A 72,089-nucleotide genomic window follows, 5' to 3' on the forward strand; every position below is an offset into this window, starting at 1 on the left:
GAATTGAGGAAGCAAAGGGGTGGAGCATGGGCAAGACCCACTTATCTTGAAGTTACCAAGCTAGCATAGCTAACAAGCCGGGGAATGTGGGGTGGTTGAATGTCTCATGCATATTTTTGCAGACTGGGCTGTGGTTCTAATAGTAGGTGTAAACGGACTGCATTTATATAGCGCTGTTATGGTCAAAGCGCTTTACAGTGATGCCTCACATTCACCCATCCATGTCAGGGTTCCACCATGCAAGGCACTAACTACACACTGGGAGCAACTTGTGGATTAAGGACCTTGCCCAAGGTCCCTGAGTGATTTTCCAGTCTGACAAGGATTTGAACTGAGGATCATCTGATCTCAAGCCCACCACTCTAACCATTCGTCCATCACCTCCCCAGGTGTGGGTATTAAAATGATGACTGGAATATATCCTCAATAATTGCTGTGATGTTGCGTCACTATAGATGCATGCTACTTTGAGCTAATTGTGCTAACATACAAATTAAATTTTATAATATAACTCTTCAAAAATGCTGGAGCACAGGCTTCTTAGATGGTCCATTAGCATAAATAACCACCTGGGAGGTCATATTATCTCAGATATTTGTAATAAAATGCTCAGAATAGACAAACATGATCAAGCCCAGAGCTGGCAGCCTGTTAGCAGCTAGCTACCTGGTCCGGGCACAGACTCACACCAAACTGCCTCTAATTATTCTTAACTATAGCTTAAAATGGTATCAACTAAGAGGTATATAAAATTACCCCTCATACCGCAACCACAAAGAGGAAACCAGCTATAGAGACCAAAACCATTTTTGTACCAGGCTGTGCATTTTAACATGGGGTTCCATGGGGATTTATTCACTTTTAGATCAATCCTCAAGGGCCATTCAAGGAACCACTGGTATTGGCTTCTTTGCAGCATCACAGATTGCTGCTTCATTTATAGGCATGAGAAGAAAAGCCAGAGTGAGACTGAAAGGTTGATCCAGTGAAAGAGAAGGTTTAATGTCTTGTGTCACCACCACCTGCCTACACTTGCAAAATCCGTTCATGTTCCACCCACTGAGACTTCAAGATTTCTATCCTCCATTCTGCCACTGAACAGAAACTAATTCAGCCACTGAATCTAATTCCTACTGTAAAGACTGATAAATGCCTTTCATTGCCACCATGTAAATGCTTTTCATTAAATGGTGAGTATTCTCAGAATGATCACTGAAGGGCGTAATGTCTTTTTATGAGGTCTGATTAAGGTTTGTGGGTAGATTTACCAACAAAGAGTGCCTAGGTGCTCTGCGTGTGCATTATCGTCCCTGTTTGTCTTTGATCACTGTGGCATTTTGCTGCAGACACTTTAGATATACAGCTGATGCAACCAAAATGTCATCCCTCTTTTTCTGTACAACCGCTGGAGATAGGGCCTTTTCATTTTGAGGGAGAATTTGAAACAGCTCTAACCTTTCATCAACAATGCTGCCACTTTGCGCTGTGGAATTCCTAATTCAATGAGAGGCGTACCGAGGCACCTGCTTTCATCAGCGCCAAGGTCCTCTGAGAAAGTCTGAGGAGAAAGAGAGAGAAAAAAGGGATGGAACGACGCACAAGCAACATGTTGACAAGAGCTCGGTGTCAAAAACAAAATGAAACAAGCACCTCAGGACTCATGTGTCACAAACAGGTTTTCATTGTTGAGGCGATAACACAAACAGACGACTAATGCTTACGCCTGCGGCATGTCGTGTTTCAGACATACGCAGACGTAGTACACATGCAGGGTTGTTTTTGCAACCCGACAACCTTCAAAAAGGCCTAGTACCATAGTTTTTGGAGTATAAGTCGTGGTTTTATTATTACTTTGAGAGGCCCATGAATACTCTGCAAAAACTGTCCCTCTCAAAATAAGACAAATAATCTGAAATCTGGCCAAATTGTCTTGTATGAAGCAAAAAAAGCTGCCAGTGGGGTACGAAATATTTACTTGGTTAGAATTCTCAAAACTAGCAAAATGTCGAGATCAACTAATCAAAATGTGCCTTAAAACTGGCAGAAGATGTGGACATCAAGACTTTTTCGGCACATTCCACTGTTACAGGAGTTTTTTTCATGGAAAGAGGAGCGGAGGAATGTGCCACCGTGCCGCTCATGGCGCGGCAGAAAACCACCTCCATGTTGGTCTCACAGGACGGCTTTCAGATGGCTTTCAGACGGCTTTCGGTGGCTTTTCAGTCGTGTGACTATCCGAGAAATTGTGCAGGAGCTGGACATGCCGGAACATGTCCTGTGAGGCTTCATCACGGCGTTGCTTTGTGCCATGCGGCTCCATCCCGACGCACGGAATTCCTCCGCACGTCTGTCTCAATGTGCCGAAAAAGTGCTGATGTCCACGTCTTCCGCAATTCCTGTGCTAGTCAGACGACGTCCCGGATCAAAACAGCGTCCAGTTTGGAAATGAACAGCACATTCCACTGTTACAGGAGTTTTTGTCATGGAAAGAGGAGCGAAGGAATTCCGCGCGTCGCGGCAGAGCCACATGGCGCAAAGCAACGCCGTGATGAAGCCTCACAGGACATGTTCCGGCATGTCCAGCTCATGCACAATTTCTCGGATAGTCACACGACTGAAAAGCCACCGAAAGCCGTCTGAAAGCCATCTGAAAGCCGTCCTGTGAGACCAACACGGAGGTGGTTTTCTGCCGCGCCATGAGAGGCATGGTGGCGCATTCATCCACTCCTCTTTCCATGAAAAAAAACTCCTGTAACAGTGGAATGTGCCGAAAAAGTCTTGATGTCCACGTCTTCTGCCATTTTTGTGTAAGTTAGATGACGTCCCGGATCAACAAAGCCTTCACGTCGGAAATGATCTGGTTGTTTCAGCAGGGTTTGAGCCTGTCGATCGGCGCTCGGAGCGCGGCGCACTCTCAGCAGCTGTGGGCGGTCTTTAAACCGGCTGGAGCACTCCTTAATCTGTGTAATCCCCATAAAATCGTCCCTGAAAGCCATCTGAATTTTCCGAATGATGTCCACCTGGAGGTCTCTCACAGTTTCTGGAAAAATTTGATGCAGCAAAGCTCCAAATCGTTGACATTTTATTCGCAATAAAAATCTGACGAGAGGGGTGGACCACAGCTCACACAAAGCCTGCTCACAGGCGAATGACGCAACCGACAGGCGTGAAAAAACTCACACATGCGCACGAAGGTTCAGGCTTGGCTGATGCAATCACACGTGATTCAAATCCATATGGTTTTTGCAAAAAATAAAAAGGTTGGATACTTTTCTAACAGGCCTCGTATATATATATAATGATACCTTTCAGGCAAGATTACAAATGCATTCTCCACCGCACAACATGCACAAGACAAGCTGTAGCTGTAGATAATTTCTCTGTGATTCTGGGAGCGATGAGAGAATGGTTTCATCAGCCAAGTTCTGAGAGCAAATGCTTCATCACATACAAAATGATTATTTTATATAGTGTGGCCTCAAGGGGGACAAAGTGGGATGCATTGGCATAATGAATTGTGCAGCAGAGCTGGGATCAATTTGTGTACGTTTCACAGTGCCTTTATTTTTTATTTTTAATAAATGTGCAAAAACCTCAACCAAAAAAACTTTTTTTCACATTGTCATTACAGGGTACTGTGTGTAGAATTTTGAGTTGAAAAAAAAAAAGAATTTTATCCATTTAGGAATAAGGCTGTAAAATAACAAAATGTGGAATAAGTGAAGTGCTGTGAATACTTTCCGGTTGCACTGTAAACCAAAATTCACCTATAGTACACACCTGCTTTCATTAATATTGGTTTATTACTCTGAGAAATTTTTAATGTGGAAAAAACCTGTTTCTTCCAATCTTATGAAAATATTAAAATTAATTCTTGGGGCTATGTTGTGATTTGAACTGGTATTTTTTGGACCAAATCTCACTTTTCCCACAAGATTTCTCTGAAATCAGCAATTTTATTTTACAACCCCAATTCCAGTGAAGTTGAGTTGTTGTGTAAACTGTAAATAAAAACAGACTACAATGATTTGCAAATCCTCTTCAACCTATATTCAGTTGAATACACCACAAAGACAAGATATTTAATGTTCAAACTGATAAACTTTTTTGTTTTTGTGCAAATATTTGCTCATTTTGAAATGGATGCCTGCAACACGTTTCAAAAAAGCTGGGACAGTGGTATGTTTATCACTGTGTTACATCACCTTTCCTTCTAACAACACTCAATAAGCGTTTGGGAACTGAGGACACTAATTGTTAAAGCTTTGTAGGTGGAATTCTTTCCCATTCTTGCTTGATGTATGACATCAGTTGTTCAACAGTTCGGTGTGTTCATTGTCGTATTTTGCGCTTCATAATGTGCCACACATTTTCATTGGGTGACAGGTCTGGACTGCAGGCAGGCCAGTCTAGTACCCGCACTCTTTTACTACGAAGCCACGCTGTTGTAACACGTGCAGAATGTGGCTTGGCATTGTTTTGCTGAAATAAGCAGGGATGTCCCTGAAAAAGACATTGCTTGGATGGCAGCATGTGTTGCTCCAAAACCTGGATGTACCTTTCAGCACTGATGGTGCCATCACAGATGTGCAAGTGGCCCATGCCATGGGCACTAACACACCCCCATACCATCACAGATGCTGGCTTTTGAACTTTGCACTGGTAACAATTTGGATGGTCTTTTCCTCTTTTGTCCGGAGGACACGACGTCCATGATTTCCAAAAACAATTTGACGTGGACTCATCAGACCACCGCACACTTTTCCACTTTGTGTCTGTCCATTTCAAATGAGCTCTGTGCCCAGAGAGGGCAGCAGCGTTTCTGGATGTTGTTGATGTATGGCTTTCGCTTTGCGTGGTAGAGTTTTAACTTATGTAGCGACAAACTATGTTAACTGACAATGGTTTTCTGAAGTATTCCTGAGCCCACGCAGTAAGATCCTTTACACAATGATGTCAGATTTTATTGCAGTGCCGCCTGAGGGATCGAAGGTCACTGGCATTCAGTGTTGGTTTTCAGCCTTGCTGCTTACGTGTAGAAAGTTCTCCAGATTCTCTGAATTTTCTGATTATATTGTAGACTGTAGATGATGGAATCCCAACTTCTTGCAACTGAACGTTGAGAAACATTGTTCTTAAACTGTTGGACTATTTTTTTCACACAGCTGTTTACAAAGTGGTGATCCTCACCCCATCTTTGCTTGTGAAAGGCTGAGCCTTTTGGGGATGCTCCTTTTATACCCATTCATGACACTCACCTGTTTCCAGTTATTTGTTCTTTGAGCATTCATCAACTTTCCCAGTCTTTTGTTGCCCCGTCCCAACTTTTTTGAAAGGTGCTGCAGGCATCCATTTCAAAATGAGCAAATATCTGCACGAAAACAATAAAGTTTATGTGTGATCATTAAATATCTTGTCTTTGTGGTGTATTCAATTGAATATAAGTTGAAGAGGATTTGCAAATCATTGTATTTTGTTTTATTTACATTTTACACAACATCCCAACTTTATTGAAAATGGGCTTGTTATTTTTGTTTTTATCTTTTTACAGCAGACAAAATATGTACATTTTGTGTGTGTGTGGGGGGGGGGGGGGGGGGGGCATTCTTGTGGACATCCCATTGTGTTGTTCCCATGCCCTTGTCCATGTCAATTCACACCATTTAAAAAAAAAACAACAAACAAAACAAAACAAAACCCACAGTGGAAAAAGCCCTCAGCCGTGCCGACCCCTTTGATGGCCTCCTCCTCTGCTGGGACCCACACAACGTGTCATCATCTCTGCCCTCCAATACTGCACCACCACTGTGTAATATCACGAGGGTCATTTCGGTACTTTTTGCACAGATTTTCCTCATCTTTTATCGACATCATTTGCCCCCATCTCATGTTTAAATACCCCCTCCCTCTGCCTCTTACAGCCCTCCCCCTTTCACTCCCTCTCTTCACATTCCACGGTGAGTGGGTGGAAAGTTCAGTGAGGATGTAGAATCCCAGAAGGGCAGGAGGTTGGGGGGGGTGGGGGGACTGAGTGTATGTTAACCAGCTTCATATCAGCCAATCGCATCTTCCTCTGTGCACGGCTGCAGCCCAGCAGTACCCTGGACTGGGCAGTGGGGAGCATCTGGTTGGTGCAAAAACCCTTCAAACGGAATGAAAGACCCAAAATGTGACGAATCGCGCGGCACAGAAACGAAAAAGATGCTGATTCTCACCATGCACACAAATAAACACAGGCCCATGTGGCATTTAAAGTGCTGAAACGCTTTAAGGTCACTGTTGTGACCTTTGAGGTCCACTGCTGTTCTCTGCTTGCAGGAAAAGGCACAGGGACAAACCTTAGGGAGAGACCGACCTCTGCTGGAAACATGGTGACACTGCAGTCCTGCTGTTATTGCTGTGGAATGTTTTGTTGACTTTGCTTTAAAGCTGGTTTGAGTGAAGTACACGAAGTACTATCAGATGTTTGAGGCAGAACTTCATCATGATTACTGATAAAGAGACAAACCTGTTAAACACTGTATTTGTCTAAAACGGTAAACTGTGCTGAAACCTTATGAACCGTGTTGTACTGTGTGAATTTCACACAAAGCAGTTTCAGTCTATTTTTCCACACAAAGGTAGTTGGTGATGTTTTCTTCTTCATCAGTACATAAACTGAAAATAAAATTTGAAATGTCCAAATATTGCTATTGTTAAAAATATATATTTTGTTTTTTCTTTCTGTACTGTATTTGATTAATATTCACACGTTGACAACTTGCAAACCCAATTTTCTAAAAAATTAAAATAAAAAACTAAGAAATAAAATTACTTTGGAGATGTATTCGTAGTTGATGACTCAGTAATAAAATGATTGTATACTCAACAAAAATATAAACGCAACACTTTTGGTTTTGCTCCCATTTTATATGAGATGAACTCAAACATCTAAAACTTTTTCCACATACACAATATCACCATTTCCCTCAAATATTGTTCACAAACCAGTCTAAATCTGTGATAGTGAGCACTTCTCCTTTGCTGAGATAATCCATCCCACCTCACAGGTGTGCCATATCAAGATGCTGATTAGACACCATGATTAGTGCACAGGTGTGCCTTAGACTGCCCACAATAAAGGCCACTCTGAAAGGTGCAGTTTTGTTTTATTGGGGGGGGATACCAGTCAGTATCTGGTGTGACCACCATTTGCCTCATGTAGTGCAACACATCTCCTTCGCATAAAGTTGATCAGGTTGTCAATTGTGGCCTGTGGAATGTTGGTCCACTCCTCTTCAATGGCTGTGCGAAGTTGCGACGACGAACTGGAGTCAGGTCGAGACCCCGATGAGGACGACGAGCATGCAGATGAGCTTCCCTGAGACGGTTTCTGACAGTTTGTGCAGAAATTCTTTGGTTATGCAAACCGATTGTTTCAGCAGCTGTCCGAGTGGCTGGTCTCAGATGATCTTGGAGGTGAACATGCTGGATGTGGAGGTCCTGGGCTGGTGTGGTTACACGTGGTCTGCGGTTGTGAGGCTGGTTGGATGTACTGCCAAATTCTCTGAAACGCCTTTGGAGACGGCTTATGGTAGACAAATGAACATTCAATACACGAGCAACAGCTCTGGTTGACATTCCTGCTGTCAGCATGCCAATTGCACGCTCCCTCAAATCTTGCGACATCTGTGGCATTGTGCCGTGTGATAAAACTGCACCTTTCAGAGTGGCCTTTTATTGTGGGCAGTCTAAGGCACACCTGTGCACTAATCATGGTGTCTAATCAGCATCTTGATATGGCACACCTGTGAGGTGGGATGGATTATCTCAGCAAAGGAGAAGTGCTCACTATCACAGATTTAGACTGGTTTGTGAACAATATTTGAGGGAAATGGTGATACTGTGTATGTGGAAAAAGTTTTAGATCTTTGAGTTCATCTCATACAAAATGGGAGCAAAACCAAAAGTGTTGCGTTTATATTTTTTGTTGAGTGTAGATTTGAATTACATTTTGGAAGAGATCCCGAGGTTAGTGACAGGTTAATAATTCCCATTATTATATGACTAGGAAGCTACACACACTCTGACTGGCTGATTTCTGGTCTAATATTCTCCCATATTAGTCCAGTTACCATGACAATCTGTCCGGAAGGCATATCACATTCCTTACAAACCAGAAAGCTAAAAACATGATTAGAAAAACCAAGTCAGACATGAACATACTCCATAAATATCTAAACAGCATCAGAAAAAAACAGACTGAAAGCTTACCAGCTAATGACCAGACCATCTGTTAGCAAGTTCTTCATGGAGGTGAAGCAAACAGGTCTGACTACGACCTATTGTCATCTATTTTCTTTTTGAAATGAACTAAGAAATCTTGAGCTGTAAATGGAGAGCCTAAGCAGTGGGTCACCCCTTTGAGTCTGGTCTGCTTAAGGTTTCTTCCTCAATATCATCAGAGAGAGTTTTTCCTTACCGTCGCCTTTGTGCCTGCTCTAGGGGTCGGTAAGGTTGGACCTTTCTTGTGTAAAGCGCCTCGAGGCAGCTTTGTTGTGGTTTGGTGATATATAAATGAAATTAAATTGTAATTGAAATCATTTAACTGTGTTTAACAGGAACTTTGAATTATGCTTGTTTTTGTTCATCAAATCAGAGTAGTAAGTCGATTTTGTAGCCATTAGTGTTTATGGTCCAGAATAGCATCATGTCACAGAAGGTGGAATACTTCTAGTTTTGAACTGCTCCATTTTTACTGCAAATGAGATGTGTCAAAATATCTGAGAATGTGAGCACCGGTAGTTCCTCAAAAGCATGTGAACATTCGTTGTGTTTGTTGGGATTAGCTCCTTCAGTTGTTTTCTCCAAATATTTTTTCTCCATTGACTCATTGTTTGCCCTTTACTCTATATGACACCTTTCTCATTTGTCTTGCAGTTCATTTGTGGGTTTTGTATTTCTTTGTTTTTGTCTTTGTTCAGCATTTGTTTGCTTGTCATCTTCCTTGTTGTCTGTCTTTGTCATGGTTTTGTGTAGATGAAAAGTGCCACACCACTTCCAAAGACATGCAGGATGGGTGATTTGGAAACTTTAATGACCATGGATGTGTGTGCGAGTGTGAATGTTTGTCTATATGTGGCCCTGGAACAGACTGGCATCCTGTCCAGGGTGTACCTCAACTCACGCCCTATGACTGTTGGGCTCCGGCCCCCTCATGACGCTTAACTGGAGTGGTCACTAGGGGTGCACTGTATTGTGAACACTGAGAACTGTAGGAGACCATGTAAAGGTCATTCAGTATTTTTAAAGCTAAAAAGCGGCCACACATTTTACTTATTTATATTTATGGTGATACTAACTAGATGATCCATTGTGCTACACACCATTGACTGGATTGGTTAGTCCAGATGACAGGATCCCTTCAGTGAAATAATGATTCCATCCAACATAGGGTGACCAAACATCCTGTTTTCACCAGGAGATGTCCTGTTTTCAGGTCCTGTCCTGGCCGTTTTTTAGACATTGATGACAATGTCCTCCTTTTCTTTCTTTTTAATTGGGCCATTAAATTGACCTGCAATCGGGGAGCTACTAATCGCCGTAACTATAGGTGGAATGGAACTAGAACGGCAATTGGCGGAATGGGTCATTTGTGCTTATATTACACCCAAAACAAGTGTTGATGAGATGATCAGGTCTCACCATTAAAATAATCAAGTTATTTAGCCACTATATAAAACTATAGGTCGGCATTAGAAACCCCAAACTCTTGACAGAAGAGCGATGGAATAGCAGAACGGGAACTTGTGTGGTGCCATCTGGTGTTTCTGAGGGTAAATTTTCAATATTGCAATTTGCTATTCCGGCGATTAGTGCTAATTGGGACAGAAAAGAGATAAGTTTATGCTTTAAACATGGTTGGGGGGAAGGGGACTTTCTGCTTTGTATGATAACATTTTATTACATTATCTTGAGATTGGTTATCAATATCTTGAGAGTAGGGGGCATAGTAAGGTGCTGTTCTTTCAACCATTTCTTCAATTGTATTATAATTCCAGTTCTGCCAACTGTTCTGGTTCCGCCTATTACTAAACACTGACAACCGAGTATCATATGAATATCTCATTGCCGGGACGATTGTCCTGGTTTTCGGTAATCAAAATTTGGTCACAATACAATACACTGCAACAGGTGCAACATCTTAGCTAGATGTTAGCACTTAGCTCTTCCAGAGAGGTGGATCACCCCCATCCACATATTCAATGCATCAATCAGCAGTTTTGCAACAGAATTTCAGCATAGTATGCACCCAGAGGGGTCGTAGACTCCACCCTATGCACCCAGAGTGGTCACAGACTGCACCCCATACACCCAGAGTGGTCACAGACTGCACCCCATACACCCAGAGTGGTCCCAGACTCCATCCTATGCAGACATAGTGGTCCTATACTGCACCCTATGCACTCAGAGTAGTTGCAGACTGCACCCTATGCAGCCAGAGTGGTCGCAGACTGCACCCTATGCACCCAGATTGGTTGAAGACTGCACCCTATGCACCAAGAGGTTATTTTCACAGCAGAGTTACACTGCATTTACGGCACTACACTTTGGACCTGTCTTACTTGTATGCACAGTATGTTCGCTTTCATTCACACCCCAGCCCTGCCAAAATAACCTAAGGATCTAGAACAGGTCTGGCTACATGGAGAAAATGGTGACTGTCATTGCAAAACTGAGGGAGGAGGTATGGAACAAAACAAGAGCCGTTGCCATCAAAAGTTTTGGCACACTTTCCGATCCAATGTGTGCCCAACCTTTTGATGGGTAATGAATACTAGAGATTCAAAATAGGTGATTTGAATCGTGGTTTGTCACACAGTTGCTTCTTTGGCAGGATGTCTAACTCTGTGTTGTTTTAGTCATTGTAAAGCCTTGTTGCCTCACCGTGGCACCCAGCGAGGACAAGATGAAAGGGTAGGCCAGCGTTAACAAGTCATTTCCAGTATCTCTTGCATAACACTGTGATAGTGACAAGCCCATCACTATTTTCTTCAAGACAGTCATCACCCTTTGTGTTTACTTTTGGATCTACGTATCTCATCTCGGCTGCACTGCCAGCAAACAAAGTGGTTTTAGAAGCAGCTCTGGCCTGTGGGCTGCACGCGTAGGAGACACACAGGAAGTGGTGGGCGACCAGCAAACTGTATTTCCCCTTCCTGTCTACGTCCTGCCTCTCTGCCTGCCCTTCGGCTATTAATGTAACTCTGAGCTACCCACTGCACACCCACATGACCAGTGGGAGCCAGCGTGCACTATAAATCACAGAAACACATATATGCATGGACACACATGTTAAAAAAACAAAAGCCCAAACATTCTTGCAGAATAAACAGATGCAAAGTGATACCAGCACAAATAATTAGCTGATAAAAGTAGGCAGTGTATTAGGTTGCACATACTGCAGACAGCGTGCACGCTCAACGCTGGCTCTGCAATGAATCAATTCATTCTTCCCTCTCCTCCTACTTTCCTGGTACAGAGACAGACAGCAATTAAACAACGTGTCCGTCACTCAATCACGATGTCTGTCAGAACCAACGAGGAGGTGGATGCATTCGTGCGCACGTGGAAAAAATGCCACGTGTGGTGAGCACAAGGTTTCCCGTTCTGTGAGGAGCGGCACGCTCACACAGGCAGGTGTGCACACAGTCACACTCGCACACATGCACCATTGTACTTTGCAGTATGAAGGAAATAATTGTTCTTTTATGTTTCTCCCCTCCCTCTCCCCCCAACCCCAATCTCTCCTTCAAGTTGTACTAATTTTACAGTAAGTGGGTTTAAAAGTGGGTTGACAAATCTGGCACTTCAACTGGGCACATTCACTCTCTGCATCTCTCTCTTTGTTCAATTTACCACTTAGACACATGGCAAAACCGACAGATATATATACACACACACACACACACACACACACACACTATTGCCCCCCCCCCCCCCCCTTCCACAGTCATCCAGCTCATCTGTGAGAACAGAGAGAACACAGACTGGCGTGAATCACGGTGAATCATGTAACCCAAATAGCACCTGGAGAGAGGTGTTGCATTTAAACAGGACAAAGACTATTTATAATGGCCTGGGCGTGCACATTCTCATTATAGGCCACGAGGACGCTGACAGTGGACAGCCAGATGAGGGGGTAGCGACTCCTTTGAAATGTCACCAGCAATGTATCTTCTTATCTACAGGCTGTTGTGGTGGCAGTTCTTCTGAATACAATATTTAGAGGAGGAAGAGAGAAGGAGAAAAAAAAAACCCCCACTTATAAACACACCGGCTTTGACAGAACCGCTTGCAGACAAGGCAGCAGATAGTCTGTCATCGTTTAAAGGGGTTATTTTATAAACATTTTTGGGAAGGTAATACAGGTCACCAGGGGCCACATGTGAAATAACTCAGAAATGTGCATATGCATTATTTTTAATAGGGTTGGGAAGACTTGTAGGGGCAGGGGGAATTGGGTCATTGGTTGGTAGGTGGTGGATGCTTTTTCAGAGTAGTGTGGGTCATCCTCTGAGAGGCTGGTAGGGTATGTCCAGCCCGGCAAGTCCTCCCTTTGTCTCTGGTGCTGTGGCTTCAGCCTCAAGGGTGCAGTTCAGGTGGCTACTTAGGGCCCCTTCACACATAGTGAAAATTTGGTCGAAGTGCGTACAAAGTGCACATGAAGCAGGAATCATATGCAAAACGTGTAAATTCGTAGCTGCCTCAAACACCTCGTACATCTGTTGCTCCAACTATTTGAGCACACCAGCGGCTGAAAGACAGAGTGTGCGCTGTGCGAGTCCATTGAACCCTCTCAGCGGCAGGTGTTGGATCTCTGGTTCTGGACCTCACGGCTGGGAAACATGTACCGTGTTTGGATGGACATGAACTTTCAACTGTCTACTGTGACACGCATGTGTTTGCTTGCTGCCTTCATGTGGACATACAGTACATCGCTGTTGCAACGGGCTGCAGCGAGTGCACACAGGCTGCCCCAGGTGACAATGGACCATCAGATCATAACACACAGCAGGTGATCTGACTGTCACGTCACCCATGTGAGCTCTGTTCCACATGGACACACGCGCAGGGTCGGCTGGACACATCGGACCAGTAGATGTGGACATAACAGCGCACTGCTGTCATTTAAGCAGCACTGCTGTCAGACTCAGTGCACTGTTAATGTCATTTCATGACTGTATGTCTGTGACCATGGGTCATCCACAGAGGAACAGATGGTTCATACTTAACAAGAGGGTGTTTTTTTAAGGTGCATGTTTTTTTTTAAATACGTCCATCTCATTGTTGATTTCAGGCATTTTCCCACATTGTTTACAGGCCAGTGATGGTAGTGTAGTGGTAAAGTGTCAGGCTGGCAATTAGTAAAGTGCAGGTTCAAATCCTGTGGGTGGCATGTATTATTTTTTTTTTTTTCACAGCAGCGGCGCGACATGGTTCCACAGGTACCAGCTGGTTTTTATTTTTTAATTTATTCCACAACAACATTCACTATCTTTCTCATATATATCATTATATTTTTAACACGTTGTACATAGGCTGATACCTCTTGTGCATTGTAGAGCTGGTTAAGGAGTAAGACTACCAATATGTAGATCTGGGTTTAAGGCCCCATCCACATGGAAATGGGTTCAGGAGTATCTGCAAAAGTTTTGTATTGTATTGATATTTCGTCCACATGGGACAGGTGTTTTTTGGTGGCTGAAAACACTACTTTTTGAAAACAGAGCCCAGAGAAAATGCCAGATTTGTGTGTTTGTGTAGACATGCAATACAGAACTTTACTGAAACTGTGATGTCATAGATCCACCTCTCTAACCTCAGGTGCTCATAATAACTGACATGTTTTTGTTAACAGTGTAATTTGACATTGTTTGTTTGTTTTTGTCTTGGTAGATCTTTGCATTTATTTTTGCCACTAGCAGAATGCTGAGGAGACAAGACTGTGTTGTTCTCATCCACCTACCAGTAAATGGAAATTGGCCTTGGTAAGTAATTTGAGTCGGACTGGTGTCCCATCCAGGGCATCTGTAGACTGTCATCTGCTTAATACTATGGATTCCAGAGACAAGGGAGACACACACAGCAATGCACACTTAGATTCATGCAGTGCACATTCACTCAACACTAATTCGTGGCATACAGTGATGTTATTGATAATTTTATTGTTAACATTAAAAAAAAACAGTAGAAGCAACAACGGTTTGTTGCAACATTAAATATTACATATATTCTTAATGCAAGAGCCAACTGTGACTCATACACAGACTTGAGATGGAAAAGTCCCCACTGAGAACAATATAAAACAATAATCTCAATCATTGTGCTCAAGCCTGATTTAAATTCCCATCGTTAGATATGATTTGATACACCCTCAAGGAATCTGTGAAGAAGTTTGATTTCTGCATATACTGTGTAGGTGTATGTGTGTGTATTCAGATGTTTTAGATCATGTATTTGTGTTTGTATTTTTATGGATGCCTTGGGATACTTGAATTTCCTACAGGACAATTAAAGTACTATCTTATCTTATCTTATGTTGCTGTGACAACTAATTACCTCCGCCAACGAAGTTGTAGGAGGTTATGTTTTTTTTCCCTTATTGTTTGTTTGTTTGTCCATTTGTGAACAGCCTTGAGCTCACAATTTTTCATGTATCATTCTGAGAATGCTCAGGATTATTATGTGTTCCAAAGGTAAAGAAAATGTCAGCGGGCCAAAGAGCATTCTCATATTGTGCACCTGTTTCATGGGTCAGACGTTATCAGTAATATGTGCTCCAGGTGGAGGCGGGCACTTTCTGAGTGCCTTTTAGTTTTAGTTTTGTTTTTATCTTATTTTGATCTCAGCATGGTGTTATTTGTGCTGCTGCTTGGGACGCTTTACTGCTGCAGCCTTCAACTCCTCAAGCTGGGCAGCGCGGGCCCCTCCTGCTGCAGCCTTCACCCACTTGCCTCAATTCGGATGACAGACTACTTCAAGTTTAGTGCACATAAACAATGTCAAATGCATGTGTTGTCTTTAATTCTGATGTGTGCCATTATTATGGTAAACAAGTAGTAATTGTGGATTAATTGCTGTATCTTGTCTAAGGTAATTGGAGTGCAAACGTAATTTTGTTGTTATTGCACTCGTGTAATGACAATGACAATAAATCTAAAATCTCTCATCTAATCTAATTTGTGGTTGTGTTATTTTTAATTGCAAAAGAATTTGAAATGTGCAGTCTACATGGAAAGTGCTATGCAATAATAATAAGGATAATTATTATTATATTGCTTTGTGATTGGCACTGTTGTCTCACAGTGAGAGGTTTGTGTCTATCCTGCTCCTTTGTGCGTGGGATTGGCATGATCTCCCCATGTTTGCGTGGGTTCTTTCCGGGTGTTCCAGGTTCCTCCCTCCTTCAAAAACATGCAGGTTTGGTGAACTGGAAACTTTAAATTAACTGTATATCTTTGTGTGAATATGTGTGTCTGTCTATGTGTGTCCTGTAATAGACTGGTGTCCTGTCCAGGGTGTACCCCGCCTCTCACCCAATGACTGCTGGGATAGGCTGCAGCTCCCTGACCCTTAACTGGAATTAATGGGCATAGAAAGTGAATAAACTGCAAAAAAAAAAAAATAAAAATCTTCAAAAGTGCACCTTTTACCCTCAGGAGTCGAATGACTCGCCCTCGCATAAAAAGTCACATGACCTAATTAAGTGGACATAACGCTCAATCTGCTGCACTCTGAGGCTCCCTTTAAATGCCTTCAACCTTTATAGCACTTTTTAAATTTTGTTAATAGGCCTAGTATAAGTTCACTTATGAGTATTTTTTACACCATGCATTTTCATGAATATTATTGTCATTTTTTGCTGTATGTTTATGTACATGCACGAAGCCAAAAGGATCATTTCCTTCTCTACTGCAGCGGCAACAGCGGTGGGAAGAAATATGACTCCTTCTTCCTCATTGGTTGGCTCCTGAAATTTTCCACCAATCAAAAGTCACTAACCCCACGTGTGTTCACTAACCCTACGTGTGTTTGATCACCCACGCCACATGGGTCTGATTGTGCGTGTGTGTTTTCTCTTTGTTACTGGTGGGAAGCATATGTGATTAGTGTTTTGTTGTTGTTTGGGGTTTTTTTTGTAAAAATGAGGCATTTTATGAATGTGGAGCAAGCAGGTCAGTTATTTTTTTGAACTGGAAGAAGATGGAGCATGCAGCATGTTGTGAAGTCTGAAAAAGACAGTGAGGATTCTGGTCATGAAAGAGATGACCCCTCTTCTGTTCTGGAGGTGCTACCAAAGCAGGTGGATCCACCAACGTGTGCACGGAGATCTGAAGAAAGTGTCGGAGCTTGCGCTTCTGCTTCCAGATCCAGATCTGTGCTCGGACGCGCAGCAGAGACACGCCCCAGCGCTGACTGCTGGAACACGGAGGAGGACACAGACATCGCTCCAGCAGTAAGTAGATTTCAGCCTCAGAGAACACCAGGAATCCAGGTTGATACACTTTCCACCCAAAGTCCAAAAGACCTTTTTTTTCTGTTTTTTGCAACTGACACAATTAGAACAATTTGCACCAACACCAGTAAAATTGCTGCAAAAAGCAAGGCATTAGGGAAAAAATACAACTGGACAGATATTGAAATGGAAGATCTTCTGATATACATGTCATTGGTGTCACTGCCAAGTCTCCAAGACTACTGCAACAAAGTCATATTTTGTCTGTGCCCTTTCCAGTGAAATTAATGTCCAGAGACAGATTTGGATAGATATTCTGGAACATCCACCTAAGTGATCCAGATGAGGATGTAGAAAATGATAGAAAAAAAGGGAACACCAGGTCATAACAAACTGTTCTGAGTCAGGCCTATTTATGATGACATCTTCAGTGCCTGCCAGGCTTATTACCACCCGAGGAGGGAGCTGGCAGTGGATGAAAGGATGGTGGCAATGAAGGCAAAAACTGGAATGACTCAATATCTGAAGGACAAGCCAACAAAATGGGGCATAAAACGTTTTGTGTTGGCTGTTTCAAGTAATGGCTACACACTCAAGTTCACCATTTTCACTGGCAAGACTGTGTCCACAAGTGAGCACAGGCTGTCGTACGATGTGGTCATGAACCTGATCCAGCCATCCTAGCTTGGTACTGGGTACCACATTTACATGGACAATTTTTACACGAGTCCCAGACTGTTCATGGACCTGGCTAACATGAAGTTTGGGGCATGTGGCACATACAGGGAGAACAGACGGGGATGCCCCAGAGGGAGGGCAAATGCACTCACAAAAAAATCTGAAAGAGGATCTATTAGATGGATAAGAGAGGGGCCTCTGGTGTTTGTAAAGTGTAAAGCAGACACACGGGAGGTGTCTGTGTGCTCCACCATCCATCGTGCGGTTTCGGGTGAGACAGTGTGGAGAAGGGTGAAGGATGCAAAGGATGGACGTTGGATGGTGAAAGACATTCCCTGTCCAACCCCAGTGTTGGCTTATAATAAAAACATGGGTGGAGTCGACCTATCTGACCAGCTCATCCAGTACTACTCCACCCATCGGAAAACCGCACGCTGGTACAGGACAATGTTGCTGCACTTCCTTGACATTGCAACCACAAATGCATTCATCTTGTATCGTGAGATCATCAGTGTCAAGCAAGTGCAGCCCCTGACAAACAAGGACTTTATGGTGTTGCTGGTGTGTCAACTGTGTGGTACAGACAAAAGAGGTGTCCCACAGAACAGGAGCTGGAACCACGTTCCTGTGCCAATTGTGACAGGCACAGATCCTCGCTAAAAGGCAGATTGAGGTGCCAATGGTGCCTTCAGGTGGAAGGCACCATTGGCACAAGAGGAGTGACACATTGTGGAAGTGTCAGGCCTGCGATGTGTTGTGTTGGAAAGGAACTGTTTTTTTTGTTTGTTTGTTTTTTTTGAGGGGCACAAATAGTTTAGCATGTCTTGCACTACACTATACATATGTTTTTGAAATTGACTATATTTACATTCTGAATCTTATTTTAACATCTGTTGTTTTCTAAATACTTTAGCATTAGCATTTCCTTCACTATATTTGTGTATATGTTTTGACATTCTAAATCTTATTGTGAAATCTGACTGTTTTGTAAATAATTGTACAAAAAAAAACACCTCAAGCATTTCCTGCATTTATGTAAATAGTTGTATTAAATTTGTTTTTTGTTGCTACATTTGTACATATGTTTTTGATATTTACAATTTATATTTACATTTGAAGTTGTGAAAATGCTTCGTTAAACAAGTTTGTGGTTTTCACAGTAAATTTGGATTTTATGTTTTTTGTGTGATTTTAGGTTCACTGTGTTAATACAGTAGGTCAGAATCAATGAGAAACTGTAAAGTCACACAGGTGAGGTTGTGCTAAAAAAAAATGACACCAAACAAGGACAGGTAAACACTTTTTAAAGGTAAATTATAAAGGTAAAACCAAAAGTAGTCAAAAACGGCCAATTATACCTTGGACCCCAGAGGGCTATGAGTGCACTTTTTAAGGGTGCACCCCTCGCTCCACTGGTTACATGCTTGCACTGTCTGTGTGAGCAGCAGGACAACAGACATGACAAGAAAACAGGTGCACTGGCTGCTATCACAGTGCTATATGAAAGTGCAAGACTGACCCATGCTGTTGATGAGCTGTGTGAATAGATTTATTGCATATTTAAAGTGATGGTGTAAAATTATACTGATATACTTAAAAAAAGCATTGCGCTCATGCTGATTTCAGCAGCAGCGCAGACTGGCACCTATGAAACAAAGCCAGAGGAAATACACACTGAATTAGTGAATCAGGTTTAACTTATCCCATACTGACCAATCAACCAGCAGCTTTATCAGGCTGATTATGAAGGCATTCAATCAGAATGGAATATCCCCAGTTTAATTAGACTGTATGACTAATTCTGACTTGTGTCCTAATGGGGCACAGCCCCAGGAACATCAATGGTGCACAGCATTGATAAAGACTGTGGAGCCTTTTATGACCAAGTCAAACAGCCATCCAATGAGCTTTCTGTCTGTCAACAAGTTGTCTTTTACAGTAATCAGGTACCAAAAAAAGAAGAAAAAAAAAAAAGACAAATTCAATATATAAAAGTGTCTCTTCCAATCAGACCTCTTTTATTGGCATGTTACAGTCTAATTAGTGTCACGTTACTGAAAACTAAATAAACATAATTATAATATCAAATACATTATCTGTTGGGGGTATGATCGACTAAGTTGACAAACACTTTGTTCTTCTATTTTCTTTTTGCATGTTTTCTCTCTCTACATGCCAATCATGCTCAATGCATCATATCAGCACAAAGATGGAAGTGCAGGCTGATCACTCCCTGGAAGAATAACATTCAAATTATATTGTATCTGATCCTGATAGCAGCATCACACTGAATGCTCTCACCACCAAAAAAATAAACTGCCAAGCATGGGGTTCGAAACCACATTCCAGATGAAACAGCTTTGAGAAGCAATCAATGTCTGTGTGATTGGATCCAGTGAATTGATGAGACGTTGACTGAGATTAGTCTGACCAGACTACAAATCAGCTTTGGCCCAAAAGCATCATGGAACACAATCATGTTGACATATTGATGAGAGCTTCAAAACTCTTTGGAAACCATCTGGTTTCCAAAATAACCTGTTTGTTTTTTTTTTATCTGGGAAGAAGGAAAGCTGAAGAAAGGACGGAGGCTTCATCATCATGAAGGCTTATTGTGATGCACGGCTTTGCCATCCACCAGTTGTCATGGTAGCAAGTTGTCATGTCACTGGCGCCTCACCTTCAGTGAATGGAGACCTATGGTACAGTACACGTGTATGTACAGGGGTGGAAGTGCCTCGGTCCTACGGGACACAGCAACCTATGTGCGTACGTGTGCTTCTTAATATTGTTAAAAACTGATAAGTGAAGGAGTTTTTTTATTATTATTATTTCCACACAACACCAACAGCAGTGTAACACTCAGTGCTTAATTTGTAAAGTGGGAGGTCCCGGAGTGCTGAGGATGGGTGGCTCCGGTGCAGAAAGAAAAAAAAAAGAAGGGCGGGAGGGGGGCTTGCGAACAATGCTGTGCGCCACATCGAAAATAAACTGGGCATGTATTGTAGGCCTAATAACACTAGTCACACCAAATCCGGATAGAGTACAAATTCCTGTTTAATGATGTACAGTGGTCCCTTGTTTATCGCGGGAGTTACATTCTCCGTGTTCACTCCGAGCGACTACAGCCACAGGTTGCCATGTAATTCCTATGTAAGGACGCGTTTTGGCGCCAAACCGCACAGCGCGACGCGAGTGAAGCGATTTTGAGCGTTTTGCGCGTTTGTGGCGCGATATTGCGTCGTGTCACGTCGTGTTGCCCTCCTCCCCAAGTTGAAAAATCTGAACTTTTTCATCTTGTCGCGCTGCGATGACCAATCAGGGACTGAATATGTAGTGATGTGGAAATGTCTGGAGTTTGACTGAGGATGTGATCATGTCCTGTCTCTGGTAGCAGCCTGTGAGCAGGACGTATGTCTCTGTATTTCACAATCATGACAGAGTTTTTGGAGCGAGCAGCAGCACCACAGCAGAGGGAGATGAGTTTCTTTTTCTTTTCTTTTTTTTTACGTGCGCACGCGATGGAATCATCCATGATTATTTTACTTATTAACTACACAGATGTATAATAAAGCAAATGGTGACTGGTTTCTAAAGACAATTATGACAGAGTTTTTTTGGGAAAGAGCGAGGAGCAGCCTCACAGCAAGCAGCGAATCGTCTGTGTGGATGTTTCTGTGTAGGCTCTCAGTTGTCCAGGTGGTTTCCATAGTAGAGAAGCTTGAATCTTCAACTGGACTGGGTTGCTTGATGCGAGGACGTTTTGCTTCAAATCGCAGAAGCTTCCTCAGCTAAAATTCTTGCTCTGGTGGTCTGGCTTCTGTCTTGACTCTTGTAGAGAAAAAGGTCTGTGTGGAGAATATTTTATTAATTAACTACACAGATGTATAATAAAACAAATGGTGACTGGTTCCTAAACACAATTATGACAGAGTTTTTTGGGGGAGGATCGAGCTGCAGCAAGCAGCGGAGTTTCTTTTTTTTTTAATTGTTTACATGTGCGCGTGAACGGGACAGTTGGTCCTCAAACTGGGTCCCGCAGAGGCGGAAGGACCGCTGAAAGTGGCCGTCATCCAGACGCAGCTCCTGCAGCAAATAATGATACTCTCTGTATTGGGAGCTTTTCACAACAACTCGCTCCGTGTGATCAAGGTCCGTCGTGATGACTTGACGCTGAGCGGAATGGAAGCTCCTCCCATTTGATGACGCACCGGGGCGAATTTTTGCAGCGAAAGTCCACCCAAGCAGACCGACACACCGGGCGAAGGAGGCGCGTCCATCGCCACGTGACCCCCGCGAATTTGTAGCGTCTGATCGCGCCCGGTGTGAACGCGGCATAACCCACGATAAACGAAATCCGCGAAGTAGCCTTATTTTTTATACTTATTATAGATGTTTTAAGGGTGTAAAACCCCTCACTACATACTTTTCTCAAACAGGCATTAACATTTTCTCACTTTTCTCTCTTGTGTAAACACTCTCTTTTTTCTTCTGTGTGAGAAGATTATAAACAGACACACGCAGAACACAATGCACAGCTCTACCTTCACTCACTGCCTCCGGGGGTACGGATGCGGGACCCGCAAAGAATCCAAGTCCTCTCTCGGTGGCCACGGAGCTCTGCGGCTACGGTCAACATCCGGATCAAAACAGCGAGTGTAGCCTCTGGACCTGTTGCCAGATTTGGCGCAATTCCGCACAGCAGACAGGAGGGCGGCGGTGTGATTGGCAGTGAGAGCAATCACGGTGATTTTTTTTAAATATATTTTGTTAGTTAAGAGAGGTGGCGGATCACGGATCCAGTATAAATAGCTGGCGGAGCCAACGTCAGAGGTTCCGGAGCCGGACGCGCGCTCCGGCTTGCTCCCCCTCAAATTAAGCCCTGGTAACACTAGATGCCGCCCCAAAGGGAAACCTACAACAGTCTAAACAGAATTCACGGAAAGTGGCTTTACAAAAGGTTAACTGGCATTTTTGAGTAGAAGCATATGTAAGGATTAAACAACTCAAAGCCGTGCATTATACGGTTTGAATGCACGACGCGGAGTCTAAAACACCACGACGCGAAGTGCATTCAAACCATATAATGCACGGCTTTGAGTTGTTTAATCTGTTTATACCATGGTCCCACACAGTGAGCTAACGCACAAATATTTATTTAAGTTAACAGAACTTGATAAAAATGTGTGAGTATTTGGGACTATTTTATGCCAGTCTCAAGATATTTTGTCTCCGATGTGCTTACCGTGTCTGCGGGCTCGTGCTGCAGTGGGCCACTCACACCGCCCCCTCTCTGCTGTGTGGAGCTGTGGTAAACTCTGGCAACAGGTCCAGAAACTATACTTGCTGTTTTGATGCAGAATGCTCAGGCAGCCCGCAAGGACAGAACCGTTCTCTTCTTCTTTCCCGTCTTCAATCTTGTCCAGTTCGTCCGATGTTAAATCTTTACGTCGTTGCTTTTGCTGTTCTTCTCATTTACTCTCCTCCTCTTTGCATTCCTCAAACGTTTTATTTTGGCCAAAAATATTAAAATTCACTTGGAAATCCATGTTTTATCTAATTTCTGTCATTCACCTGTCAAAACACAGATGATCTGCGCCAATTGATTTGCGCGTTGCTATGGTGATGACCAGAGCGGAGTGATTATAAAAGTGACTTAACTCGCCGAACTACGTGTGCGTATACACGAAAATAATGCACGCCAGATAGACATGGAATTCTCACTGACCATGGTATAAATTGTTTTTAACTTGTTTAAATGGTCCACCCATAATCCTTAACTGACATTTGTCTTTAAGTGTACATTGTTGTGTGGGCCGCCAGAAGAGGATGTACTGCTGGCCCACCACCAAAGGGCACCCTGCCTGAAGTGCGGGCTTCAGGCACGAGAGGGCGCTGCCGCCACGGACACAGCCGGGAGTGACAGCTGTCACTCATTAATTCCTGACAGCTGTCACACATTCTTCATCATCGCACTCCATAAAGACCAGACGTCATCTCCACCTCATTGCCGAGATATCATACTTCATTGGAGGTAATATCCTCAGCCGTTTGTGTCTTTTGCAATATATCTGTATATTGTGAGTGTTTGCAGGAGTACCGGTTCCTTTTTCTGTGGAGGCTGAGTGAGTGCAGGACGGCACTCTTTTCCCCTGAGGAATCACTGCGGTACTCTGCAACATATTGAGTGAGAGGTGGAGGTGGCATTCCCACCGCTGTTGTTACTGGGTGTACACACACCCACACTTGACTGTCTTTGTTCTTCGCCAGCAGTACCAGATCCAACAGTCGGGGACGGTGATCACCTGGGAATTCCGGACTTGGCGGCTCCAGTATTCACCAGGTTCTGTGGGGGCGGAAATCGTGTGGTTCCGGCTCTTCTCAGGACAGACGTCTTCTATCCTCGAGCCTGCCCACACGTCACCTTTGTAATTTCACTGTAATTATATTCTGAGATTGTCTGTATCTTCGTTGTGCACGTTTCACAACATTAAATTGTTACCTTTTGGCTCATCTATTGACCGTTCATTTGCGCCCCCTGTTGTGGGTCCGTGTCACTACACTTTCACAACATACATAGAATGTCTTCATCAAGCAAAACCAAGTTTCTCTCTGTGTATCACCATTCAGGTACTTCCACATCATGTAGCAGCAGTGCAGATCTCATATCAAGACAAAGGCCATTTCTATAGTTTAGAAATGAAACAGTTGGCATTTTTAACTTCATTATTACTGGGTTAAAGTAAGGTGCGGTCAGTTGCAGTGTTAGGGCATTTCTATCATCAGGAAGCAGAAAGAATCTGTGCTGTAGACCCCAGGTTGACCCAGATCATCGGAGGTGCCCAAGGTTTTGTCTGTTCTGAGATTTTCAGTCATAATAACACAATTACTAATAAAAGAGATAATTTTCTTTGGATAAACCAAAGCGATAAGGGGGCTCTTTTCTTTTCAATTTCAATTTATTTTAATTTATATAGCACCAAATCACAACAAGCTTGCCTCAAGGCGCTTCACACAAGTAAGGTCTAACCTTACCAACCCACAGAGCAATAGTGGTAAGGAAAAACTCCTTCTGAGGAAGACACCTCAAGCAGACCAGACTTTATTTCTCAAAATTTATTAAAACAAACAAACAAAAAAAAAACACCCTAAGAAATCACATGTACATAAGCATTCACAGCCTTGTGGACTTATTGAATTGGGTAAATTCATCCGATTGCATATGATTTGGAAAGGCACACGCCTGTCTACATATAAGGCCCCACAGTTGACAGTGCACATCAGAACACAGACCACCCACTGTGGTGGTTGCACCATCATGCTGTGAGGATGTTTTTCAGCAGCAGGAACTGTGAGACTAGTCAGGATTGAGGGAAAGATGAATGCAGCAATGTACAGTCATCAACAAAGTATTGAGCAAAGGGTGTGAATACTTATGTACATGTGATTTCTTACTTTTTTATTCTTAATAAGTTTGCAAATTTCTTTTGTGTAGAATTTTGAAAAAAAAAAAAAGAATTTCATCCATTTTGGAATAAGTATGTAACATAACAAAATGTGAAGTAAGTGATGTGCTGTGAATACTGTCCGGATGCACTGTAGCTATATATGAGCTGGCGTTCTGATGACGCATCCATGTCTTTGCTCATTCAGGGAACAGCACCATAACAGAAGGAGCCAGTGAATGAGACAACCAGCGAGCTCTAGTGCAAGAGCCGGTCCAGCCAATGAGTGAACTAAGGAGCCAACTTTGAAAATCAAAATTAAATGTTGCAATAGGCTGGTAAATAACAAATGTGGAGCCCTGAGAAAAATCCAAAAGTAAACAGAAAGAAATCCTGCTGTTTAGGGTGTTTCAATGAGAAAAAACAAAACAAAACAAAAAACATCCACAGAGATCTTAATTCTGCATTGCCTCTTCAAACATCCCAGTACATCAAGTGTTTATAGAAATGATGTGTGTGTATATGTGCATGCACAATATGTGTGTGCACATGCGTGTTTGAATGTTCAGAGGATGTGATGAGGAGGAAAGGCACGGCTGGTTTCCATGACAGCGACGTTTTATTTGTGCTTCCTCAATGGCGTTGGTGGAGGAGACAGTGAGGGAAAAGAGAGAGAGAGAGAGAGAGACACAGAGAGAGAGAGTCTGGAAGAGTTATTAGGCCGACAAGCTTGTGGGCTGGAGTGCATGGGCAGGCGGGGGTGGAAGAAGGCTGGAGAGTTGTGTGCCTGCTTGCTTGCTTTGTCTCGTACAGAATGTCCTCTTTGTGTACACTCCTCCTTTGTTGGATGACATCTAAACAACATGCTCACAGTCACACATACAGGCATACTTTATGAACACAGCACCACCAAAATACATCTGTCCAATCTGATAAAAGGCTAAATCTCAAATGGAACAATGAGAAACTTGATGCCTCCATGTTCGTCTTTGGGTTTTTGCTTGTGTTTCAGGAATTAGTGCTGAAGCTTAAAATGAAGCTTATATAGCAAGTTAAGCAAGTTCATTTGGATGGATGAAATTTATTGTCATTGTCTACACGAGTGCAACAACAAAGAGACACACTCAAATTACCTCAGACAAGATACAGCAATTAATCCACAATTATTACTTGTTTACTGTAATAATGGCACACATTAGAATTAAGACAACTCATATATATTTGACATTGTTTATGTGCAATAAACTTGAAACAGTCCGTTTTTCAAATTGAGGCGATGTGAGTGTGGGAGAGCCGCAGCAACATGTAGTCCCGCTGCCACCAGCTTGGGGGAATGGGGACCTACAGCAGCTAAAACTGCGCAGCACCCCGGAGGGGGAAAGGAGTGGCGTGAGCAGGGGCCGGGATGGGGTGTGGGATGAGGACAGGAGGGGGGGGGGAGGTGGGAGCATGCTTTCAGTCTCTGTCCATATGAGTCTGTCCGTGTGTACTGGAGTTGGAAGATAACAAGGCAGCCGAATGTTCACCAAGGCCAACGAAATTCTTCTGGAGGAAAACAACGGGGCATTTTGTCCTTCAGAGGGTGATAAGCCTGCCATGTTTATGGTTGAGCAGTGAAAAACACCGTTACAGCTTCACATGAACAACCAGATCCAATTATGAATATTCCCTTGTCTCTGATATTGTTGTGTGGGCCGCCGAAGAGGAGGTACTGCTGGCCCACCACCACCAGAGGGCGCCCTGTCTGGAGTGCGGGCTCCAGGCACCAGAGGGCGCTGTCGCCTCACAGGAGCAGCCAGGGTGACAGCTGTCACCCATCACCTGAGACGAGACAGCTGATATCAATCAACAGGGAGGTATATCAGCAGGACAGCATCTCCACCTCATTGCCGAGATATCGCTTTACCAAGGAGGTAACGTATCCAGCCGATTATATCAACCTTAATTACCTTTTGCCTTTATACAGAGAGAGAGAAGAGCAGCAGGAAACAGTATTTGGATAAGTACTCACACTCCTGCACTTTAGTGTTTTCCTGACAAGAGGTGGAGGTGGTGTTCCACCCTGTGTGTTGCTGGGTGCAGCCGCACCCACACCTGACTGTTTCTGTTCCTTGCCAGCAGTACCGGATCCGACGAGCGGAGGCAGTGGCCACCTGGGGTTCGGGACTTGGCGGCTCCAGTATTCCCGGGGTTCGGTGGCAGAGGAAATCGGGTGGTTCCGGTTCGACTCGGACAGACGTCTCCTATCGTCGAGCCTGCCCACACGACACCTTTGGAATTCGGTTACTGCTGTATTTGTAATCTGTTGTGTTTGTTGTGTGAATTCACAACAGTAAAACTTTGTGATTTGACTTTCTCCATTGTCCGTTCATTTGCGCCCCCTGTTGTGGGTCCGTGTTCCTACACTTTCCCAACAGGATATCTCGGCCAACGTCATGGATCCCGAGGGGCGTCAACCGGCTGTTGAACGGCCAATGGAAGAACAGGACGCGCAGGCGTCCGCAGGAGGGGTAATCGGTGAGTTGCAGCGGATCCTCTCCGCTTTCATGACTCGGTTAGATTTGATGACCGAGCAGAATGTCCTCCTGAACCGCAGGGTGGAGGCTCTCGCCGCGCAGGTGGAAGCGCGCCCCCCGGGCGCCGCTGCGGCTTTCCCTCCCGTAGACCCTGTGCGTAACATTGATGTTCCACTGGTCGTTCAACGACCCCTCCCACCTTCCCCGGAAGCATACATAAGCCCCCCAGAGCCGTACGGAGGCTGTGTGGAGACGTGCGCGGATTTCCTTATGCAGTGTTCGCTCGTCTTCACACAGCGTCCAGTCATGTACGCGACCGATGCTAGCAAGGTAGCTTATGTAATAAACCTGCTTCGCGGCGAGGCACGCGCTTGGGCTACAGCGCTCTGGGAGCAAAAGTCACGGCTCCTTCAGACATATGATGGGTTTGTGAGGGAGTTCAGAACCGTGTTCGATCACCCCAATAGAGGAGAAACTGCTTCAACTGTGCTACTGTCGATGAGACAGGGGCGTCGGCGCGCAGCTGCCTATGCAGTCGACTTCCGCATCGCGGCTGCGAGGTCCGGCTGGAATAGCACTGCCCTCCGCGCCGCCTTTGTAAACGGACTGTCATTGGTTCTTAAGGAGCACCTGGTGGCTAAGGACGAACCGCGGGATTTAGACGGGCTCATCGATCTTGTCATACGATTGGACAACCGGTTAGAAGAACGTCGGCGGGAACGAGATGAAGGGCATGGCCGGGCACGCGCCGTCCCTCTCCCTTCCGGATCCGACCGCGCTCCGCCTTCCCCACGCTCCACGGCCCCTGCGCTCCGTGGGGCCACAGCTCCCCCTGCTGACGAAGCTAAAGACACGAGTAGGGCAACATTTAGGGCACCAGATGCACAGAGGAGGCAGGCCCACGGAGCTTGTTTTGTTTGTGGCTCGACAGAGCACCACGTAAGAGACTGCCCCGAGCGGTCAAACTCCAAACGCCCGCCCCTAGAGACTGGGCTAGGGGTGGGCCGAGACATTCACGTGGGACACACCCACATTGCCACACGACTCCCAGTCACGATCCTTTATGAGGACTCAACCCTGAAGGCCCCAGCACTGGTGGACACGGGCTCTGAGGAGAATCTGTTGGATAGCAGATGGGCTAGGGAGATAGGGCTCCCTCTGGTGGTGCTTACCTCGCCTGTACAGGTTCGGGCACTAGATGGCTCCCTACTCCCTCCGATCACGCATAAGACACCACCTGTAACTCTGGTGGTGTCAGGGAATCACCGGGAGGTGATCGAGTTTTTTGTGACTCAGGCCACCTCCCGTGTGGTTTTAGGATTTCCCTGGATGTTGAAGCACAATCCCCGGATTGATTGGCCGTCCGGGGTAGTGGTTCAGTGGAGCGAGACCTGCCATCGGGTGTGTCTAGGTTCCTCGGTTCCTCCCGGCTCCCGAGCTAAGGAGGAGGTCAGAGTCCCGTCCAATCTGGGGGCGGTGCCGGTGGAGTACCATGACCTTGTCGACGTGTTCAGCAAGGATCTGGCGCTCACCCTTCCCCCCCACCGTCCTTATGATTGTGCCATTGATTTGGTTCCGGGCAGTGAGTTCCCGTCCAGCAGGCTGTACAACCTCTCACAGCCTGAGCGCGAATCAATGGAGACCTACATCCGGGACTCGTTAGCCGCCGGGTTGATCCGGAATTCCACCTCCCCGATGGGTGCAGGTTTCTTTTTTGTGGGTAAAAAAGACGGCGGTCTTCGTCCATGCATTGATTATAGGGGGCTGAACGAGATCACGGTTCGCAATCGATACCCGTTGCCCCTGTTGGATTCAGTGTTCACGCCCCTGCATGGAGCCCAAATATTCACTAAGCTCGATCTTAGAAATGCGTACCACCTGGTTCGGATCCGAAAGGGAGACGAGTGGAAGACGGCATTTAACACCCCCTTAGGGCACTTTGAGTACCTGGTCATGCCGTTCGGTCTCACAAACGCTCCCGCGACTTTCCAAGCGTTGGTTAACGATGTCTTGCGGGATTTCCTGCACCGGTTCGTCTTTGTATATCTAGACGATATACTCATCTTTTCTCCGGATCCTGAGACCCATGTCCAGCATGTACGTCAGGTCCTGCAGCGGTTGTTGGAGAACCGGCTGTTTGTGAAGGGCGAGAAGTGTGAGTTCCACCGCACATCTTTGTCCTTCTTGGGGTTCATTATCTCCTCCAACTCCGTCGCTCCTGATCCGGCCAAGGTTGCGGCGGTGAGAGACTGGCCCCAACCCACAAGCTGTAGGAAGTTGCAACAGTTCCTAGGCTTTGCTAATTTCTACAGGAGGTTCATTAAGGGCTACAGTCAGGTAGTTAGCCCCCTGACAGCCCTGACCTCACCAAAAGTCCCCTTCACCTGGTCGGATCGTTGCGATGCCGCGTTCAAGGAGTTGAAACGGCGCTTCTCGTCTGCACCTGTTCTGGTGCAGCCTGATCCTAGTCGCCAGTTAGTGGTTGAAGTGGACGCCTCGGACTCAGGGATAGGAGCCGTGCTGTCCCAGAGCTGGAAGACCGATAAGGTCCTTCACCCGTGTGCCTATTTTTCCCGCAGGTTGACCCCAGCCGAACGGAACTATGACGTCGGCAATCGAGAGCTCCTTGCGGTGAAAGAGGCTCTTGAGGAGTGGAGACATCTGTTGGAGGGAACGTCCGTGCCGTTCACGGTTTTCACTGACCACCGGAACCTGGAGTATATCAGGACCGCCAAGCGGCTGAATCCCAGGCAAGCCCGCTGGTCACTGTTCTTCGGCCGTTTTGACTTCCGGATCACCTACCGTCCCGGGACCAAAAATCAAAGATCGGATGCCTTGTCCCGGGTACATGAAGATGAGGTCAAAACGGAGTCGTCGGATCCCCCGGATCCCATCATCCCGGAGTCTGCTATCGTGGCCGCCCTCACCTGGGACGTGGAGAAGACCGTCCAGGAGGCCCTGACACGAGACCCGGACCCCGGAACCGGACCGAAGAACAAACTCTACGTCCCACCAGAAGCTAGGGCTGCAGTCCTGGACTTCTGTCACGGTTCTAAGCTCTCCTGTCATCCTGGGGTGCGAAGAACCGTAGCAGTCGTCCAGCAGCGCTTCTGGTGGGCGTCCCTGGAGGCCGACGTCCGGGGTTACATCCAGGCCTGTACCACCTGCGCCAGGGGCAAGGCCGACCACCGCAAGACATCGGGATTGCTACAGCCGCTGCCCGTGCCTCATCGCCCCTGGTCTCACATCGGCCTGGATTTTGTCACGGGCCTCCCGCCGTCCCAGGGAAACACCGTCATCCTCACGATAGTGGACCGATTCTCCAAGGCCCTCCCGAAGCTACCAACGGCCCAGGAGACAGCGGACCTCCTGGTCCACCATGTCGTCTGTCTGCATGGGATACCATCAGACATCGTCTCCGATCGCGGTCCCCAGTTCTCCTCGCACGTCTGGAGGAGCTTCTGCCGGGAACTGGGGGCCACGGTCAGTCTCTCGTCCGGGTATCACCCCCAGACCATCGGGCAAGCAGAACGGGCCAACCAAGAGATGGAGCAGACCCTACATTGTGTGACAGCCGCGCACCCGATGGCCTGGAGTACCCACCTGGCCTGGATCGAGTACGCCCACAACAGTCAGGTATCATCAGCCACCGGCCTCTCCCCTTTTGAGGTGTGTTTGGGGTATCAGCCCCCGTTGTTTCCGGTGGTTGAGGGAGAGGTCGGTGTGCCCTCGGTCCAGGCCCACCTATGGAAGTGCCGTCGGGTGTGGCGTGCCGCCCGTTCTGCTTTGTTGAAGGCCCGGACGAGGGCGAAGAACCATGCAGACTGGCGGCGGACCCCGGCTCCTACGTATCGTCCTGGGCAGGAAGTGTGGTTGTCCACCAAGGACATTCCCCTACAAGTGGACTCCCCAAAACTGCAGGAACGATACATTGGTCCGTTTAAAATTCTCAAGGTCATCAATCTCGCCGCAGTGAGGCTTCAGCTCCCGGCCTCACTGCGGATTCATCCAGTGTTCCATGTTTCCAGGATAAAACCTCATCACACCTCACCCCTCTGCACTCCGGGTCCGGCACCACCTCCTGCCCGGATCATCGACGGCGAGCCGGCTTGGACTGTACGCCGGCTCCTGGACGTCCGACGGATGGGCCGGGGTTTGCAGTATCTGGTGGACTGGGAAGGGTACGGCCCCGAAGAGCGCTCCTGGGTGAAGAGGAGCTTCATCCTGGATCCGGCCCTCCTGGCCGACTTCTACCGTCGCCACCCGGACAAGCCTGGTCGTGCGCCAGGAGGCGCCCGTTGAGGGGGGGGTCCTGTTGTGTGGGCCGCCGAAGAGGAGGTACTGCTGGCCCACCACCACCAGAGGGCGCCCTGTCTGGAGTGCGGGCTCCAGGCACCAGAGGGCGCTGTCGCCTCACAGGAGCAGCCAGGGTGACAGCTGTCACCCATCACCTGAGACGAGACAGCTGATATCAATCAACAGGGAGGTATATCAGCAGGACGGCATCTCCACCTCATTGCCGAGATATCGCTTTACCAAGGAGGTAACGTATCCAGCCGATTATATCAACCTTAATTACCTTTTGCCTTTATACAGAGAGAGAGAAGAGCAGCAGGAAACAGTATTTGGATAAGTACTCACACTCCTGCACTTTAGTGTTTTCCTGACAAGAGGTGGAGGTGGTGTTCCACCCTGTGTGTTGCTGGGTGCAGCCGCACCCACACCTGACTGTTTCTGTTCCTTGCCAGCAGTACCGGATCCGACGAGCGGAGGCAGTGGCCACCTGGGGTTCGGGACTTGGCGGCTCCAGTATTCCCGGGGTTCGGTGGCAGAGGAAATCGGGTGGTTCCGGTTCGACTCGGACAGACGTCTCCTATCGTCGAGCCTGCCCACACGACACCTTTGGAATTCGGTTACTGCTGTATTTGTAATCTGTTGTGTTTGTTGTGTGAATTCACAACAGTAAAACTTTGTGATTTGACTTTCTCCATTGTCCGTTCATTTGCGCCCCCTGTTGTGGGTCCGTGTTCCTACACTTTCCCAACAGATATCTTCCTTTGCAAGGTGCTCATTTGCTCCGAGATGTTATCTATTTTGCATCTGGTTCAAGGGTTAACGCAGTCTGAGAATGTATCACTTTGCCCAACTAATCATGACAGACAAGTGAGAGGTCGTGGTTCTGGTGGCAATCGTCTTGCCAATTTTCCAGTAGGTCAGGGCAGCACATAAGCCAATAAGTACCAGCCCTCCTACACTGAAACCAAATATAAATAAATCCTTGACGTCCTCTACAGAGAATGGCACAAAGCATGTGACACGCCAAGTCTCCCTTGCGTCAAGAACATAGCCCACAGGGTAGGTTCCATCTGGGCACGCAGGGTCCCCTGGCCCTGATTTCCTTGTTGAAAAATGGTGTCAATTTGCTTCCTGTTCAAGATTTCTATAACTTCTCTCTGCCTTCATCTGGTGTAGCCACATTAACTTCTTGCCTACAGATTTTAAGGTTTTGTTATTGACTTATAAAGTTGTTCATGGATTGGCGCCGTCTTATCTGGCCAATCTTGTGGAACCCTACGTGCCGGCCCGGGCTTTGCGGTCGCAGGATGCGGGACTTCTCTGTGTTCCCAGGGTGACTAAGAAGTCAGCGTGTCAAAGAGCTTTTTGTTATCATGCACCCGCTCTGTGGAACGGTCTTCCTTCGACCGTGACACAGTCAGAGTGAGTGGACCTTTTTAAGTCAAGACTTAAAACCTATTTTTATTCTCTTTCTTATGAATAGTTTTTATTTTTATATGTTTTATTATTTTACTTCTGTTTTTAATTATGCATTTGATTTTTTTAAATTATTATTTATTTATTTATTTTAATTTTTATGTTGAACTGTTCTATGTGGGGTGTCCTGAGACACCTTTTGTTGGGATTTGGCGCGTTATAAGCTGATTAAATTGAAATTTAAATTTAATTGACAATCAAAAACCGACTCATTGGATTTTATTTGCATTAAAAAATTATGTGGTTCCAACTAAATTAAATTAAAATTATCTTGCATAGATGTGCTTTTTTGAGTTGGGGCTACATATATTTATAAGATGGAAATCATACACATAATTGAATTGAGTTCATCCAATGAGTCATTTTTTTGGAAGCTGGAAGCAGCTGGCAAGACTCTCTACGTTCTCTACAAACCCTCTCTGATCTCAAACAGGTTTTCTGAAAGCAGCTCTGAAGCTCAAATATGGTAGCTCCAAATTTCACCATCTTGGCAGTGACAACTACGCCCAACTCCTGGGCAACACAAACATGAGTACAGAAGTAGAGTATTGATCTAGGGTGCACCAATGATGCTAACAGCCTATAGGTTTGGGTGTGTCACTAATGAATATTTTTATTTATTGGGTGGTGTTTTTAGAACAGTTGGTTTGAATGTGCGTATTAAATACTATGACCAGCATGTTGCCATAGTTGCATCATTGCACCATTCATCTGTGGACCAAATGTCGCCAAGCTACCTGCTAATTAGTGCTAACAGAACTAAAATAGAAATAAAATAATACTAAAAATTCACTCAGTGGAAATACTGCAGTACTGACTTTTTTGATGGCCTGTTAGTAGAATTAACTACAAAGTAAGCTATGTTATTACTGGGCTGAGTCTGCAGCAGTTGGTACATAGCGATATTGGGGCCCTGACTTTGCTGACTATGGTTTCTTCAGCTTTGTAAGACTTTGCAAAAACTTTGTAACTGTTAGAATGGTCTAAGCAGTGGGTCACCCCTTTGAGTCTGGTCTGCTTGAGGTTTCTTCCTCAGTATCATCAGATGGAGATTTTCCTTGCCACAGTATAATCACATGGAGTTTTTCCTTGCCACTGTCACCTGTGTGCTTGCTCTAGGAGTTGGTAAGGTTAGACCTTACTTGTGTGAAGCACCTTGAGGCAGCTTTGTTGTGATTTGGTGCTTTTGCTGCACCGTTAGCAGCAGCATGAATTTCGCTGCAACTCTTTTCATGGCCAAATCTTCTGTCACAGTGGAATGTACCGAAAAAGTGCTGATGTCCACCTCTTCCGCAATTTCTCGGAAAGTCACACGACGGTCCCGCATCACCACAGCGTTCACTTTGGAAATGATCTGATCATTTCAGCATGTTGATGGCCGACCGGAGCGTGGCTCGCTCTCCACCATTGTGCGGACGTCTTTAAACCAGTTGTACCACTCCTTAATCTGTGTGATGCCCATAGGATCGTCACCGAAAGCCGTCTGAATCATCCGAATGGTTTCCACCTGGCTGTCGCCCAGTTTCTGGCAAAATTTGATGCGGCGCTGCTCCAGTTGTTCCGTCTTTTTCCTTGAAATGAAAATCCACCGAGCGCACAACACACGTCCCACAGAAAGGCTGCTTACCAGAAAATGATGCAATCGACAGGTGTGAAAAAGTTCACGCATGTGCACGAAGGTTCAAGGTTTGCTCATGCAAGTACACATGATTCAAATCCATCAGGTTTTTGCAAAAAATAACAAGGCCTGATACTTTTCTAACAGACCTTGTATAAAGACCCTCTCATATACCCACCCCACCCCACCCCCTTGTCAAGAAGAGGGAAAGTCATTATGGAGATCAAAACCTGGGCTGTAAAAATGTTTATTTCTGCTGTAAAGATGGGGATTTTAAAATGGCGGTCTACTGGAAGTGACTTGCTGTTGGAGCCAGCCTCAATTCAAACAACTGCAGGATTTGGCATTTCTGTGTTAGCTTCATTTTTCAGCACAAAAAGTTGCTGCTTGGCAACAGGCCTAAAAAAAAACACACAACATACCACAGCATTGACTCTATAAAATATGCAAAGTACACCTGACATACATCAGCACATATGTGCAGAAAGATGAGCAAGTCAAATAGCTGCCCCTGATTAAAATGTAGGTTAAATAAAAAATAAGCAACTGCAGACATGTGGCCTGGAAGCATGCACACGCACACACACACACACACACACACACACACACACACACACACACTGACTATTTGTCTGCACCATGAAGTAAACACAAGCACAGTAACCGGAACACACTGCTGCTTACAGCGTTCTTTTATTCTCTCACCAACAATTTTGGCATGCATGCACACTCACAAATAACACTCGCGCTGATAGACTGTCTATCTGGGAAGGGAATGACTCACCCCCTCCACCTGGAGGAGAGCCAAGCCTTTCTCGCCTCCTCCCCCTTCATCTGCGTGAGCCCTTCACTCGACTCACTCCGGCTCCACTATGGAAGCATTTCAGTCATTCAAATTAGCTGTAATCACAGCAAAAGACATGGAGTGGAAATGGCGGCACGTCACTCTGCGTGCTCGAGGACACTTAATACACTGATTTTATAGGGAACATGCTGAATTTCATATATATATCTAGGCTGAGCCTTTGCTCCTGAGACAAAGGATGGAAGCAGGGGTGGGAGGCCATCTTTGGCCTTGGCGTATAAGATGCGCAGCGCTCGTGGCACCAGCTGCAATCTTCACGTAATGACACAAATTATTGGCTTGTTAATGGGCTGCTTAGCCTTGAGAGTTCAGCCTGAGACATCATTTGGGAGAGCAGGAAAACGCACGATCAATGCTGCCATGGATGTGCTGTAAAACATGGGATGCATCCAAAGGACATCTTAACCAGTTCGCAGCATGCCCCCACCCATCCCTCCATCCCTCTCTCTCTCTCTCTCTCTCTCTCTCTCTCTAATCCATATGGGTCTCTGCAGACTCATATGAGGAGACTCCTACGTGCACTCCCCCCCCGAACCACTAACCATCCACCTCCACAGTCAGCTTGTGGACAAACCCAGAATAACAATGTGATCTTGTCTCTTACAGGCACACAGACAGCTTCTCACATCTCCAGTATTCCAGTTTGTGCCTTCAGAGCTTCACTTCACCAGTGTCATCTCTGTACAGTAAACCTGGATGTTGGGCACACGGATTATGCATCGGCCACTCGCACCCATCACATGTACTGTCCTGGTTGGTGCTATTGGTACGAATGAATTGTGAATACAGAAGTTAAAATGTGCCCAGAAATAAAGATAAATTATTTTCCAAAGCTAAAGGTCACAGGGGGTACTTGGGCAGACTCTCAGTCGTCACTGGGCGAAAGGTGCGGTACACGTCGGACAAGCCACCTGTGTGTCACAAGGTCGACACACATAGACAGACAAAGATATTCACACTCTCACAGACACCTTCTGTCTGTTTAGAGTCACCAGTCCACCTCACCTGCATGTCTTTGGAGGTGGAAGGAAGCCGGAGCACCCACGCAAACACAGGGAGAACATAGAAAGGACCAAGTGGGAAGTGAACCTGAGACCTTTTTGCTGTGATGCAACAGTGCTATCCACTAAGCCATTGTACCATCAGCCCAGTCTCATAGCAAGTCGTGATTCAGCAGCACGTAATGTACATTAATCTCTTGGTTTGTGATATTGTGACGAAAAGCGCCTCATTTTTGTCACAGCAGCACGAATTCATTCTAATTCAGTCCGTGGTGGCTGCACGAAATTAAAAGTGAAATGCAGGGGTTGGGGTGGTTATGGTTAGGGTGGGGGGAAGGAGTAAGATTAGGTTATGGTTAAGGTTAGGGTTGGGGGTAGGAGTAGGGTTAGGAATAGTGAGTTTAAAAAAACCCGTCACGAAAATTTGACTCATTTCGTCACGGGAGCAAAAAAGTGAGACTGGGCTGGTACCACTCACATCAGCATAACAAAAACAATAAAACAAAATGCTTTCATGTCATAAAATAAAAATAAAAAAAAACAGTCATAAAATGTAGACAGGACACAGTTATTGGCACGCTCAATTTATAATAAATCATCACTTTTACAGTTTTCTTTCAACAAGTCAGAGGATGGAAGCTAGGGTGACCATATTTAATCACAGAAAACCAGTACTCAAATGGTTCTCAAAGTTTACTCAGATTCTCAAATATGATAAACAATGAAAACCAGGACATTTTCATCACTTTCTTGAAAGAAAAAAAAAAAAAAAAAACCAGGACGTCCAGAATAGGACATGAAAAACAAGACATATCCTGGGAAAACAGGACGCCTGGTCGCCCTAATGGAAACATGAATTTTTCCAAGTCACTCAGTATGCTCTGATGTTCATTTTACATCAGTTATTGAGAAGCAGAATTAGATGTAGAGCAGTGGGATAAAGAGTTGGGCTCCCAATATGGAGACCTGGGTTCCTGGTCACGCTACCTGTCTGTGCCCGCTTGGACAAGACACTTCATCTGCATTGTCCGAGTCCACCCATCTGGAAATGTGTACCTGCCATGGCTGGGGAAGTAACTTGTGACGGAATAGTGTCCTGACCAGGAGGAGCCTTAGAATGTCACCCGCTTCATGCTGTGGAATTCACAGAAAAGCACCCGTATCAACAGGCCTCAGGAACTATACATGACCTACTGAATAAAAATGGTCTGGTAAAACTGTCTGGAGTAGGCACTTCTCAAAAACTGAGTGATCATGTATGATAGAAAGAGGTTATGGAGATGTTTGCTGATGTCCATCTTTGCAGGAGAACAATGGATCAAATCTTTGGGAAGCTGGTACTTCCTGTATGGTTGTGAGATTTGGCCCGTCATGAGTGATCACGCATGATGACTGGCTTGTTATGAGCTGTTGACTTACCTCACCTTTTCCATCCTTCTCAGTCAGTTTGTCGTATCCACCTGGGGGGTGTTCGGCGGTGAGTCTGGGTCCAGAAGCGCCGGGCTTTGATCCATTTGGGCGCTGGAGAGCGCGCCGTCCTTCACCTCGCCAGACAACCGGACATTTATGTTGTACACCAATTACTGCACAGGAGAAAAATAAATTTGTTTTGTTTTTGGAACCGCTTTCTGGTTATTTAGCGCTGGGTTCAGTCAGACGCAGGTCCGCTCCTCAACCCGCGTCTGCACATAACAGTAGTTCCCGGCCATTCCAAAATGGACCCAGCGGCAGAAGCGGTTCCTTTTGCTGAAAGAGTTCAAGAATACTTGGACAAGATATGGGAGCAATTACGGCCTCTCGCAAATCAAATTGAACAAACAGATGCTCACATTCCGGAGCTTGCAGCGCAAGCCGTTCTGCTTCCTGCTGCTCCAGCTGTGGCACTATCGATACCAGTGCAGATAACTCCGTCACCCAAGGGGAGGCGGAGTGCGGCGGATTATTCCGTGGATTTCCGAATTTTTTCTGCTCAGTCCGGTTGGAATGCCGCAGCTTTGAGAGGAGTGTTTGTGGATGGTTTGAATGATTCATTAAAAGACGAGCTAGCAGTCCGTGATGAACCAAAAGATTTAGATGAGCTAATATCTTTGGCTATTCGTCTAGATGATCAGATAAAGGAGCGTGGACGCGAGAGAGGGCAGACATCAGAGCGGGTCTTTTTGTCTCGGGGCTTTCCTCAACACAGATCAGGGCTGCCTCTTCTTCGCCCCACTGAGACTCCTCCGACGGGACCTCTGGCTCCTCTTGCGGATGAGCCCATGCAGCTCGGACGAGCTGAAGCCGCCATATTGCCCCGGTCACATAAGCGTCAAGAAAGATAACAATGACGTATCTCCAGGTGTTCTTAGACAGGCATAATAATGGACACAAAAAAAAAAGGGGCAGATCTTTGGTTGTTTAGTTATTAGGGCTGTTTTTGTTTTCTTGTAAGGGGTTATAAATTGTTTGGGGATTTAGAGGCGGTTCTGGTGGAGTGAATGACTGGCGGTTCGGAGCTCGGCTGGACTCAGGTAATCATTATTTGAATTTAGGTAATTTTTGTTTGAGGATTGGGTCATTTTGTTTTGTTGTTTTTATTTCCCTGTTTCCCTAACCCCAACCTCACATTCTCTAAGACCGTTTGTCTTTTGGGTTGTGGGGTGGTGCAGGTTGGTTACGCTGAGCATTTCTCAGAAAACCTCTGCACCTGGGGGGGGGGGTTGTCAGGGGCGTTTTTTTGGGTTTGGTTGATGCCCGGTTCCACTCCAGCCCCGGTGGGCCTTTGACCGTTCATCATTGGTGTTACCGGGGTGTGGTGCAGTGGGAACGTACCTCAGTCGGAGTGGTGGGCCGATCTGTGCCGTTCGCCATTTCGGTAGTTCCACCCCTCCCGATGGGCTGGTGGTATGGTCGGTTTGGGGCACCGGACGTCTTTCCGGTTTTCCGCTGCGCTTAGGGGATGGGACTGGGTTAGTTTTTCCTGTTTCCTTCCCCAGCTTGGTAGTTTTGTGCCGTTTGCCAAAATTGAGCAGACGATCGGCTCTGGGAGTGATCTGGGGTCTTTCGGGGTGCTGGGGGGGTAACAGGGTTTTCCGGTTGTTTTATTTGCCCCCAGGGTGGTTTAATGAAGTCCGCCAGGGGTTGGATTTTTGTGTTTTTTATGTTTCCTTCCAGGTTCCACCTCCAGGGTTGATGGGACGGTCTTCTGGGGGGGGGATTGGCTTGTGGGGCTGATTAGCCAAGTGTGGCCGGGTCTGGGGTTCCTGGGTTGTGGGGAGGGTGCCTCCTGGGGTTGATGGTACGGTCCTCTGGGGGGGCGCTGTTGCTCCATGTGTACCTGGGGACCTCTGTGGGATTCCGGCTTTGGCTGTTTCTCCTGGAACTGGCGGTAAAGGTCTTCTGGGGGGTGTTGGGCTCTGCAAGTCGTTCTGGGGGGGTTGTTTGTTATTTTTCTTTGTGAATTTATGTTTGTATTGTGTTGTTGGGGCTGTGTTGGGTTGTTGGATTTGGGTGTTTTTCTTTTCTTCCCGGGGTTGGATGGGACGGTCCCCTGGGGAGGGTTTGGGTGGGTTTTGTGTTTTTTCTTGTATGTTGGGTTGTATATGGGACTTTTTGGGTTTTTTTGTTGATGCCAGCCGGCCTTCCAGCCGCGGTGCCCTGTCCTGCTGTCTGCGGTGGACCTTGGGAGCGTTACGCCGTCTGATTCCTGACGTGGACCCCGGAGGGAGGTGCTGTTCTCGGGCCTGGTCTGTTCGGTCGCCGGGAGGCTTCCCGTTGATGGGGGGGTACTGTTGTGTGTTGGGGGGTTTAGCTGGACATTTTGGTGTTGTTTTCTTTTCTTTGCTCTCCAGGTGGTATGCAAACTGGGTTTTTGTCTGTGGAGAAGGTGCTGGCAGAAGAGTCCTTCACCCTCATCAGCATGATTTGCAGCACCTGTGGATGATGCTCACGTGCAAACTTAAAGACTTTCAGCTGAAGCAGATACGGCAGTGAGAAGCGAGCTGCACAATTCTCATCAATGTTGAAATATACTGCGTAACAAAATACCAAATTACTGTTAACACTTATTCAGACAATCATCACCTCTGATGTGTGCTGACAGCATGTGTCCCTCACCCGTCCTCCTTCACAGGCACGATGTGTCAAACCCAGGCACGGTCCTCAGCATCTCACAAACGAACGTCACAAGGTCGAGTTCCCGGCAATTCTGCTCGAATCACTCATGGCTTAAATGCAGAACGCCATCTCATTATCTGCTTCAGCTGAAAGTCTTTAAGTTTGCACGTGAGCATCATCCACAGGTGCTGCAAATCATGCTGATGAGGGTGAAGGACTCTTCTGCCAGCACCTTCTCCACAGACAAAAACCCAGTTTGCATACCACCTGGAGAGCAAAGAAAAGAAAACAACACCAAAATGTCCAGCCAAACCCCCCAACACACAACATGGCTGTCTTTAGTAGTAGGTACTTGGAGAATCCTTGGATCCTGCTGAGAAGACATCATGTCAAATGAAAGGTTAGTTAGGGAGACTCAGATTAGACTTACCACTGGCAATGTGAGAGAAGGTCTGCTATAACAATTGCCTCTGTGGTGTACTCCTCTGGTTCTCCAGCACACAGGTACCTCAGTGTTGAAGACCATCAAGGGTGAAGAAGGCCAAAGGGATGCCCGTGTTTTGCCTGGCTGCAATGGATAGACGCTGCTTTTGGGAAGTGGGGATGAGTGATGGATTGATTATTTGCCTGGGTGGTTGATCTACAGGGTCCAAGGCAGTTCTGTAGTTTGATGCCCCCAGAACTCACCTATCCTATTTACTGATATTGACAAATTTCAGTTATTCTGACACTGAACACACAAGTTCAGTTTTTCCAACTATAGTTATGTTAGAACATTGTTAGCAGCTGATACTTTGAGTGCTCCACTCATCATGATTGTGACATTCTGGCCGAATTCCAGTAATCGCAGTGTTCTGTCGAGATGAGCTGCCCTGTTGAATTGATCTCCCCGTAGCACAAATCAACAGTTGCGTGTGCCTAGTTGAGCTCCCCCATCAAGCCAAGCTCCCCGTCATCTAATGATAATATTCTGCTTTAAAGACAATGCGTGTACATGCAAGTCTTTACTTTTTTAAATAGAAAAGACTCTTAATACTGTGTTTTTATGTAAAGACAAAACTTAGGTGGGTTTTCTTCGGGAGTGGAGCTCATCTCGATGGGGGACCGTGTCCTGTAGAGATGCGCTCCACCACACAACTGGGCATGTGCACCTCATCCGTTGAGTTGAGTTCACCCACTGACGAAAAGTAGAAAACCCATGTAAGTTTTGTCTTTACATAACAATACAGTAATGTGTCTTTTCAATTTCAAAAAGTAAAGACTTGTATGTACACACATTCTTTAAAGCCGAATATTGTTGTTAGGTGACACAGAGCTCATTGCAACAAGAAAATGTGCATGCACAGTAAAGAGAGGTAGATAAACATGACGGGGGAAGGTGTTAAAGTCCAGAGTAGAGAGAACTGCGCATGCACACGCATGTGCAATTGCACGATGGATATCCTCTCAATGGGTAGATCATCTTGTCGGAAGACCGGCTTGGTTTTGGCAGCCAGACCCGAGCTGGTGTACTCGGGCCAATCCTGGAGGGTCATTCAAAGCAGGCCCAACCTGGGTCTGAAAATCGGACTTGAGCCGGGTTATTTCTTTCTAGCCAGCCAGATCTGGGTTCTTAATGGACCAAAACATTCAGACTCCCAAAATCTGCTCTCTGAATATATTTGATCCAGTTTGTATTTCAGCCTTACTTTTTCCTATCCTTATTTTTTAACATCACTCTCTTGTGTTTTATTTCAGCCAACAATTATTAGTATTGCCATTTTGCCAAGACACTCACAAAAAAGAAAACTGCAATCACAAAAGAAAATTAAATCAATCAATTTTAAACTCTAATCAAATAATCACCTGACTGTAGTTGTGCATGTGAATGCCCGCCTCTCTGCCTGTATGTGTCAGACATGCAATGGACTGATCCAGGGGGTACTGTGCCTCTCACCCAATGACAGCTGAGATAGGCACAAGCTCCCAATGACCGTTTGCTGCAATAAGTTGGTTCAGAAAATGGATGGTGAATGGATAATCATCTGGCATAAACAAAGCAGGCATCACAGTCACAATACAAACTGAGCCACAGAACCAAAATCAAAGACTAGGGCAAAGCTGTTACAGGCTGCAGTCAATGAATCATTCAGAGGAGGGACTGATCCAGGCTACAAATGATTGAAGCCTGCAATACAATAAGTTTGCATACAGTGCCACCTTCTGTCCTGTCAATTAAAATCCATAAAACCACACAACAAAAAAAAGTGCTTTCATACGTAGAGATAGGGCTGCATGAAGAGACACGTTATTAATGATTGAGGACGTGACTGACATTAAAACATATTACATACACATCATAACTACTGTCTTCAGATATCTCGGCTTGCCCGTTTTGCAGACACTCACCTGATTAAAGTAGTCAGCAAAGCGTGACAGGCTTTATTCAACCACAATGGAAAACTGTGGCATTGCACAGGAAACTGTGAGGTGCACGTGTGCGTAGGAGGCGCACTGGAGGAGAAAAAGGGTAGTTAGTTCACATGTCAGAATGCATACTGCAGCACAATTACCTTCTATTTTTAACCTAACCTCTCTAATCTTAAAATCTTAATTGCCCACAGCAAGAACATTAGCCTGAGTTAGACAAGGCTCAGGTTCAAAATGATTGTTCATGGCCTTGAGTGTGTTTGTGCTTATGATCTTGTAAGTGTAGCTAACACCACATTTTATGGTTTACTTTGTCTCGTTTAGTATCCCAGAGAATTAATGTGTTTTCTTTCTTTCTTTCTTTCTTTCTTTCTACAAGCAAGTGGCATCTGGTTAATGATTACTGCAGGTTTGTTGTGAGGTTTGATGACTCGGATTGGGGTTAGGAATCATGATATGCTGTGTTTAAATGCTTCCTCCTGGTGGAAATTTAAGGAATACCTATCAGTTTAGATTTCAATTTTCAATTTATTTTCATTTATATAGCACCAAGGCGCTTCACACAACTAAGGTCTAACCATACCAACCCCCAGAGCAAGCACACAGGCGACAGTGGTAAGGAAATGACTTTTTAACTACAAAAATGAGCAAGATGGATGAATAAATGTGTGATGAACAACACACTGGATGTTATCTGACACAGTTAGGACTAAATAAATCTTCATGTGAGCACTGAAGGTTGACCCCATAGTGTTGGAAATAAGACAAAGTGAGCTGATTTTATTTTTTTAATCAGCTCTTTAATTTGAGATTTTTGTGCATTGTTGCTCTCTATTTTTATTACTGCATTTATTATTTTATTTTTGGAGTTTATTTTGTGTAGTGCTTTGATTCTTTGGAAAGCCCTTTATAAATAGTTATTTATCATTATTATCATTGAGTTTAAGTAAAGGCACTGCGCTGCGGTGGTTTGAATCATATTTATCTAATAGATTACAATTTGTTCATGTAAATGGGGAATCTTCTTCACAGACTAAGGTTAATTATGGAGTTCCACAAGGTTCTGTGCTGGGACCAATTTTATTCACTTTATACATGCTTCCCTTAGGCAGTATTATTAGAAAGCATTGCTTAAATTTTCATTGTTACGCAGATGATACCCAGCTTTATCTATCCATGAAGCCAGAGGACACACACCAATTAGCTAAACTGCAGGATTGTCTTACAGACATAAAGACATGGATGACCTCTAATTTCCTGCTTTTAAACTCAGATAAAACTGAAGTTCTTGTACTTGGCCCCACAAATCTTAAAAACATGGTGTCTAACCAGATCCTTACTCTGGATGGCATTACCCTGACCTCTAGTAATACTGTGAGAAATCTTGGAGTCATTTTTGATCAGGATATGTCATTCAAAGCCCATATTAAACAAATATGTAGGACTGCTTTTTTGCATTTACGCAATATCTCTAAAATTAGAAAGGTCTTGTCTCAGAGTGATGCTGAAAAACTAATTCATGCATTTATTTCCTCTAGGCTGGACTATTGTAATTCATTATTATCAGGTTGTCCTAAAAGTTCCCTAAAAAGCCTTCAGTTAATTCAAAATGCTGCAGCTAGAGTACTAACGGGGACTAGAAGGAGAGAGCATATCTCACCCATATTGGCCTCTCTTCATTGGCTTCCTGTTAATTCTAGAATAGAATTTAAAATTCTTCTTCTTACTTATAAGGTTTTGAATAATCAGGTCCCATCTTATCTTAGGGACCTCATAGTACCATATCACCCCAATAGAGTGCTTCGCTCTCAGACTGCAGGCTTACTTGTAGTTCCTAGGGTTTGTAAGAGTAGAATGGGAGGCAGAGCCTTCAGCTTTCAGGCTCCTCTCCTGTGGAACCAGCTCCCAATTCGGATCAGGGAGACAGACACCCTCTCTACTTTTAAGATTAGGCTTAAAACTTTCCTTTTTGCTAAAGCTTATAGTTAGGGCTGGATCAGGTGACCCTGAACCATCCCTTAGTTATGCTGCTATAGACTTAGACTGCTGGGGGGTTCCCATGATGCACTGAGTGTTTCTTTCTCTTTTTGCTCTGTATGCACCACTCTGCATTTAATCATTAGTGATTGATCTCTGCTCCCCTCCACAGCATGTCTTTTTCCTGGTTCTCTCCCTCAGCCCCAACCAGTCCCAGCAGAAGACTGCCCCTCCCTGAGCCTGGTTCTGCTGGAGGTTTCTTCCTGTTAAAAGGGAGTTTTTCCTTCCCACTGTCGCTAACAGGGGGTTGTTTTGACCGTTGGGGTTTTTATGTAATTATTGTATGGCCTTGCCTTACAATATAAAGCGCCTTGGGGCAACTGTTTGTTGTGATTTGGCGCTATATAAATAAAATTGATTGATTGATTGATTAAGTTTCTCATAAGGTCAAGAAGAGATCTGTAAGTTGATTTTTGTTTGCCAGACCGTCTGATTTTCAAACCTAAAAACCTAACTTCTACGAGGTCTGTTAGAAAAGTGTCCGACCTTTTTATTTTTTTCAAAAACCTGATGGATTTGAATCACGTGTGCTTGCATGTGCCAACCTTGAACCTTCGTGTGCATGCGTGAGTTTTTTCATGCCTGTCGATTGCATAATTTGCTTGTAAGCAGCCTTTGTGTGAGGATGGGTGTAGTCTCTCTGCGTTTTTTCTTTGCAAGGAAAATGGTGGAACGACTGGAGCAGCGTGACTGCATCAAATTTTGCCAGAAACTGGGCGACAGCCAGGTGGAAACCATTCGGATTATTCAGACAGCTTTTGGTGACGATGCTATGGGCATCACACAGATTAAGGAGCGGTACAACTGGTTTAAAGACGGCCGCACAACGGTGGAGAGCGAGCCACGCTCCGGTCGGCCATCAACATGCTGAAATGATCAGATCATTTCCAAAGTGAACTCTGTGGTGATGTGGGACCGTCGTGTGACTATCCGAGAAATTGCGGAAGAGGTGGACATCAGCACTTTTTTGTCACATTCCACTGTGACAGAAGATTTTGCCATGAGAAGAGTTGCAGTGAAATTCATGGCGATGGCTTCGGCACGAAGCTGCCAACGGGAAGCGCCACCGTGTTGAAGTCTCACAGGACATGCTGTGACATGCCCAGCTCTTCCACAATTTCTCGAGTAGTCACATGACTGAAAAGCCACCGAAAGCCATCTGAATCTTCTGAATGGTGGAAGAGGTGGGTATCATTTTTCGGAGTCCAGCACTCATCCTCACACAAAGGCTGCTTACAAGCAAATGACGCAATCGACAGGCGTGAAAAAACTCACGCATGCGCATGTTTGCTCATGCAAGCACACGTGATTCAAATCCATCAGGTTTTTGAAAAAATAAAAAGGTCGAATACTTTTCTAACAGACCTCGTAAAACTTCCTAACTTCCTAACTAATAAAACCTAACTTCTCAAATGAATAAACAGTCAACACTTTTCCACATGTTTGAGCAGCTTTTGTCACCCTCTAGCAGGTGATGTGAGCATTAGAAATCCAAAACTCAGGGGAAAAAAGGGATTTATAAATGTCCAAAATACATGATGTAAGTATTAATGTATAAAAATTTGGATTTTGAAGAGTTTTACAGTTATTGAGTTTTAAAATACAAAAGTTTATTGCACAGGGCGCTATTCTGCTACGATCACCCACGATCTAAAAAAGGGCTGAAACAGGGTGAAACTGCTCAGTCTGGCTTGCCTCTTAGCAGGCTGGTTTATAATTGCAGACCTGGCAACACGCCTGAAAAACTAAAGTAAAGACCCGAGCCTTTGACCAGATGTTCAGCTGTTGAAGCTTTTTACTGTTTCTCTACACTAAATTTTGGTCAAAAGTGATGCAAATTATTGGTTGAACAAAAAGGATTAATAAATGGAATAATTGTGATGATGCTGAATGTTTGGCCTCTAAACTAAAGGTCAAATAATGTCAACATCTACTGGATTCTATGACATATGACATACAGTAGTGTTCAGAATAATAGTAGTGCTATGTGACTAAAAAGATTAATCCAGGTTTTGAGTGTATTTCTTATTGTTACATGGGAAACAAGGTACCAGTAGATTCAGTAGATTCTCACAAATCCAACAAGACCAAGCATTCATGATATGCACACTCTTAAGGCTATGAAATTGGGCTATTAGTAAAAACAAATGTAGAAAAGGGGGTGTTCACAATAATAGTAGTGTGGCATTCAGTCAGTGAGTTTGTCAATTTTGTGGAACAAACAGGTGTGAATCAGGTGTCCCCTATTTAAGGATGAAGCCAGCACCTGTTGAACATACTTTTCTCTTTGAAAGCCTGAGGAAAATGGGACGTTCAAGACATTTTTTCAGAAGAACAGCGTAGTTTGATTAAAAAGTTGATTGGAGAGGGGAAAACCTATACGCCGGTGCAAAAAATTATAGGCTGTTCATCTACAATGATCTCCAATGCTTTAAAATGGACAAAAAAACAGAGATGCGTGGAAAAAAAAATGGAAAACAACCATCAAAATGAATAGAAGAATAACCAGAATGGCAAAGGCTCACCCATTGATCAGTTCCAGGATGATCAAAGACAGTCTGGAGTTACCTGTAAGTGCTGTGACAGTTAGAAGACGCCTGTGTGAAGCTAATTTATTTGCAAGAATCCCCTGCAAATAAAAGACGTGCAGAAGAGGTTACAATTTGCCAAAGAACACATCAACTGGCCTAAAAAGAAAATGAAGGAATATTTTGTGGACTGATGAGAGTAAAATTGTTCTTTTTGGGTCCAAGGGCCGCAGACAGTTTGTGAGACGACCCCCAAACTCTGAATTCAAGCCACAGTTCACAGTGAAGACAGTGAAGCATGGTGGTGCAACCATCATGATATGGGCATGTTTCTCCTACTATGGTGGTGGGCCTATATATCGCATACCAGGTATCATGGATCAATTTGGATATGTCAGAATACTTGAAGAGGTCATGTTGCCTTATGCTGAAGAGGACATGCCCTTGAAATGGGTGTTTCAACAAGACAATGACCCCAAGCACGCTAGTAAACGAGCAAAATTTGGTTCCAAACCAACAAAATTAATGCCTCACAGATGTGAAGAAATCATGAAAAACTGTGGTTATACAACTAAATACTAGTTTAGTGATTCACAGGATTGCTAAAACGCAGTTTGAACATAATAGTTTTGAGTTTACAGATTTACAGATGACGGAGGCCACTGTGCTCATTCGGACCTTCAAAGCAGCAAAGATGATTCTGTGCCCTTCCCCAGATTTGTGCAAGACAATCCTGTCTTGGAGGCCTACAAACAATTCCTTTGACTTCATGCTTGGTTTGTGCTCTGACTGTCAACTGTGGGACCTTATATGTAAACAGGTGTGTGTCTTTCCAAATCAAGTCCAATCAACTGAATTTACCCCAGGTGGACTCCAGTTAAGCTGTAGAAACATCTCAAGGATGATCAGTGGAAACAGGATGCACCTGAGCTCAATTTTGAGCTTCATGGCAAAGGCTGTGAATACTTATGTACATGTGATTTCTTAGTTTGGTTTTGTTTGTTTGTTTGTTTTTTACTAAATTAGCAAAAAAAAAAAAGAATTTTATATTGTCATTATAGGGTACTGTGTGTAGAATTTTGAGATAAAAATGAATTTTATCCATTTTGGAATAAGGCTGCAACATAACAAAATGTGGAAAAAGTGCAGCACTGAATACTTTCTGGATGCACTCTATGTTGCCTCAAGGCTCTTCACAAGGGTCGAACAATACCCCCCCCCCCAAGCAAGCACATTGGCAACAGTGATCAGCAAAAAGCAACAAAATGTCAAGCAGATCAGACTCAGAGGGATGACCAGCTTCTTTGGCCTTACCAACCGTTACAAAGATCAAATAAATAAAGTTCAACAAAGAATTACCAAACATGTAAAACAGAGATGACCAATGTAAGCGTCCAGACCGGACCCAGCGCCACGAGGGGGCGTTTGGGGGCGACGCCCCCTCACGTCATCAACCTCGCCCCCTCGGATGTGAGAGTTATCAAAAATAAAAATAATAAAGAAAGAAAAACAAATACTGGAAAATATAGCGCCTCGCAGTTTTGCTGATTTTTTTAGTCCAATTTTGCATGCTTTTTTTTTTTTTACAGCGCATTGTGCTCTGCGTCCTCATCAAGCAGGCCGGTGTTCTGTTGAGATGATGGGATACCTATTGCGGCACCGCGAAGGGAGAGTACGCGCATTGTGTTCTGCGTGTCTGTTTATAAGAATCTTCTCGCCGAGAAGAAAAAAGAGCGCCAGCAACTACCCATAACTGTGTTCTTCACTCGGAAAAAGACACCTGCAGCGAGGTGTGAGTGGAAAAAGGTGCGACAGTGGCGCGGCGTCGGGACGAAGAGGCGCGATCAGAGGAACAGTGAAATACTGGTCAGTCACTATTAATAATTTCTTATGTGTCCAACCTCGTAGGTTGATCGTTAAAATTAAATTCGTTAGTTCTAAAAGCCATCATAATTATTTATAGGAAAACGTTCTATTTTTATTTCTCAAACAAATGTTTGGGCCTGAAAACAGGTTGGTCTTATTTTTCTACTAAGGTTTGAACTTTGAGTGTTTACACACGAGAGAAAAGTGAGAAAATGTTAATGCCTGTTTGAGAAAAGTGTATAAAGTGTGTAGTGAGGGGTTATACAGCCTTAAAACGTCTATAATAATTGTAAAAAATAATGCTGTCTACTTCGCGGATTTCGCCTATTGCAGGCTATTTTTAGAACGTAACTCCTGCAATAAACGAGGGACCACTGTGTATCTACATGAAAGGTTTATCTCCAGTTGAGCTGGGCATGCTCCTTTACTTATTTTTCTGCCTACTTCTGACTTCTACTCATTACATTTTCACACAAGTATCTGTACTTTCTATTCCTTACATTTTTAAAACAAACAGCCTCGTTACTCTTGGCTTCAGTTTAATATTTATATATATATATATTTCACGTCATGTGCGCCTGTAATCAACTTTTCTGCAGCACGGCTTTGCTTTGAACCGTGAACCAGTCGAAGCAGTGGTTCGCAGATTGTATGCTTCGACCTATTGCTTCGTTTATTCTTTCTTTCTTTCGCTTAATTTTCCCCCGCTAAAATCCTAAAGAGCATACTTCTGTGAGTATTATTTACCTTTTCTACGTTAAACCGACCTGTTATGGTCTTCTGAAACAGCTGATAGATGTATTTTATAACTTAAAAACGGGAGCGACGCTAACGCGTTAGCATGTCTATGGCGTTTTCAATGTTAAAAGTTAGCATTAAGCAATTGCAGCTGTCATCACGTTCGGGTGCATTTGTTTTCAAATTGTAATATTTCTTAAATTTATTTTTGTTTATATATCAATAATCTAATGATTATTATATACAATTTTAGAGAAAGAGGCAAAAACAACCTCAATAGAAACACAACAGAAAATATAAAAGCAACTAACAATGAACATACATAAATAAATACATACATAAATAAGTGTTTCCTGTGAACACTTAGTGACTCTTACACCTCCACTTCATCCCTGTCTTATTTAATGACAGTTTGTTTCGGTCAAACCATATTTTCAATGTGTTAATTTCTTCAGTGATTGCCTCCTGAACTATCTGCCAAACTAGAAAACTGCTGCATCCTAGTAAGAGCAGAATACTACTGGAATGAATCTGAATAAGGAAAAGTTGTGTTTTGTTTTTTTTTGTTGTTTTTTTTTTTCTTCACTAAATGGATGCTGCACTCACTCCAGTTTATTGTCTGGAATAGTCCCAGATTGCATTTCAGAGCTTCTAGAATTGAAACATTTTCATGCAGGTGGTGTTGGGGGGTAATTTTGGGTTTTGGGTCTTGGGCCACATGTAGAACGAATCAGATTTTAAATTAAGCTTTCAATTCATATAGTGGCATCTACCTTTTTTTTTTTCTTTTTTTTTAAAGGTTACTTTATACTTTTATACTTTAAGTAGGTTTTGGAGCACATACTTTTTCACTTTTACTTGAGTAAAGAGGTCAAGTTGATACTTCAACTTTTACCAGAGTGTTTTTAAACTGCAGTATCTATACTTCTACTTAAGTAACAAATGTGTGTACTTTTGACACCACTGGGTGTTGCCTAAATACACGAGCTTTCTAGGAGCGCACCCAATACATTACACACGCTCAGAGGCAGGAACCCTCCAGTGCGCACTTTTTTTGGAGGGGGGGCGATCCCGCCCCCTGTGATAAACTCATCGCCCCCTTAATATTTTTTTTTTCCGGCGCCGGGCCTGGTCCAGACATTATTAATTTCTTAATAATTATTTATTTATTAAAGCAAACAGTTTAGAACGGTTCATTACAGCTCCTCCTGGTAAAGGCTGACACAACTGGCTGAGACTGGCAACTGAAGCTTGAGGTCGTATTGTATTGCTGTGAGACTTGAACGCTAACTTTTGTCCCAGTGTGAGGAGTGGATGTTTTAAGGCTGGAATGACTATCAAAACAACAACAACAACAACAAAAAATAGTTACTTTGGCACAATCAGATTGTGGGTATCGCTTGCATCGTGAGGGAGCATCAGCTATACCATTTTGGCAATGTGGCACACTTCTCTGGGCATGATTCTTCACCTACATACCTCAGTGTTGTGGACCCCAGCAGCTGAGGAAGGCCAAGGGGACACCCCCATCATGGATGGGTGCCATCCAGGAGCCAAGGAAGTTCTGTAATGTGGTAAATGTTTTGACACGTAGCACCAGTGCATGCTCCCAGACTTGACCTAATATTTAATTTTTAAAATTTCTTTGTGAATTTAGGAATACCTGCACATTGAAATATATAATCAGATAGAAGCTGTAATGATGGTATGCATTCTACAGGGATTTTGTCCCATGAAATGTCCCAAACATTGGATGTTTAATACCTTAAAATTATCAGTTCAAGTGTGTCAGTTCCATTTTTTTCACCCCAAGGCGCTACAGGAGTCATCTTTAATTTAAACCTTACCCTTGCCTATAAACCTGCTTTTCTTATGTCATTATCAATAGCAATCAAAAGACATTTTACTCGATCTCCAAGAAAGTACTGTGACTGCTGATAGAAATCATAGTGTACCTCCCTTGTCGGACACAGAGCTGTGCTATTTTATTTTTTTGGATGCCAAAAAGCTGCTCAATACATTTTGTTCACTGGGTGGCAGTGTTGTATTAATACCACTGCAAACAAACATGTTCAGAGGTAATGAGGTGGAGAATAGAGGTACATTTTATTAGTGAAACACAAACAGCACCATAAATTCTTATTTGATTTAAAACAACATGCAGTAGGCCCTTATATCTATTAAAGATGCAAAAAGGACTTTTTATACAGCACTGATTCTACAGCTGCATGTCTGAGTCCATGCATGGATATATTTAAATGATGCTGGTTGGTTAATATGTTTGATATAAATGTGTAATTTATCTTGAGTAATCTGAGTTTTAAACAGCAAGTAATTACAGGTTCATGACCTGTGGATACAAAAAAATGATACATTCCTGAGTTTTGGCGATTCACCTTACAATTTAAGTAATTAAATCAGGATCTTATTTTTCCAAAAATGGTCTTCTCCAAGTTTTTCCCAGAGTGTGATCAGCAAAATGTGTATCTTTCTAGTTTATTTGCCATATGTATATTAACACAGAGGTCAACCTTACAATGAAATGCATTTGATGAGAAAGTTGCACTGAACGTCCATCAGCATTGTGTCTTAAAGACAATATAAAATGATAAGAAGTACGTAAGAAGCACCCCCGCCGCCCATGGTACAATTCTATTCTAATGAAATAAATTTAAAAAAGAGCAGGAAGAGCTTAAAGAGGCATAACAAGGCTCATAGCCTCATATACAACCCTAATTCCAATGAAGTTGGGACATTCTGCGAAATGTAAATTAAAACAGAATACAATGATCTGCAAATCCTCTTCAACCTATATTCAATTGAATACATCACAAAGACAAGATATTTAATGTTCAAACTGATAAACTTTATAGTTTTTGTGCAAATAAATGCTCATTTTGAAATGAATGGCTGCAACACGTTTCAAAAAAGCTGGGACAGTGGTATGTTTACCACTGTGTTACATCACCTTTCCTTCTAACAACACTCAAGAGTTTGGGAACTGAGGACACTAACTGTGAGTGTCATGATGGGGTAAAAAAGGAGCATCCCCAAAAGTCTCAGCTGTTCACAAGCAAAGATGGGGCGAGGATCACCACTTTGTGAACAACTGCGTGAAAAAATAGTCCAACAGTTTAAGAACAATGTTTCTCAAGGTTCAATTGCAAGGAATTTAGGGATTCCATCATCTACAGTCCATAATATAATCAGAAGATTCAGAGAATCTGGAGAACATTCTACACGTATGCGGCAAGGCTGAAAACCAACATTGAATGCCAGTGACCTTCGATCCCTCAGATGGCACTGCATTAAAAACCGACATCATTGTGTAAAGGATCTTACCATGTGGACTCAGGAACACTTCAGAAAACCATTGTCAGTTAACACAGTTCGTCGCTACATCTACAAGTGCAAGGTAAAACTCTATCATGCAAAGCGAAAGCCATACATCAACAACATCCAGAAATGCTGCCACCTTCTCTGGGCCTGAGCTCATTTGAAATGGACAGACGCAAAGTGGAAAAGTGTGCTCTGGTCTGATGAGTCCACATTTCAAATTGTTTTTGGAAATCATGGACGTCTTGTCCTTCAGACAAAAGAGGGAAAAGACCATCCAGATTGTTACCAGTGCAAAGTTCAAAAGCCACCATCTGTGATGGTATGGGGGTGTGTTAGTTCCCATGGCATGGGAAACTTACACATCTGTGATGGCACCATCAATGCTGAAAGGTACATCCAGGTTTTGGAGCAACACATGCTGCCATCCAAGCAACGTCTTTTACAGGGATGTCCCTGCTTATTTCAGCAAGGCATTGCCAAGCCACATTCTGCACATGTTACAAAAGCGTGGCTTTGTAGTAAAAGAGTGCATGTACTAGACTGGCCTGCCTGCAGTCCAGACCTGTCGCCCATTGAAAATGTGTGGCACATTATTAGCCGCAAAATATGAAAACGGAGATCCCGGACTGTTGAACAACAGAAGTCATGCATCAAGCAAGAATGGGAAGGAATTTCACCTACAAATCTACAGCAATTAGTATCCTCAGTTCCCAAACACTTATTGAATGTTGTTAGAAGGAAATGTGATGTAACACAGTGGTAAACATACCACTGTCCCAACATTTGTGATGTACCTGGATGACATTCGGGTGATTGCGTTCCACACAGCTGGCATGGCTTGGCTGAAGGTTGACTGGCACACTCATGACCGATCAGCCAGCTCCCACTGGAATGTCCCTGTTGCCAGGAAGCCCAGCATGGTCAGCACCTGTGTGTGCACAGACAACCCCTGGCTCCTCTCCATATTGCGCTCTGGGCTGGCCGCAGTTGATATGAAAATGTTAGCTGAAAGTGTTGAGTTGTTGCTGCAACCAGGGATGTGGCAGATGTACTCAGGCACAGAGGATGGAAACCACTTTAACGTCCCCCTTCCAGAAAGTGGTTGATTGTCATTACTTGTCCTGTAAGACCAAACCCCTCACTGACAATTGACTTGTATTGACTCAGAGGAAACTTGTGTTGCCGGGGAAGATGGTGAGGCTAAGGTAAGTGCATAAGTGGGTGTTTTAAAAAGTTTTTTTTACATTTAGTGAAATAAATATGCACAGGCTTCCTTTGATAGGGATCCTCTCCATGCTTCCAGAAATTTACAGACACATTCACCTCTTCGGTGGCAACAAGAAATTTACTTTGAGTGTTTTTAGCTTGCTCCATACAATTATGTCATGAAGCTAATTAGACTTGACAGTGTTTGCATTCTAGATCAATACTGAACTGATTAAAATAGAAAGATTAACCTCTTGAATGCTTTACTGCAGTGGCGATTGCGCTCCACTGGTACACACATTTGTGCAGATCTTTAAACTCACCAGAAAACATCTCACTTGGGGTCTGCTTTCTAAGTATCTGTATCTCTTAACTGTAATCGGTACACGTGGGGCCCCAGTGGACCCCAGGGTTATATATTTTTGGAAGCTAAAATTTTGTGTAATTGTCACCTATGTAATCAATTTCTGTTCTTTTGATCATATATGATTAAATACTGTAGTTGCCACAATAACCTTTCTTATGGGATCTGTTTGGACCCCAGAGTTTGATAGAATGGTATTTGGTCAGACAATACAGCGAAAAGTTTTAGCTTTGTGTCAATGTTTCGTAATTACTGAACTGTCAGAGTAATTTTAATTCTGAATATTTGCATCACAGCAACTGTAGTGAATAGAGGAAGGTATTGAATTTTGTATTAAAAAGTTGTTTTCAAAAAAGAGAAAAAAATTCTTTTAAACAAAACATGGTTTGTTAGCCATATATTCAAGTATTTTTTTTCAACACCTGACACTGATTGGTTTATTTCATACTTTGCCCAAAACACACCCATAACTAAGTAATCAGATAATCTCAACCCCTTTGTGTTCTGCGCCCTATTTTGCATGCAGATTACACACCCTCTAAATAGCAGTGTTGTTGGAGACAGACCAAATGCACTTCAGCTATGTGCTGAACACTGTACACCACAGATCATCAAGATAGGCCCCATACTGATTATAACTGGGTAGTTTCTACTCATGTGTCACCTAGCAACAGCAGATAGACGGCTACTTTGGAGATCTGGGAATGGTACAGTTGCCTATCTGGGTGGTTGCAATACATACATGCATTTCCTTGGTGTGGTGAAGATCTTGCCTTTGGGCAACTTGCTCCCAGTGCACCGCTGAGCACCTTGCAGAGATTGGTGCGTAAGTGTGTGTTTGAATGAGTGAATGCAAGGCATCATTGTAAAATGCAATGAATGCTATAGAAATGCAGTCCAGTCAATTCAACACATACAGCATTGTGGGACTTTAGTCAGGCACAGTAAGCAAAAGCCAGCATATGCCCCTTTTTACAAAAGAAATGCATGTTTTCAACATCTTTATCAAACCTACCAAATTAGTTCTGATTATGTCCACCGAATATGTAATAAAATCAATTATCAATTTTATTCTCACAAACGTCTCTATTGCTGTTGGAATAAGGTTTGATTGTACTTGTAAGTCAAAGCATAATTTAAAGAAGCTCCATTGCAAAAGCGCTCCGTGTGTTAGGGATTTGCTTTATGTGTCATGGTCTGCTCGATCCATTCTCTGTAATCAGAGATCCTGGCAAACCCATGGATTGGTTCGTCGTTTGAGTGTGGTTGATAGGTGAAGGAAATCACCCCATAGGCTTTGCCATCTTCGCAAACCAGAGGACCACCAGAGTCTCCCTGAAAGTAAATATGCAAAGTGGTTGTATTAATATGTGAGTAAATTCATCATCACGACTGACTAGTTTATTCATGCACATCAGTGTACATACATGGGCAGGTCCAGTATTTCCCTTAGAGCAGTAAACATGGCTCTTATTGCACTTGTCAAGATGAACCAGTGTTATGTTGACTTCCATGAGTTTTCTACAACTATTTGTGTTGCTGTTACAATGGCCCCAGCCAGACACAAGACAGCGTTCTGGACAACTGTCACAAACATGGTCTGCAAGCTCGATGGGCTTCACATAGTTGTTGAAATTTGCCTTGGAGCTCAACTTAAAGAACATGGAAAGAAAAGACAAAAGATTAAAAAGTACAAACTTCACACTGAAATGCTACATCCTTTCAGAGTATGCAACTGTATAACTCCTCCCCCTTCTGCAGCATGAATACATAACGATCAGTTTTTCAGTTACTCAGAGCTACAGTATGTGTAATACTCTCAACATCTTGTGCAAGTGTCTGCAGTCATTTTGCATTTATGTGTTGTACTCACTTTTCCTCACTGTAAAAAAAGCAATGTTACTGTTTTGTCACTCTGGCAAAACAATTTCCTTTGGGATTAATAAAGTTATTCTTTTTTCCTCCAGTGACTCACAAATTTTCAAACTGTATCGCCAATTTTCATAAATTACTGTTCTGTTTGGTTTTGTTTTTTACCTTTAGTAGCATTAAGTCATTTTGTGGTGGTTTAGTGGCCTTGAAGTCTTGATGTGGAAATGCATCATTCACAGGTATAATCTGGTACATCGTTTCATTTTTGTTGAAATTGTGAACTCCAAGAAAGACTTTGTAGGATCTGAAATGACACAAGAAGCAAAAATAAGAAGTTAAACACGACACATAATTGTTGTATCTGACAAATGGGTCAAATTTTCTTGAAGGACCCAGAGTTAAAAACATAGTACTGACTTATTACGGCAGTGGGCAGCAGTCATTACAAAGTCTTGACTGATAAGAAAGCCATCGCAGTAGCTGATTTTGTTGTCAGTGCTCAGCATCTCCACCAGCGCCATGTAAGGCCTGCTGTGCGGCACAGCCTCATGGCCGCCAATGATTCCACCTCCATCAGCTGTGGAAAATGTGACATTATTTGCATGTATTTCTATTACTTTTCTCCTCTCAGGTGTGCTTCAGTGTATTTTAGTGTACTGTGTATTGTGCAAAGTTACAGACGCACTAAATTTTGAATTCAATGAAAATTTAGATTTCTTGTTATTTGTTGGGTTGTCAGAAAATCAGATTTTGAATGTGCAAATGTGAGACTTATTTTTTACTTCATGAAAGAAAGATCAGCTATAAAGATACCATTTATGTTGGCAAATTTTAAAAATGTATTTCTTTGGTGCGCTACATGAAAAGGCAAAAATGATTGTTGACAATCACTCAAGAGTATGATGATGTAAACATGATTAAATACACGTCAAAGAAATTATGTATTTATAAAGTAGGAATGTGGTCACACATGTTTTTATTTCTTTATTTAAACATTATATATATTCCAGCTTTTTGTTATTTTCAAAACTATAAAATATGTTAAATGTGTTTAATTCTTTGCATACAGTCAGGCACATTTTTAAATATATTTACGCATTAAATCACCTAATTAACATGAAGCCAACACAAAATAATTACATTTTAATGCTACATTATTAATAATATCCATCCATTCATTTTCTACACCCACTTACTCCAGTTAAGGATCACAGGGTGGGGGGAGGCTGGAGCCTATCCCAGTAGTCATAGGGCTGGAGGTAGCATCCTGGACAGGACGCCAGTCAAACAAACACATTCACACCTGCACGCACACCTACAGACAATTTAAAGTTTCCAATCCACCTAACCTGCATGTCTTTGGATGTGGGAGGAAACCCACTCAAACACGGGGAGAACACGCAAACTCCACACAGAAAGGCCACAGGTGGGAATCAAATCCACAACCTTCTTGCTGAAGGCAACAGTGCTAACCACTAAGCCACCATGCTGCTTTATTAATAATAATATGTATTTATTTAGTATTTAATAATGTGTATGAACATATTTATTGAATTTATTTAAATGCTCTTTGTTATAACTTATCTTTATGTGTGTGTGTGTGTGAGAGAGAGAGAGAGAGCGAGAGATACTGGTGCTATTTCTAATGTTGACACATTAAATCAACTAATTAACATAGAATAAATGCAAATAAATGTAGCTTTAGCACCAAAATACATTTTAAATGTGAAGTGACAGCACCTTTTATTAATAAAGCACATATATTTGTTATTGATTGTAGAAATATTAAGCATACGAAATGTATGAAAACTTCTGCATAGCGTCATAGACTGTAAGAGTTATAATATTTTCATACAAATCTAGATTCATTGCTCTGACACACCCTGTGGACAGGACCATGTTTTGAAAAGAGCACTCACATCAACACGGACACATTTCATCAAAAAGGAGAATCATCACTAAGGATGCATTTATATCCAGTGACTGATATACTGTCTTGTTTATTTGTGCAATTGAGAATGTGGCAGAATTTCAGTTTGAATGCCACAACATAGATGTGGAAAAAAAAAGAAACAAATACGATTATTAGAGAAAAAAATCATTATCTTACCTTGACGATCTAGAGTCAGTGCAGCTATTATTATGAACACTTTACTCTGAATGTACATGATGGCAGTCCTGCTGAGCTCCTGAGTGGCCCACATCACACAGTATCCGTCTTTAAATGCTTCCTCGTATGAGAGAGAGAGGAAGTAGTGGTCGACTGCGTTTGTGCAAAAATGTGGTTTTGTAAACATTTGTGAGATTTGTTTTCTTTGCAGAGTTTTGAGAAATAAGTTAGACTTTATATCATGCATGTGGCGTGTGTAATTAAATGCATATATCACATGTAATTAGTGTGTATATTTAATTTGATTTATTTGGAGCCAGGATGGAAAAGTGAATGTTGACAGTGTTTGAGCATTGCTGCATCTTAATGTGAAGAGTTAACTAAAGTATTTGGCCAAAAACCCTGACATTTTACAAATATCTGGCAAGGATTTTATTTCTATAAATATGCATAACATAAAAAGCCATTCTTAGATACAGCTGTGACCACAGGTTGGCTTATAACTGCACGTTTGAGGAGAGGTCAAACCAATGTGTTGGACGGTGATATAAATTGTCATAATTTACCCATGATACCTCACAGGCTGGCTGATCTGTCCAACTCACAGACGTGGTTCTGGTTTGTCATTAATATAAAACTTTAATATTAAGGTTTTATATTAACGACAAACCTTTTCAGATGAATAAAAACTTAGAGTATTTGCTTTCCAGGTTTACAGCCTAAGTGCAAGAATCCACAAAGACATGATAATCAATAAATAATCAATATGTCAACACAATGTTCTTGAAAAACCACTTGTTCAGGCAGAGGAATTCAATTTTAAAATACATCAGAATTTATTCGCTGATTTTATTTAATTATATTTTTTATATTAGTAGCATCCTTTATAGTTTTGTCGTGCCTAAAATTTCCTGCAAAGCAATGTATTTGAAAAAAAAATTTAAAGTGCATTTATTGTAATGTGTATAATTAAATAACAAAGCATATGTATGAGGGATATTTGACTTTACAACACAATTAAGGTGCTCATATCTTAGCCACAAAATTTATTGTAACGATTTTGAACACGTGTTTGTGAGTTTTGAGAAGGAGTGACAGGAAAAAATAAGTGAACAGGATTTGAGCCTCTGGAGTTTGGAATGGGAATGAAAGAAGGACAGGCAGAGACAGAGTGGCTTGGTCACTCTTTATCATTACTCCTTCACAATTATGGACCTCAGATGACTGGATTATACACTGGACACAACAGAGAGATAGAAACCAGGAACTCTGTATTTTTAAGGTTGGGAACAAACATGTTTATACAAATTATGGTAACCGGTTGATAATTTTATTTTTCATTCTTTTATGATTCTTTCTAGCCTGTCCATCATGTTGGAAATAGTTATCTATCTTAAGAAGGCTAATCGATGTTGCCCAGAATACTGTAGCTTGTTAACTGTGGCATTAGCAGTCGAATATAGAGTAACATATAGCCTGTATCAAATGATCAGTGATGCCGGTAACGCGTTACTCTAATCTGACCACTTTTTTTAGTAACGAGTAATCTAACGCGTTAATCTTTCCAAATCAGTAATCAGATTAAAGTTACTTCTCCATGTCACTGTGCGTTACTATTATTTTTCATTGTGGGTCAATAACAGCATTAAACTTGGTTCGTGGGCAGGAGGTCGGGGTTCGACTGAACTGCCCACTTTAACCGAGCTGTGAGCTTTTAATCCGCGTTTTTTTGCAGCTGCTCGACTCGTCCTCACCTCTTAAAGCGCGGTGATCAGCACACCTGCACTGAGCTTTACAAAGACATTTTTATACTTTTTTTCCTCCTTTATTTAGAATTCTGAGCTGAGCCGCTCCGTATCGTCTCGTTAAAAACAGCTGATCCTCCGCGACGCGTCAACAACTAACACTATTTTCCACTCAAATGCACCTAAACTCTCTTTCTGAGGACCACATGATGTGAAAACGCAATAAAACTTTCTTACCTGTAAATCTGGTAAAATAAATGTTAGTTAATAAATAAATGCATAAATAAATGTTATCCATTCTTTGTGCTCAAACGCCAAAGCAGGGGCGAATCTAGATGGAATGGGGGCGTGGGGCAAGGATGTGTCCCCTCCCCCACAACACCCCTAGATTAAAGGTGCAATTTTGAAGCCGTTTTTTACTACAACTAATATTGCTTAAAATAATAATAATTTCGACAAGTAAAATGTTTAGAGAGAATTTAAATGTTAGAAAAATGTTAGAATTTAATAGTTACCTTTATAAACAATGTAGGCTCGAAATTGCAAGTTTTACTGTTACAGTGCTGTCAACAGTTAAATATGAGGTCAAGAAAGACGTCTTTATTTTACTTTTTATAAAACAAGTATTTATTTTCATTGAAGTCAAGAAAGGGTGACTATAAAGTGAGTTTTGGCAAAACAGGTATCATTGTCATGTTGAGGTGGCAGAGGATTGTTGTCGGCAGCTGGGAAAAGTAACTAAAAAAGTAACTAGTAATCTAACTTAGTTACTTTTACAATTGAGTAATCAGTAAAGTAACTAAGTTACTTTTACAATTGAGTAATCAGTAAAGTAACTAAGTTACTTTTTCAAAGTAACTGTGGCAACACTGCAAATGATACATATCATATATGGTACATTGTGAACCAGTATTTTATTTGGTTATTCCAGTTCCGAAATGATCATTTTAAGGTGGAATCCAAAAATGTAAATGCTAAAATACAGATTCTGCTCAGAGCAAATTATTTTTAAAACATTTGTGGTTTTAAACACTTGTTCAGCTTTTTTTTTTTTCTTTCTTTCTTTTTTTTCACATTTTACAGCAAAGATTTTTTTTTTTTTTTTTTTTGAAAGACCATAACATGTATACGATTTGTAGAGTACGTGTTGTAACTGTTCTGTCATAATTCAACATACACCCTCCCCCCAACCATTATTATCATCACATCTGGATTGCTGGCCATGACCCAGGCCTATAAACTGACGACAGTACTCATCTTATTATTTGGAGAACACTTTCTGATGGATAATGCAAGTCAAGTAAGTAATGCAAGAGGAGGATTAATTAAAGTCTGCATATTGGTGAAGAGGATTCCTTCTGTTTAACCAACCTGCGAGAATTTTCAGCCTAGGGAAAACATTTGTGTGACTGCCTCTCTCCTGTGCTTAGGTCCTTGTACTCACCCAGTCTTTGGAGTTGATGTCTGGACCTTCCACTTGGTGTATGCAGCTGAAAAAAGAAAGGAAGGCATCAGTGCTCTGATGCATACCCTGCATGTTCTGCACACTGAGACATATGTTTGTATGAAGTCAAGTACTAAACAATCACAAATATCTGACTGAATAATATAAACCTTTGATCAAATATGTGACCACATTGGTAGCTGAGATATTGTGGTAAACATGTTTTGATTCACCCATAACATTATTATAATTTCCATATCCAGTGCATCTGGAAAGTACGAGGTCTATTAGAAAAGTATCCGACATTATTTTTTTCAAAAACCATATGGATTTGAATCACGTGTGATTACATCAGACATGCTTGAACCCTCGTGGGCATGCAAGAGTTTTTTTCACGCCTGTCGGTTACGTCATTCACCTGTGGGCAGTCTTTGAGTGAGGAGTGGCCCACCCTCTCGTCGATTTTTTCATTGTTTAGGAATGGCTCAGAGACTGCTGCTTTGTTTGATCAAAATTTTTTCAAAACTGTAAGGCACAACTGAGTGGACACCATCCGATAAATTCAGCTGGTTTTCGGTAAAAATGTTAACGGCTGATGAGAGATTTTGGTCTGGTAGTGTCGCTTTAAGGACGGCCCACGGTGCCTGACGGCGATCTGCGCTTCGAGGCGGCAGCGTCTCGCCGTTTCAAGTTGAAAACTTCCACATTTCAGGCTCTGTTGACCCAGTAAGTCGTCAGAGAACAGAGAACTTTCAGAAGAAGTCGGCATGAGGAGTTTATTCGGACGTTCCATTGTTAACGGACATTTTGTAATGAAAGAACGTGCGGGCAGAGTCGCATGTCGGGCCGGACCCGACAGCGGGGGGTCGCGACAGGAAAAACACCTCCGTTGGAAACCTTAACGGGCAAGTTGGAACATGCCCAAGCTGTTAAACAATTTCTCAGTTATTCACTTGTTGAAAGCCATCAAAAGCCGCCTGAATTTTACAAATGGTTTTCAACACGGAGGTGTTTTTCCTGTCGCGGCGCACACAGATTCACCGAGTCGTCACGGAAACGACTCGGCGAATTTGCGCGCACGTCTTTCATTAAAAAATGTCCTTAAATAGTGGAATGTCCGCATAAAGTCCTCATGCCGGCCTCTTCTGAATCTTCTCTGTTCTCTCACGACGTCCTGGGTGAATTAAGCCTTAAATTAGGATGTTTTCAGCTCGAAACAGGCCGACGACGGCGCCTGGAAGCGCTGCATGACGTCCCGCTCCGTGGGAAGTCCTTACAGCGAAAGAAACACCCCATAATCTCTCATCAGCCATTAAACTTTTCACCGAAAACCAGTTTAATTTCTCGAATAGTGTCCACTCGGATATTCCTCAGAGGTTCAGAAAAAATTTTGGTAAAGCAACGCGCGCCGTCTTGAGCAGCATGTGAAACAAAGGAATTCAGCCGAGAGGGATGAACCACATCTCACTCAAGGCCTGTCACCGACACACGTGAAAAAACTCACGCATGCGCACGAGGGTTCAAGCATGATTGGTGTAATCGCACGTCATTCAAATCCATATAGCTAAAAAAAAATAAAAGTGGTCCTAAATATATCAATGAATAAGGTGGTTTTCCTTGCTGGTGGGCTTTGTTCTCACTAGAGTGCCCCTATTTAGTTTTTTTCATGGATTTAATTTGATATAATTTAGGAACAGTTGTGGTTAGTGTAGTTTACTCAATGTGGACATGAATGTCTTGGCATTATGAGGCTGTTAATAATTGTGTTGAAATATAAATCTTTTCTGGGTCACAATCATTCAGACGCATTGCAAAGGTGCACAAATTGTAAATTAAATAGGTTTTCTTGAATCAACAAGTGTACATCCAGCCATTTAGATTACTGATTTAATCTTGCCTAAACTTCCAAAATGTCTTTTCCATGACAAAGCCAGTGAATTTTCTATTAGTTATCATGACTGATGGTGACTTCTCTTTGCCAACAGTTTCCTTGACAGTTTTTACTGGATTGCTGAACAGCCATTTCTATACAAGTATAGATTCCGAGGCCACCAGTTCAACAATTGTACCTTTACTCAACAATACTGTTGTTTTCAGTCCCATTTCATGCGTTGAAGTGAAATATTGAAAAATTTGTTCACAATTTTTTTTTTAAAATCAATGTTTATGTGCACTTCACCTTTGTCAAGCAAATCCATCCACCACAGAGGAGAATAAATTCATTCACTGAGCCCAGTGCAATTCAGGATCTATGAAGGCAAAGGCTTTCTATGAACTGGAAATCAACAGTCAAGTGAGTTTTAATATGACAATGCACCGAGATGCTGGATCAAAGAAAGAATTCCCTGCTCCAACATCGACACATTCAAGCTTGACTAAAGTTTGCAGCTGACTACATGGACAAAGGAAAAAACCTTGTGGAAGAACGTTTTATGGTCAGATGGGATAAACGATTGAGATATCTGGCCACAATGATCAGTGGTATGTTTGGAGTAGCAAAGGTAAGGAGGCATTCAACAGAACACTGCACCAACTGTGAAGAATAGCATCATGCTCTGGGATTGTTTCAATGCCAGCAAGACTGGTACATGTGGCAAAGTGGATAGACTAATACAGCCACAAATCATACAAATTTGAGGCATATGGAAAACGCAGATGAAAAAGCAATGTCTTACATTTACTTTGAATTTTATTTTACTGCAGAAAGTATGAACCCAATATTTCATGTTTAGTGCAATCAGCCTCAGTTAATTCATTAATGTACATCATTATGTTTAGTTATTCCTCGGCCTCCTTTAGCAGTAACGGTACTTGTAATAAGTGCAGCTTATTCGTAGCTTTGGAGGCCAGGCTGGGCGAAGTGGAGGCTCGGCTCCGCACCGTGGAAAATTCTACAGCTAGCCAGGCCCCTGTAGTCGGAGCGGACCAAGGTAGCTTAGCCGCCGTTAGTTCCCCCCTGGCAGATCCCGTGCAGTCGGGAAAGCAGGCTGACTGGGTGACTGTGAGGAGGAAGCGTAGCCCTAAACAGAAGCCCCGTGTACACCGTCAACCCGTTCACATCTCTAACCGTTTTTCCCCACTCGACGACACACCCGCCGAGGATCAAACTCTGGTTATTGGCGACTCTGTTTTGAGAAATCAATCAATCAATCAATTTTTTTTATATAGCGCCAAATCACAACAAACAGTTGCCCCAAGGCGCTTTATATTGTAAGGCAAGGCCATACAATAATTATGTAAAACCCCAACGGTCAAAACGACCCCCTGTGAGCAAGCACTTGGCTACAGTGGGAAGGAAAAACTCCCTTTTAACAGGAAGAAACCTCCAGCAGAACCAGGCTCAGGGAGGGGCAGTCTTCTGCTGGGACTGGTTGGGGCTGAGGGAGAGAACCAGGAAAAAGACATGCTGTGGAGGGGAGCAGAGATCGATCACTAATGATTAAATGCAGAGTGGTGCATACAGAGCAAAAAGAAAAAGAAACAGTGCATCATGGGAACCCCCCAGCAGAAATGTGAAGTTAGCGACACCAGCAACCATTGTCAATTGTCTTCCGGGGGCCAGAGCAGGCGACATCGAAGGACATTTGAAATTGCTGGCTAAGGCTAAGCGTAAATTTGGTAAGATTGTAATTCACGTCGGCAGTAATGACACTCGGTTACACCAATCGGAGGTCACTAAAATTAACATTAAATCGGTGTGTAACTTTGCAAAAACAATGTCGGACTCTGTTGTTTTCTCTGGGCCCCTCCCCAATCAGACCGGGAGTGACATGTTTAGCCGCATGTTCTCCTTGAATTGCTGGCTGTCTGAGTGGTGTCCAAAAAATGAGGTGGGCTTCATTGATAATTGGCAAAGCTTCTGGGGAAAACCTGGTCTTGTTAGGAGAGACGGCATCCATCCCACTTTAGAGGGAGCAGCTCTCATTTCTAGAAATCTGGCCAATTTTTTTGGATCCTCCAAACTGTGACTGTCTAGCGTTGGGACCAGGAGGCAGAGCTGTGGTCTTATACACCTCTCTGCAGCTTCTCTCCCCCTGCCATCCCCTTATTACCCCATCCCCGTAGAGACGGTGCCTGCTCCCAGACCACCAATAACTAGCAAAAATCTATTTAAGCATAAAAATTCAAAAAGAAAAAATAATATAGCACCTTCAATTGCACCACAGACTAAAACAGTTAAATGTGGTCTATTAAACATTAGGTCTCTTTCTTCTAAGTCCCTGTTGGTAAATGATATAATAATTGATCAACGTATTGATTTATTCTGCCTAACAGAAACTTGGTTACAGCAGGATGAATATGTTAGTTTAAATGAGTCAACACCCCCGAGTCACACTAACTGTCAGAATGCTCGTAGCACGGGCCGGGGCGGAGGATTAGCAGCAATCTTCCATTCCAGCTTATTAATTAATCAAAAACCTAGACAGAGCTTTAATTCATTTGAAAGCTTGTCTCTTAGTCTTGTCCATCCAAATTGGAAGTCCCAAAAACCAGTTTTATTTGTTATTATCTATCGTCCACCTGGTCGTTACTGTGAGTTTCTCTGTGAATTTTCAGACCTTTTGTCTGACTTAGTGCTTAGCTCAGATAAGATAATTATAGTGGGCGATTTTAACATCCACACAGATGCTGAGAATGACAGCCTCAACACTGCATTTAATCTATTATTAGACTCTATTGGCTTTGCTCAAAAAGTAAATGAGTCCACCCACCACTTTAATCATATTTTAGATCTTGTTCTGACTTATGGTATGGAAATAGAAGACTTAACAGTATTCCCTGAAAACTCCCTTCTGTCTGATCATTTTTTAATAACATTTACATTTACCCTGATGGACTACCCTGCAGTGGGGAATAAGTTTCATTACACTAGAAGTCTTTCAGAAAGCGCTGTAACTAGGTTTAAGGATATGATTCCTTCTTTATGTTCTCTAATGTCATATACCAACACAGAGCAGAGTAGCTACCTAAACTCTGTAAGGGAGCTAGAGTATCTCGTCAATAGTTTTACATCCTCATTGAAGACAACTTTGGATGCTGTAGCTCCTCTGAAAAAGAGAGCTTTAAATCAGAAGTGTCTGACTCCGTGGTATAACTCACAAACTCGTAGCTTAAAGCCGATAACCCGTAAGTTGGAGAGGAAATGGCGTCTCACTAATTTAGAAGATCTTCACTTAGCCTGGAAAAAGAGTTTGTTGCTCTATAAGAAAGCCCTCCGTGAAGCTAGGACATCTTTCTACTCATCACTAATTGAAGAAAATAAGAACAACCCCAGGTTTCTTTTCAGCACTGTAGCCAGGCTGACAAAGAGTCAGAGCTCTATTGAGCTGAGTATTCCATTAACTTTAACTAGTGATGACTTCATGACTTTCTTTGCTAACAAAATTTTGACTATTAGAGAAAAAATTACTCATAACCATCCCAAAGATGTATCGTTATCTTTGGCTGCTTTCAGTGATGCCGGTATTTGGTTAGACTCTTTCTCTCCGATTGTTCTGTCTGAGTTATTTTCATTAGTTACTTCATCCAAACCATCAACATGCTTATTAGACCCCATTCCTGCCAGGCTGCTCAAGGAAGTCCTACCATTATTTAATGCTTCAATCTTAAATATGATCAATCTATCTTTGTTAGTTGGCTATGTACCACAGGCCTTTAAGGTGGCAGTAATTAAACCATTACTTAAAAAGCCATCACTTGACCCAGCTATCTTAGCTAATTATAGGCCAATCTCCAACCTTCCTTTTCTCTCAAAGATTCTTGAGAGGGTAGTTGTAAAACAGCTAACTGATCACCTGCAGAGGAATGGTCTATTTGAAGAGTTTCAGTCAGGTTTTAGAATTCATCATAGTACAGAAACAGCATTAGTGAAGGTTACAAATAATCTTCTTATGGCTTCGGACAGTGGACTTATCTCTGTGCTTGTTCTGTTGGACCTCAGTGCTGCTTTTGATACTGTTGACCATAAAATTTTATTACAGAGATTAGAGCATGTCATAGGTATTAAAGGCACTGCGCTGCGGTGGTTTGAATCATATTTGTCTAATAGATTACAGTTTGTTCATGTAAATGGGGAATCTTCTTCACAGACTAAAGTTAATTATGGAGTTCCACAAGGTTCTGTGCTAGGACCAATTTTATTCACTTTATACATGCTTCCCTTGGGCAGTATTATTAGACAGTATTGCTTAAATTTTCATTGTTACGCAGATGATACCCAGCTTTATCTATCCATGAAGCCAGAGGATACACACCAATTAGCTAAACTGCAGGATTGTCTTACAGACATAAAGACATGGATGACCTCTAATTTCCTGCTTTTAAACTCAGATAAAACTGAAGTTATTGTACTTGGCCCCACAAATCTTAGAAGCATGGTGTCTAACCAGATCGTTACTCTGGATGGCATTTCCCTGATCTCTAGTAATACTGTGAGAAATCTTGGAGTCATTTTTGATCAGGATATGTCATTCAAAGCGCATATTAAACAAATATGTAGGACTGCCTTTTTGCATTTACGCAATATCTCTAAAATCAGAAAGGTCTTGTCTCAGAGTGATGCTGAAAAACTAATTCATGCATTTATTTCCTCTAGGCTGGACTATTGTAATTCATTATTATCAGGTTGTCCTAAAAGTTCCCTAAAAAGCCTTCAGTTGGTTCAGAATGCTGCAGCTAGAGTACTGACGGGGACTAGCAAGAGAGAGCATATCTCACCCGTGTTGGCCTCTCTTCATTGGCTTCCTGTTAATTGTAGAATAGAATTTAAAATTCTTCTTCTTACTTATAAGGTTTTGAATAATCAGGTCCCATCTTATCTTAGGGACCTCGTAGTACCATATTACCCCATTAGAGCGCTTCGCTCTCAGACTGCGGGCTTACTTGTAGTTCCTAGGGTTTGTAAGAGTAGAATGGGAGGCAGAGCCTTCAGCTTTCAGGCTCCTCTCCTGTGGAACCAGCTCCCAATTCAGATCAGGGAGACAGATACCCTCTCTACTTTTAAGATTAGGCTTAAAACTTTCCTTTTCGCTAAGGCTTATAGTTAGGGCTGGATCGGGTGACCCTGGACCATCCCTTGGTTATGTTGCTTTAGACGTAGACTGTGGGGGGGTTCCCATGATGCACTGTTTCTTTCTTTTTTGCTCCGTATGCATCACTCTGCATTTAATCATTAGTGATCGATCTCTGCCCCCCTTCTCGGCATGTCTTTTTCCTGGTTCTTTCCCTCAGCCCCAACCAGTCTCAGCAGAAGACTGCCCCTCCCTGAGCCTGGTTCTGCTGGAGGTTTCTTCCTGTTAAAAGGGAGTTTTTCCTTCCCACTGTGGCCAAGTGCTTGCTCATAGGGGGTCGTTTTGACCGTTGGGGTTTTTCATGGTTATTGTATGGCCTTGCCTTGCAATATGGAGCGCCTTGGGGCAACTGTTTGTTGTGATTTGGCGCTATATAAGAAAAAAGTTGATTGATTGATTGATTCCTGCATTTCAAGCCTGCAACACATTCCAAGTAAAGTTAGGTAGGGCGCAATTTAAGGCTAGTAAAAAAAATTAAATTAATAAATAAATAATGTTATTTCAGTTGAGTGTAACCTTGATTTGGCACAAAAGCAGCGTCCATGAAAGGTTTGGTCTTTGAAGAAAAGATTGGTAGACGTTCTCCAATGAGACAATTATTGAAATGGTTAAAGCAATGTTCCTTGAAAGGGAGTTGGATATTTCTCGCTTAATAGTGCATAATTTCAATTTCAATTTATTTTCATTTATATAGCGCCAAATCACACAGAGTTTCCTCAAAGCGCTTCACACAAGTAAGGTCTAACCTTACCAACCCCCAGAGCAACAGTGGTAAGGAAAAACTCTCTCTGAGGAAGAAACCTCAAGCAGACCAGACTCAACGGGGTGACCCTCTGCTTGGGCCATGCTACAAACATAAATTACAGAACAATTCACAGAACAATTCACAGGCAAATATACAAGAAATGCTATTGGCGCACAGGACAGAAGGATTGCCAACACGAATACAACTCCCATCTCTGGATGGAGCTGCACCTTAAACAGAGAGAAAAAACAGAGTCAGGCATCATAAAGACAAAAAGTACTGTATTATTTTCCAGCATTAAACAACAAGAAAAACAGAGAAATACTAAGGTGATCACCAGCCACTAGCCCTAAACTTCACTAAAAGACACAGAATTTAGGTAAAGTTGAGGCCACGGCCCGCTTCAATTACTAATAAATTAATTAAAAGAGTAAAAAGCATAAAACAAAACTGTACCAGTATGCTAGCCATATGAAAGGGAAAATAAGTGTGTCTTAAGTCTGGACTTTTTTTATTGACGCAGGGAGATCATTCCACAGAACAGGGGTACGATAAGAGAAAGCTCTGTGACCCGGAAACTTCTTATTCACCTTAGGGACACAAAGTAGTCCTGCACCCTGAGAACGTAAAGCCCGGGCCGGTACGTAAGGTTTAATTAGGTCAGCTCGGTAGGGAGGTGCCAGTCCATGAATAATTTTATACGTTAGTAACAGAACCTTAAAATCTGATCTCACTGGGACAGGAAGCCAGTGAAGGGATTCCAAAATGGGTGTAATGTGGTTATACTTTCTGCTTCGTGTCAAACGTCTGGCTGCAGCATTTTGAACCAATTGGAGACCCTTAATGCTAGACTGCGGTAAACCAGAAAATAGAACATTGCAGTAGTCCAATCTAGAAGAGATAAATGCATGTATCAAGGTCTCAGCATCAGCCATAGACAGGATGGGATGAATCTTCGCTATATTTCGCAGGTGGAAGAAAGCAGTCCTAGTAATATTTCTAATGTGGAGGCCAAAGGACAACGAAGGATCAAAAATTACCCCAAGGTTCCTCACTTTGTCAGTGTGATGTATGACACACGAGCCGAGGCTGAGCGTTAACTGGTCAAATTGATGCCGATGTCTCACAGGACCAAGAACCATCATTTCAGTCTTATCAGACTTGAAAAGTAGGAAGTTTCTAGACATCCAACTTCTCACTGCTGCAAGGCAATCTTCTAAGGATTCTATGTGAACGAGATTACCAGCAGCAGTCCAAATCGTGACTATCCAGGGTTGGGACCAAGAAGCAGAGTTGTAGTCTTACACACCTCCCTGCAGCTTCTCTCCTCCTGCCATCCCCCCAATACCCCATCCCCGTAGAGACGGTGCCTGCTCCCAGACCACCAATAACCAGTAAAAATCTATTTAAGCATACAAATTCAAAAAGAAAAAATAATATAGCACCTTCAACTGCACCACAGACTAAAACAGTTAAATGTGGTCTATTAAACATTAGGTCTCTCTCTTCTAAGTCCCTGTTAGTAAATTATATAATAATTGATCAACATATTGATTTATTCTGCCTTACAGAAACCTGGTTACAGCAGGATGATTATGTTAGTTTAGATTAGTCAACACCCCCGAGTCACACTAACTGCCAGAACGCTCGTAGCATGGGCTGAGGCGGAGGATTAGCAGCAATCTTCCATTCCAGCTTATTAATTAATCCAAAACCCAGACAGAGCTTTAATTCATTTGAAAGCTTGACTCTTAGTCTTGTCCATCTAAATTGGAAGTCTCAAAAAACAGTTTTATTTGTAATTATCTATCGTCCACCTGGTCATTACTGTGAGTTTCTCTGTGAATGTTCAGACCATTTGTCTGACTTAGTGCTTAGCTCAGATAAGATAATTATAGTGGGCGATTTTAACATCCACACAGATGCTGAGAATGACAGCCTCAACACTGCATTTAATCTATTATTAGATTCAGTTGGCTTTGCTCAAAATGTAAATGAGCCCATCCACCATTTTAACTGCACTTTAGATCTTGTTCTGACATATGGCATAGAAATTGAAGACTTAACAGTATTCCCTGAAAAACCCCTGTTGTCTGATCATTTCTTAATAACATTTACATTTACTCTG

The 72,089-nt window shown here is 43.1% G+C and overlaps 1 protein-coding gene across 1 annotated transcript; it reads right to left on the reverse strand.

Moving 5' to 3' along the window:
* Positions 1-55,889: 55,889 nt before the first annotated feature.
* Positions 55,890-59,066, reverse strand: si:ch211-212d10.1 (granzyme B). Its single transcript, XM_034180280.1, has 5 exons — positions 58,958-59,066; positions 57,265-57,424; positions 57,013-57,151; positions 56,403-56,627; positions 55,890-56,310 (listed from the first exon to the last, which is right to left on the reverse strand). The coding sequence occupies exons 1-5, from the start codon at positions 59,049-59,051 to the stop codon at positions 56,146-56,148; spliced, it is 783 nt and encodes a 260-aa protein (XP_034036171.1). The 5' UTR covers positions 59,052-59,066; the 3' UTR covers positions 55,890-56,145.
* Positions 59,067-72,089: the final 13,023 nt, after the last annotated feature.

Source organism: Thalassophryne amazonica, chromosome 10 (genome assembly GCF_902500255.1).
Source record: "Thalassophryne amazonica chromosome 10, fThaAma1.1, whole genome shotgun sequence".
In the NCBI taxonomy this organism is placed as follows: Eukaryota; Metazoa; Chordata; class Actinopteri; order Batrachoidiformes; family Batrachoididae; genus Thalassophryne; species Thalassophryne amazonica.

Excerpts from the sequence above, each read along its gene's own strand:
- si:ch211-212d10.1 (XM_034180280.1), bottom strand. The coding sequence starts at position 59,051 with ATGTGGGCCACTCAGGAGCTCAGCAGGACTGCCATCATGTACATTCAG. Across the intron at positions 57,425-58,957 it reads ACTGACTCTAGATCGTCAAG|CTGATGGAGGTGGAATCATT; the intron begins GTAAGATAATGA and ends CATTTTCCACAG. Across the intron at positions 57,152-57,264 it reads GCTGCCCACTGCCGTAATAA|ATCCTACAAAGTCTTTCTTG; the intron begins GTCAGTACTATG and ends GTGTCATTTCAG.